Genomic DNA, 71362 nt, shown 5'->3' on the forward strand with positions numbered 1-71362 from the left:
AGAGATATTTGCAGGCCAAATTGATGTGCTATATATATAGCCCACGATTTTTGGGGGGACCTTTGGGGTCGGGCGTGATTTTTGCAAAAAATCAATCGGGCTACCCCAAACAGGCTGGGGAGCATCCTAGTATGGGCCTTTGTGGTTATTTGGGCGGTTTGGGTGGTCAAACGAGTGAAAACGGCTCGAACGGGCATTTTTCGAGCCAAATTAGTGTGCTATAGCCCACGGCTTTTGAGGTGGACCCAGGGACCGACCATGATTTATGCAAAAAATCAATCGAGCTTCCCAAATAGGCTGGGGAGCAGCCTAGTGTGGGCCTTTATGGTTTTTTATGTGGTTTAGGTGGTCAATCGAACTAAACTGCGCGAACGAACCATTTTCATAAAAATTGGTGTGCTATAGCTCACGTTTTTATGGTGGGACGGGGGTCAGGCGTTATTTTTGCCAAAAATCGATCGGGTAATCCCAAATAGATTGAGGAGCAGCCTAGTGTGGGCCTTTGTGTTTTTTGGGGTGGTTTGGATAGTCAAACGGGCAAAACAGAGCGAACAGATCATTTTTGGTCCAAATTGGCGTGCTATAGCCTACAGTTTTTGAGGTGGGACTTGAGTCCAAGCTTGATTTTTGCCAAAAATCTACTGGGCTTCCACAAAGAGGCTGGAGAGTGGCCTAGTATAGGCCTTTGTGGTTTTCTAGGAGGTTTGGGTGGTCAAACATGCGAAACGGCATGAACGGTCTATTTTCGAGCCAAATCGGTGTGCTATAGTCCATAGTTTTTGGGGTAAGCCTGGGGTTCATTCGTGATTTTGATTTTGGCCAAAAATCGACAGACCTGCCCCAAACAGGCTGAGGAGAGACCTAGTGTGGGCCTTTGTAGTTTTTTGGGCGGTTTGGGTGGTCATACGGGATAATCGATGCAAACGGGCCATTTTTAGGCCATGGTTTTGGGGATGGGCTCAGGGGCCGGACGTAATTTTCTCCAATAATCGATCGGACTGCCCCAAACAGGCTGCGGAGTATCCTAGTGTGGGGCCTTTGTGGTTTTTGGGAAGTTTGGGCGGTCAAACTGGCGAAACGGTGCGAACGGGATATTTTTTTGCCAAATCGGTGTGCTATAGCCCACAATTTTTATGGTGGACCCGAGGTCCGGGCGTTATTTTAGCCAAAAATCGACTGGCCTTCCCCAAACAGGCTGAAGAGCGACCTAGTGTGGGCCTTTATGGTTTTTTGGGCGGTTTGGGTGGTCAAACGAGCGAATCGATGTGAATGGGCCATTTTTCAGCCAAATCGATTTGCTATAGCCCACAATTTTTGGGGTGGGATTAGGGGCCAAGCGTGATTTTATCCAAAAATCTACCGGGCTGCCCAAACAAGCTGGGGAGCAGCCTAGTATGGGCCTTTATGGTTTTTTGGGTGGTTTGGGTGGTCAAACGGGCGAAATAGCTCGAACGGCCCATTTTGGGGCCGAATCGGTGTGCTATAGCCCACGGTTATTTAGATGTCCCCGAGGGCCGGGAATTATTTATGAAAAAAATTGACTTGGCTGCCACAAACCAGCTTGGAGCGGCCTAGTATGGGCCTTTGTGGTTTTTTGGGCTGTTTAAGTTCTCATACAGGCAAAACGGCTCAAATGGTCTATTTTAGGGCCAAATCGGTGTGCTATAGCCCATGGTTTTTGGGGTGGAACGGGGGGCTGAGCGTGATTTATCCCAAAAATCGATCGAGCTGCCCCAAACAGGCTAGGGAGCGGCCTCTTATGGGTCTTTATGGTTTATTGGATGGTTTGGGTGGTCAAACGGCCGAAATGGCGCAAACGGACCATTTTCGGGCCAAATTGGTGTGCTATAGCCTACGGTTTTTGAGTTGGCCTTGGAGGTCGGGCTTGAATTTGGCCAAAAATTGACCCGGCTGCCCTAAGCTAGCTGGGGAGCGGCCTAGTATGGGCCTTTGTGGTTTTCTAGGCGGTTTAGGTGGTCAAAAGGGTCATACGGCTCGAACGGGACATTTTCAAGCTAAATAGTGTGCAATAACCCACGGTTTTTGGGGTGGGCCTGGGGGCAAATGTGATTTATCCAAAAAATTGATCGGGCTGCCCCAAACAGACTGGGAAGTGGCCTAGTATGGGACTTTATGGTTTTATGGGTGGTTTGGGTGATCAAACAGGCGAAACGACTTGAATGGGCTCTTTTTGGGCCAAATCGGTATGCTATAGCCCAGAGTTTTTGTGGTGGGCCTAGTGGAATCGATCGGGCTGCCCCAAAGAGGCTGGCGAGCGACCTAGTATGGGCCTTTATAGTTTTTTGGGCGGTTTTGATGGTCAAACGACGCACGAACGGGCCATTTTCGGGCCTAATCGAAGTGTTATTGCCCACAGTTTTTGGGGTGGGCTCGGGCCCGGGCTTGAATTGTCCAAATATCGATCAGACTGCCCCAGACAGGCTGGGAGCAACCAAGTATGGGCCTTTATGGTTTTTTGCAAGGTTTGGGTTGTCAAACAGGTGAAACGGCAAAAACAGGCTATTTCAGGCCAAATTGGTGTGCTTTAGCCTGCGGTTTCTTGGTTGGGCCGTGGGATCGGGCGTGATTTTAATAAAAAATCGACTGGACTGCACCAAACAGGCTGGGGAGCGGCCTCGTGTGGGCCTTTATGGTTTTTTAGGTGGTCAAACGGAAGAAACAGCATGAACGGGCCATTTTCGGGCCAAATCCGCATGCTATTCCCCTAGAGTTTTGGGTTGGGACCGGGGGCAGAGCGTGATTTTAGCGAAAAATCTACCTGGCTTAACCAAGAAGGCTGTGGAACGTCCTAGTGTGGGCCTTAGTGGTTTTTCTGGCGGTTTGGGTGATCAAATGGGAAAAACGTTCAAATGGACCATTTTTAACCGAAATCGGTGTGCTATAGCCAGCAGTTTTTAAGGTGGGCCTGGGTGTCGGGCATGATTTTTCCAAAAATTGACCGTGCTACTCCAAAAAGGCTAGAGAGCGACCTAATATGGTCCTTGGTGGTTTTTTGGGCGGTTTGGGTGGTCAAACGGGTGACACGGCACGAATGGGAAATTTTTGAGCTAAATCATTGTGTTATATCCCATGGTTTTTTGGGTTAGATCGGGGGTCGAGCGTGATTTTTTCCAAAGATTGACTGGGCTGCCCCAAACAGGCTGAGGAGCTGCCTAGTATGGGCCTTTGTGGTTTTTTGGGCAATTTGGATAGACAAACGGATGAAACGGAACGAACGGGTCATTTATGGGCTAAGTCGGTGTGCTATAGCTGACGATTTTTATGTGGGCCCAAGGGACTAGCGTAATTTTGGCCAATATTCGATCAGGCTGCACCTAATAGGCTAGGAAGCAATTTAGTATGGGCCTTTGTGGTGTTTTGGGAGGTTTGGGTGGTAAAATAGGTGAAACAGGGCGAACGGACCATTTTCGGGCCAAATAGGTATGCTATAGCCCACGGATTCTGGGGTGGACTCAGGGCCCGGGCGTGATTTTTGCCAAATATCAATTAGGCTGCCCTAAACAAGCTAGGGAGCGCCCTAGTGTGGTCCTTTCTGGTTTTTTAGGCGGTTTGGGTGGTCAAACGGGCGAAACAGCACGAACGGATCATATTCGGGCCCAATCGGTGTGCTATAGCCCATGATTTTTAGGGTGGGCTCGAGGTCCGGGTAATATTTTGGCCAAAAATTGGTCGAGCTTCCCAAAATAGGCTGGGGAGCGACCTATAGTAGGCCTTTATTGTATTTTGAGAGGTTTGAGTGGTCAAACAGGCAAAACAGTGCGAACGGACCATTTTTTGGCTAAATCGGTATGCTATAGTCCACGATATTTAGGTGGGACAGGGGGACGAGCGTGATTTTGGTCAAAAATCAATCGGGCTGGCCCAAACAGGCTGGGGAGTAGGCGATTTGGGTGGTCAAACAGGCAAAAATGCACATACGGGCCATTTTTGGGCCAAATCGGTATTCTATTGCCCACGGTTTTTGGGGTGGGCTTGGGGGCAGTGCATGATTTTGTCTAAAAAATGACCGGCCTGCCCCAAACAAGCTGGGGTGCGGTCTAGTGTGGTCCTTTGTGGTTTATTGGGTGGTCAAATAGGGAAACGATACGAAAAAGGCCATTTTCGGGCTAAATCGGTGTGCTACAGCCCATGGTTTTTTGGGTGGGCCCAGGGGTCGGGCGTTATTTTTGATAAAAATTGACTGGGTTGTCCCTAACAAGCTGGGGAGCGGCCTAGTGTGGACCTTTGTGGTTTTATGCACGATTTGGGTGGTCAAACAGGTGAAACGGCACAAACAGACTATTTTTAGGCCAAATCGGTATGCTTTAGCCTTCGGTTTTGGGTGAGGCCACGGGGATCAGGTGTGATTTTTGCTAAAAATTGAATGGGCTGACCCAAAAAGGTTGGGGAGCGACCTAGTGTGGGCCTTTATAGTGTTTTGGGTGGTCAAACATGTGAAACGGCACAAACAGGCTGTTTTCAAGCCAAATTCGTGTGCTATAGCCCACAATTTTTGGGGTGGGCCTGGGGCCGGGCGTGATTTTTTCCAAAATTGACCGAACTTTCTCGAAAAGGATAGGGAGCGGCCCATTGTGGGCATTTGTGATTTTTTGGGCAGTTTAGGTGGTCAAACGGGTGAAATGGCATAAACAGGCCATTTTCTAAGCAAATTAGTGTGCTATAGCCCATGATTTTTTAGGTGGGACCGGGGGCCGGCGTGATTTTGGCTAAAAATTGACCAGGCTTCCCCAAATAGGTTGAGGAGCGGCCTAGTGTAAGCTTGTGTAGTTTTTTTGGTAGTTAACAAGTGAAACGACGCGAACATGCCATTTTTAAGATAAATTGGTGTGCTATAGCCCATGTTTTTTAGGCTGGGCCCAGCGATCGAGCGTGATTTTAGCCAAAAATTGATCGGGCTGCCCCAAACAGGCTGGGGAGCGGCCTAGTGTGGGTCTTTATGGATTATTGGGCGGTTTGGGTGGTCAAACGACGCAAACGAGCTATTTTCGGGCCAAATCAGTGTGCTATAGCCTACGGTGTTTAGGGAGGGCCCAGGTGCCGAGCGTGATTTTATCCAAATATTGACTGTACTACCCCAAATAGGGTGAGGAGCTTTCTAGTGTGGGCTTTTATGGTTTTTTGGGCGGTTTGGGTGGTCAAACGGGAGAAAGAACGAGCCATTTTTGAGCAAAATCAATGTTTTATTGACCACGGATTTTGGGGTGGCCTCGGGGAATGGGCCCAATTATAGCCAAAAATTGACCGGACCGCCCTAAACACGCTGAGAAAAGACCTAGTGAAGGCCTTTGTAGTTTTTTGGATGATTTGGGTGGTGAACGAGCGAAACGACGCATACGGGGCATTTTTTAGCCAAATCGTTGTGCTATAGCCCACGGTTTTTGGGGTGGGCCCAGGGTCGAGCGTGATTTTTGCCAAAAATCGACCAGGCTGCCCTAAACAGAATAGGGAGTAGCCAAGTTTGGGCCTTTGTGGTTTTTTGGGTGGTTTGGGTGGTCAAACGGGCGAAACGACATGAACGAACCATTTTTAGGCTAAATCAGTGTGCTATAGCCCACGGTTTTTGGGGTGCGCCTGGGGGGCGAGCATAATTTTGGCCAAAAATCTATCGAGCTGCCCCAAACTGGCTGGGAAGCGACCTAGTTTGGGTCTTTGTGGTTTTTTGGGCGATTTGGGAGGTCAAATGGGCGAAACAGCGAGAACGGGCCTTTTTTGGTCCAAATCGGTGTGCTATACCTCATAATTTTTTGGATAGGCCCTAAGGGTCGGGCGTGATTTTAGCTTCAAATCGATAGGGCTTCCCCAAACAGGCTGGGGAGCGACATAGTGCGGTCCTTTGTTGTTTTTTAGGCGGTTTGGGTGATCAAACAGGTGAAACAGCATGAGCGGGCCATTTTTGGGCCAAATAGGAATGCTATAGCCCGCATTTTTTGGGTGGGCCCAGGGTCGGGCGTGATTTTAGGCAAAAATTGATCGAGCTGCCCCAAACAGGCTGGAAAGCGGCCTAGCGTGGGCCTTTGAGATTTTTTGGGTGGTTTTGGTGGTCAAACAGGTGAAACGGTGCGAACGGCCCTTTTTCGAGCCAAATCGGTGTGCTATAATCCATGATTTTTGGGGTGGGCCCCAGAGTCGGGTGTGATTTTTGCAAAAATCAACTGGACTGCCCCAAACAGGCTGGAGAGCGGCCTAGTATGGGCCTTTGTGGTTTTTTTGGTGGTTTAGGTGGTCAAACGGGCGAAATAGCGCAAACAGCCCGTTTTAGGCCAGATCGATGTGCTATAGTCCATATTTTTGGGGTGGGCCTAGGAGCCGAGCAAAATTTTGGCCAAAAATTAATCAGGTTGCCCTAAACAGGTTGGGAAGCGGCCTAGTGTAGGCCTTTTTGGTATTGTGGCCGATTTGGGTGGTCAAATCGACAAAACGGCGCGAACGGGCCATTTTCGGGCCAAATAGGTGAGCTATAGCCCACAATTTTTAGGGTGGGACCTGGGACCGGGCATGAATTTTTACAAAAATTGATCGGGCTTCCCCAAACAGGCTGGGAACGACCTTGTGTGGGTCTTCGTGGTTTTTTGGGTGGTTTAGGTGGTGAAATAGGCAAAACGATGCGAACGGGCCATTTTCGGGTCAAATTGGTGTGCTATAGCCCATGGTTTTTAGGTTGGGCTCGGGGCCCGAGCGTAGTTTTGGCCAAAAATTAACTGAGTTGCCCCAAACAGGTTGTGTAACGACCTAGTGTGGGCCTTCGTGGTTTTTTGGGCAGTTTGGGTAGTCAAATGTGTGAAATGACGTGAACGGGCCATTTTCAGGTCAAATTGGTGTGCTATAACCCATGGTTTTTGGGGTGGGCCCAGGTGCCGGGTGTGATTTTGGCCAAAAATTGATCGGGCTGCCACAAACGGGTTGGAGAATAGCCTAGTCAGGGCCTTTTTGGTTTTTTGGGCGGTTTGAGTGGTCAAATGGGCAAAACGGCACGAACGTGCCATTTTTGGGCTAAATTGATGTGCTATTGTCCACGGTTTTTAGGGTGGGCCCGGGGGCCGAGGGTGATTTTGGCCAATAATTGATCGGGCTGCCCCAAACAGGTTGGGGTGTGGTGTAGTATGGGCCTTTATGCTTTTTCGGATGATTTGTATGGTAAAACAGTGCGAACAGGCCATTTTTGACCAAATCAGTGTGCTATAGGCCATGGTTTATGGGGTGGGCTCGGGTGTCGGGCGTGATTTTGGCCAAAAATTGATCGGCCTTCCCTGAACAGGCTAACAAACGACCTAGGGTAGGTCTTTATGGTTTTTTGGGTGGTTTGGGTTGTCAAACGGCATGAACGGGCTATTTTTAGGCCAAATCGGTGTGCTATAGGCCATGTTTTTTGGGGTGGGCTCGGGGTGTCAGGCGTGATTTTGGCCAAAAATTGATCGGGCTTCTCTAAACTGGCTAGAGTGCGACCTAGTGTGGGCCTTTATAGTTTTTTGGGAGGTCAAACGAGCGAAGCAGTGCGAGCGGGCCATTTTTGGGCCAAATCGCTGTGATATAGCCCACAATTTTTGGGGTAGGCCCAGGACTCGGGTGCGATTTTGGTCAAAAATCGATGGGCTATACCAAACTGGCTCGGGAGTAGCCTAGTGTTGGCCTTTGTGGTTTTTGGAAGCTTTGGGTGGTCAAACTGACAAAACAGCGCCAACGGTTCATTTTTGGGCTAAATCGGTGTGATATAGCCCATGATTTTTTGGGTGGGCCTAAAGGACCAGCGTGATTTTGGCTAATCGGCTGCCCAAACAAACTGGGGAATGGCCAAGTGTGGGCCATTGTGGTTTTTTGGGCGATTTGAGTGGTCAAACGGGCGAAATGGTACGAACCGGCCATTTTCGAGATAAATCGGTGTGCTAAAGCCCACGATTTTGGGGGTGGGCCAGGGAGATGGATGTGATTTTTGCCAAAAACCGATCGGGCTGCCCCACACAGGCTGGGGAGTGGCCTAGTATAGGCCTTTGTGATTTTTTAGGTGGTTTGGGTAGTGAAACGGGCGAAACAGCGTGAATGGGCTGTTTTAGGGCTAAATCGGTGTGCTATAGCCCACGGTTTTTGTGGTGGGTTCAGGGGTCGGGCATGATTTTGGCAAAAATTTGACCTTGCTGCCCCAAAAAGGCTGGGGAGCGGCCTAATGTGGGCCTTTATGGGTTGTTAGGTTGTTTGTGTGGTCAAACGGGTGAAACGACTCTAACAAGCCATTTTCGGTCCAAATTGGTGTGTTATAGCCATGGTTTTTGGGGTGGGCTCATGGGATGGACGTGATTTAGGCCAAAAATCGACCAGGCCACCCCAAACAGGCTGAGGAGCGGTCTAGTGTAGGCCTTTGTGATTTTTTGGGCGGTTTGGGTGGTCAAACAGGCGAAACGACGCGAATGGGCCATTTTCAGGCAAAATCAATGAGCTATTGACCACGATTTTGGGGGAGGGCCTGGGGGCGGGCGTGATTTTGGCCAAAAATTGACCAGGCTGCCCTAAACAGGCTGGGGAGTGGCCTAGTGTGGGCCTTTGTGGTTTTTGGGGCGGTTTGGATGGTCAAACGAGCGAAACGGTACGAACGAGTAGTTTTCAAGCCAAATCGGTGTGCTATAACCCACTATTTTTTGGGTGTGCCCAGGGACCGACCATGATTTTGGCTAAAAATTGACCCGGCTGCCTTAAATAGGCTAGGGAGTGGCCTAGTGTGGGCATTTATGGTTTTTGGGGTGGCTTGGGCGGTCAAAGAGGCAAAACGACGTGAACGGGACATTTTCGAGATGGGGTGGGCCCGAGGGCCGACGTGATTTTGTTTGAAAATCGATTGGACTGTCCCAAATAAGCTAGGGAGCGGCCTAGTGTGGGCGTTTGCTTTTTTGGGGAGGTTTGGGTGGTCAAACAAATAAAACAGTGCGAACGGGCCGCTCCCGGGCTAAATCAGTGCGCTATAGCCCATGGTTTTGGGGGTAAGCCTGGGGTTCAGGCGTGATTTTGGCCAAAAATTGATTAGGCTGCCCCAACCGGCCTGGAAGCGGCCTTGTGTGGGCCTTTATGGTTTTTTGGGCAGTTTATGTGGTCAAACGGGCGAAACTGGGCTAACGAGATATTTTTAGGTCAAATCGATGTGCTATAGGCCAGGATTTAATGGGTGGGCCCGAGGCCGAATGTGATTTTGGCTAACAATTTACCAGGATGCCCCAAACAGGCTGGGGAGCTGCCTTGTGGGGGCCTTGGTTGTTTTTTAGGTTGTTTGGGTGGTCAAACTGGCGAAACGGTGCGAACGGGCCATTTTCGATCCAAATCAGTGTGCAGTTGCCCACGGTCTTTGGGGTGGGCCTAGGAACAGGCGTGATTTTTTGGCTAAAAATTGATCGAGCTTCCCCAAACAAGCAAGGAAGCGGCCTAGTGTGGGCCTGTGATTTTTTGGGTGGTTTGGGTTCTCAAATAGGCGAAACGGTATGAATGGGCCATTTTTGAGAAAAATCATTGTGCTATAGCCCACGATTTTTAGGGTGGGCCTAGGTCCCGACATGATTTTTTCCAAAAATCAACCGGGCTTTCCTAAACAGTCTGAAAAGCGGCCTAGTATGGGCCTTTGGGGTTTTTTAGGCAGTTTAGGTGGTCAAATGGGCAAAACTACACAAACGGGCTATTTCTGGCCAAATCGGTGTGCCATAACCCACGATTTATTGGGTGAGCCCGGGGCTGGGCGTGATTTTGACCAAAACTCGACCGGGCTATCCCAAACAGGCTGGGAAGTAGCGTAATGTGGGCCTTTGTCTTTTTTTGTACGGTTTTGGTGGCCGAACGTGCTAAACGGCTCTAACGGGTCATTTTCAAGCCAAATTGGTATGCTATAGCACATGATTTTTCGGGAGGGCCCGAGGCCAGTCATGATTTCTTCTAAAAATTGACCTGGCTGCCCCAAACAGGTTGGAGAGTGGCCTAATGTGGAAGTTTGTCATTATTTGGGTGGTTTAGGTGGTCAAACGGGCAAATGGCACGAACGGGCCATTTTTAAGCTGAATCGGTGTGCTATAGCCCACGATTTTTGGGGAGGGCTTATGGGTTGGGCGTGATTTTTACTAAAAATCGTTTGGGTTGGGCGTGATTTTTACTAAAAATCGTTTGGGTTGCCCCAAAATGGTTGGGGAGCAGCCTAGTGTGGGCCTTTGTGGTTTTTTGGGCGGGTTTGGGTGATCAAACGAGCAAAACAGTGCGAACAGGCCATTTTCAAGCCAAATTAGTGTGAACCCACGGTTTTTTGGGTGGGATCGAGTGCCAGGCATGATTTTGGGCAAAATTTGATCGGGCGACTCGAAACAGGCTAGAAGCGGCCTAATATAGGCCTTTGTGGTTTTTGGGTGGTCAAACGGGCGAAATGGCGAGAACGGGCCATTTTCAGATCAAATCGGTGTGCTATAGCTCATGATTTTTGGGGTGGGCCCAGGGGTCGAGCGTGATTTTTGCTAAAAATCGAAAGGGCTTCCCCAAATAGGCTAAGGAGCGGCCTAGTGTGGGTCTTTGTGGTTTTTTGGGCGGTTTGGGTGGTCAAACGGGCAAAACGGCGAGAGCAGACTGTTTTTGGGCCAAATTAATGTGTTATAGCTCACGATTTTTTTGGTGGCCCCTGGGGTCGGGCGTGATTTTGGCTAAAAATTGACAGGGCTTCCCCAAACAGGCTGGGGACTGGCCTAGTATGGTCCAATTGGGTGGGTGGGGCGTTTTGGATGTTCAAACAGGCGAAACGGCCCGAACAAGCCATTTTTGGGCCAAATCTGTGTGCTATAGCCCATAAATTTTGGGGTGAGCTCGAGGTTTAGGCGTGATTTTTGCCAAAAATCGACCGGGCTTCCCCATGCAGGCTGGGAGGGCCTAGTATGGGCCATTGGGGTGGGCGAGGCGGTTTGGGTGGTCAAACAGGTAAAACGGTACGAATAGGCCATTTTTAGGTCAAATCGGTATGCTATAGCTCACGATTTTTGGGTTGGGCCGGGGTTCGGGGGTGATTTTTGCCAAAAATCAAATGGGTTGCCCCAGGCAGGTTGGGGAGTGGCCTAGTGCTGGCTATTTAGGTGGGCGGGGCAGTTTCAATGGTCAAACGGGCGAAACGGCGCAAACTGGTCATTTTTAGAGCCAAATTAGTGATCTTTAGCCCTCAATTTTTGGGGTTGACCTGGGTTTCGGGCTTGATTTTGGACGAAAACCGGCTGCGCTACCCCAGGCAAGCTGGGGAGCGGCCTAATGTGGGCCATTAGGGTAGGCAGGTGGTTTGAAAGATCAATTGAGTGAAACGACGCGAAGGGCCATTTTTGTGCCAAATCGGTGAGCTATAGGTCACAATTTTTGGGGGTGGGCCCGGGGTCCAAGCGTAATTTTTGTCGAAAATCGATCGAGCTACCCCAGGCAGGCTGGGGAGCGACCTAGTGTGGGTCGTTGGGGTGGACGGGGCTATTTAGGTGGTCAAACGGGCAAAACGGCGCGAACAGGCCATTTTTAGGCCAAATCGGTGTGCTATAGCCCACGATTTTTGGGAAGGGCCCGAGGTTCGGACATGATTTTGGCCAAAAATTAATCGGGCTGCCCCAGATAGGCTGGGGAACGATCTAATGTGGGACATTAGGGTGCGCGGGGCAGTTTGGGTGGTCAAACGGGCGGAACGGCACGAACGGGCATTTTAAGGCCAAATCGGTGTGCTATAGCCCATGATTTTCTAGGTGAGCCCGAGGTTCGGATGTGATTTTGGTCGAGAATCGACTGGGCTGCCCTAGGCAGGCTGTGGAGTGGCTTAGTATGGGCTATTGGGGTGGGCGAGGTGGTTTGGGTTGTCGAACGGGAGAAACGGTACGAACGGGTCATTTTCAGGCCAAATCAGTGTGCTAGCCCACAATTTTCGGGGTGAGTCCGGGGTCCGAGAGTGATTTTTGCCCAAAAAATTGGGGCTGCCCCAGGCAGGCTGGGAGCGGACTAGTATGGGCCATTAAAGTGGGCAAGGAGGTTTGGGTGGTCAACCGAGTGAAACGTCGCAACGGGTTATTTTCTGACCAAATCGATATGCTATAGCCCACGATTTTTGGGGTGACCCAGGGGTCCGGGCATGATTTTAGCTGAAAATAAATCGGATTGCCCCAGGCAGACTGGGGAGCTGCCTAGTGTGGACCATTGGAGTGGGCGATTTGGGTGGTCAAACGGGAGAAACAGAGTAAACGAGCTATTTTTGGGCTGAATCGATGTGTTATAGCCCATGGTGTTCGAGGTGAGCTTGGGGCTCGGGCGTGATTTTGGTCGAAAATCGATCGGGCTGCCCCTGGCAGGTTGGGTAGTGACCTAGTGTGGGCCATTGGGGTGGGCCGGGCGGTTTGAGTGGTCAAACCGGCCAAACAGTGCGAACGGGCCCTTTTTGGGCTAAATCAGTATGCTGTAGCCCATAGTTTTGGGGGTAGGCCCTGGGTCCGGGGGTGATTTTAGCCGAAAATTACTCGGGCTGCCTTAGGTAGGCTGAAGAGCGGCCTAGTGTAGGCCATTGGGGTGGACGGGGCAGTTTGGGTGGTCAAATGGGCGAAACTGCGCGAACGGGCCATTTTCAGGCAAAATCTGTGTTTTATAGCTCATAATTTTTGGGGTGGGCCAGAGGTTCGGAAGTAATTTTTGTTGAAAATCTATCGGGCTTCCCCAGGCAGGTTGGGGAGAGGCCTAGTGTGGGTCATTGGGTCCTAGTGGCGATTTGGGTTGTCAAACGGGAAAAACGACGCGAACAGGCCATTTTGGGCTAAATCGGTGTGTTGTAGTCCACGGATTTTGGGGTGAACCTAGCCTGATTTTGGCCAAAAATTGATCGGGTTGCCCCAGGCTGGCTGGGGAGCGGCCTATTCTGGACCATTAGGGTCGTCGTGGCGGTTTAGGTGGTTAAACGGGCAAAATGGTGCGAACGGGCCATTTTAAGCCAAATTGGTGTGGTATAGCCTATGTTTCTTTGGGTGGTACCGGGGGTCGGGCTTGATTTTGGCCGAAAATTGATCGGGCTACCCCAGGCATACTGAGGAGACGCCTAGTATGGGCCATTGGGGTTATCGTGGTGGTTCTGGTGGTCAAAAGGGTGAAACGGTGTGCTATAGCCCACGATTTTAGAGGTGGACCTGGGGTCGGCGTGATTTTGGCTGAAAATCGATCGGACTGCCCCAGGCAGGCTAGAGAGCGGCCTAGTATGGGCCATTGGGATCATCGTGGCGGTTTGGGTGGTCAACAGGCGAAACGGCGAGAACGGGCTATTTTTTTGCCAAAATGGTATTCTATAGCCCACGATTTTTGGGGTGCGCCCGGGGGCCGAGCGTAATTATGGTAGAAAATTGACTGAGCTACCTCAGGCTAGCTGGGTAGCGGCCTAGTGTGGGCCATTGGGGTTATCGTGGTGGTTTGGGTGGTAAAACGGGCGAAATGATGCGAACGGGCTATTTTCGGGCCAAATCGGTGTGCTATAGCCCATGGTTTTGGGGTGGACCCGGATGACAAGCGTGATTTTAGCTAAAAATTGACCGGGCTTCCCCAAGCAGGTCGGAGAGCGGCCTAGTGTCGGCCATTGGGGTTGTCGTGGTGATTTGGGTAGTCAAACGGGCGAAACGATGCGAACGGGTCATTTTCGAGCCAAATCGATGTGCTACAACCCACGATTTTTGGGGTGGGGCTGGGGGACGGCGTGATTTTGATCGAAATCGATCTAGCTGCCCCAGGAAAGCTGGGGAGCGGCCTAGTGTGGGCCATTAGGGTCATCGTGGTGGTTTGGGTGGTCAAACAGACCAAACGGCATGAACGGGCCATTTTCATGCAAAATCGGTGTGCTATAGCCCACGATTTTAAAGATGGGCTTAGGGCCGGGCATGATTTTGGCTGTAAATCGATCGAGCTGCCCCATGCAGGCTGAGAAGCGGCCTAGTGTGGGCCATTGGAGTTGTCGTGTTGGTTTAGGTGGTCAAACAGGTAAAACGACGCAAATGAGCCATTTTCGAGCCAAATCGGTGTATTATGGCCCACGATTTTTGGGGTGGGCCCTAGGTTCGAACGTGATTTTAGCCGAAAATCGACCAAGCTGCCCCAGGCAGGTTGAGGAGTGGCCTGTTGGCCATTGGGGTCGTCGTGGCGGTTTGGGTGGTCAAACGAGCAAAACAGCACGAACGGGCCATTTTTTGACCAAATCGGTGTGTTATAGCCCATGGTTTTTGGGTGAGCCTAGGCGTAATTTTGATCGAAAATCGATCGAGCTGCCTCGAACACACTGAGGAACAACCTAGTGTGGGCCATTGGGGTCATCGTGGCTGTTCGGGTGGTCAAACAGGCAAAACGGCGCGGACGACCTATTTTCTAACTAAATCGGTGTGCTATAACCCACGATTTTCAGGGTGGGCCCGAAGACCGAGCGTGATTTTTGCCAAAAATCGATCGGGCTGCTACAGGAAGGCTGGGGAGCGTCCTAGTGTGGGCCATTGGGGTCGTCGTGGCGATTTGGATGGTCAAACGAGTGAAACGGCGCGAACGGGTTATGGAGTGGATCTTAGTGGTTCGACGTGGTAGAATGGGTTGCTTAATGCGAAGTTAATTCTCAAAGGGTGTTTGGACGTGTATTATAGTTCTTTTTTTTTTTTTTGATTGCTTGCTAACGAAGGCCTACATCATAACTCGCGTTATCTTTACTCGCGACGAAAAAAGTGGTAACATATGGGAAAAGAAAATATACATAAGACTAGGAGCTATCAAAACTTCAATTAATAGCTTGAGCCGATAATCCGAAAAAAAAAAAAACAATTGGAGATCCAAGATAAGGGTTAGTAGTGAAAAACTCAGGAGACAAGAAAACGTACTTGAGGAAAACGCAGAACCTACGGAGTTATGAAGTGATGGAAAACGTAGTTGAGTTCTATATTTAGAATAATGACCGCTTTATACTTCTTTTTGGAAGTGTAATTTGAGCGAACCAAATTTTGACGCCATTATCTAAACCAAGGAATGCATAATCAAAGCCCCATTATCCATGTTCTTCAAGAAATCATATACACTAGACTAACAAGTATGGGATGGGCGCCCCCAAGGGGTGGTTGAGTTGGTTTGAGGGAGACTTTCCATAGCGGAAATCGCGGGTTCGATCTATGCCTAATGCCTTCTCAATCGAGCTTATCGCACGGGGTTTACCTAGTACAATTTACATCTCCTGTGTGGTTTGCGAGCTACTGCACAGTGAGGGTTTTACTCGGTGCGCACACAGTGCTCACCCGAAGGGCAGAGGGTGTAGCGCCCGCAGGTTTTCCTGGAGTTTCCAAAACAAAACGAAAAAAAAGTATGGGATGGACCAATGTAAATATACTTCTACCTCTAGGAACATAATATATGCTATAAGGACACTACTATAATTCATTTCCATTATACAAAGTTAAGAGATTAAAGAAGAGTTTTTATTAATAATGATAAAACCAAAGCCTAGGGATAAGGTGCGTATACACCTCTCCCCAGACCTCACTTATGACATTTTCACTGGAGATGACAACGATAAAACCCCGAGGCAGTGACACAACTCAAAATTCAATGAACAAATGAGTCTACCACTTGAATAATTCAAACAACAGACACAATAAAGTTTAAAGCTATGCATAGTTTGTTCAATTGTGTGTAACAAAACCAATAGAATTGGAAGCCTTTGCTAATACACACTCTTAAGTTCCTTCAATCCATCGACACACCAACACCAACAAATTTTCAAACACCAAAGTTGTACCGCACGAATACACAACAAAAGCATACCCAATGTGATCTAAAGTGAGGTACGTAAACCTTAACCCCTACCTAGTGAGAAACTGTTTCTAATGCATTCCCGAGTATACTAACCATGAACATTACACTGCCCTTCCCAAACACAAACGAAGATGCCATAAAAGTTTGGCATACTCGCAGAAGTACTACAAGTTCAAATGAACGATCAAGTAGTTCAAAGCAGTTGATGGGGAATTTCAGGTAGCAACGCATAGAGCTAATATATAGCGAAATTCAAAATCCAAGCGCGAATTGAAACCCAATATAATTAAAAAAACATAACCAGTCATTGTGAACTCGAACTAGTTGGTTCTTAAAAGATCTTAAAACAAAAACAGGATGCATCAAAACTAACTTTTGTTTCCCATATAAACCTTTTTCACTTCCCATTCTAAAAGCAAACAGTTCCTTCCTTAGTCTCCCTTTCTCCTGAAAGAACAACCCTCGGTGAGTCTAGCACGCCCACCAGTTGGCTGGCACAACACTGTCTGGCAGTTTCCGCACACCACCACTGTCTGGGAGTGGCTAAACACCGTTGTTCTGCATACATACACAAATACGAAATGGTTTATAGCCCGACAAACATCATAGACTTATTTTAGACCACAAATTTCAAAAGTATTCCGTTCTTAAACTCCGCGCATAGTCAAATTAACTCACATAAATTGGGACGAAAGGAGTACTACTTTCCCAATATATCAAAGAATTCATCAATCTACTTTTCAAATACCATTTTTCAGCTTCAAATACTACTACTTTTGTCCAAATATCAGCAAAGATTCGAAATACTACTTTCAGTAAAGTACCATTTTTCAATTTCAAATACTACTTTTATTCCAAATATTAGTGAATTCATCAAATTCACTTTTCAAAAGGAGCCATTTTTCAACTTCAAATACAACAGCTTTTTAACCAGTACCACTAAATTCATGAACTTCTTAAATACTATTTTTCAACTTCAAATACTACTTTTTTTCAAATATCACTAAATTCCTGTCAAAAACACCTACTAAAAAACAAACGAACCACAAAAGGGGGAAAAACTTACATGTTAAAGCAACCCTGACACTTCACATCCTACAAGATCAAACAAAAAAAATCACAAATAAAATTTAAAAAAAATCCAAAGCACAAATAGATTATTTCAAAAGTATATATAAAAACACTTTGCGACAAGCGGACATATTCACCATGAAGAAAGAGTTAGGAGACTGAACCAATCGCTTGAGTTTGTGTTTTCTCTTCTCATGCTCAGCTGGTGGGTTCAACAAATCCACATCATTTGGTAGCACCTAAAGAAAAATCCAATTTTTAACACATTATCAATAACATATACAGTATAGTGAGGTCTCGGAAAGGTAGTGTGTACACACCTCATCATCCCTACCTTAAAGGTAGAAAAACTTTTCTATAATAGTCCAAAATAGTGACAAAAAAAGTACTACTTCGTTTGTCACAATTTATATGACCCGAAAAAGAATGGCAACTTTCTACCTTTAGTAACATTTTATCTTTAGAATGTCCATTTTACCCACAATGAAATAATTTATAGCCAAACAAATAGCCTACTTATTTTAGACCACGGGTTTCAAAAGTCTTTCTTAAACTCCGTGTCGAATCAAACTACTTCACATAAATTGGGATTGAGGGAGTAACCGATAGTAACAAAAACCACAAATAGTATACAGTAACCGATAGTAACAAAAACCACAAATAGTATACAGTATCTACAAATGCAGATTATCAACAAAACACACACAGTATAGTGGGGTTTAAGGAGGATAGAAAAAGAAACTATTTACAATAGATGCTCGGCTCAAGGAATTTCTACCTTTAGTAACATTTTAGCTTTAAAATGTCTATTTTACCCTAAATGAAATAATTTATAGCAGCACAAATATCTATGACTTATTTTAGACCACGGGTTTCAACAGTTTTTCTTTCTTTTTTAAATGCAGTGTCGAGTCAAACTCCCTCACATAAATTGGGACTGAGAGAGTAATCGATAGTAACAAAAACAACAGATAGTAACAGAACAGCAACTACAAAAGCAGATTATCAACAAAAACACGGACAGTATAACGAGAGGATAGAAAAAGAAACCATTTCCAATAGACGCTCGTCTCAAGGAATTTTTACCTTTAGTAATATTTTAGCTTTAAAATATCAATTTTACCCTTAATGAAATAATTTACGGCCACACAAAATCTATGACCTATTTTGGACCACAGGTCTCAAAAGTCGTTCTTTCTTAAACCCCGTGTCGAGTCAAACTACCTCACATAGATTGGGACTGCGGGAGTAATCAATAGTAAAAAAACAACAGATAGTAACAAAAAACAGTATAGTAGGGTCTTGAGAGGATAGAAAAAGAAACTATTTCCAATTGCCGCTCAACTCAAGGAATTTCTACCTTTAGTAATATTTTAGCTTTAAAATGTCTATTTTACCCTTAATAAAATAATTTATAGCAGCACAAATATCTCTGACTTATTTTAGATCACATGTTTCAAAAGTTTTTCTTTTTAAAACTCCGTGTCGAGTCAAACTAACTCACATAAATTGGGGCTGGGGGAATAACAGATAGTAACAAAAACAATAGATAGTAACGGACCAGTAACTACAAAAGCAGATTATCAGCAAAAAAAAAAAAAACAATATAGTGGTGTCACGACAGCAACAGAATAGTAACTGCAAAAGTAGATTATTAACAAAAATATACACAGTATAGTGGGGTCTCGAGAGGATAGAAAAAGAAACTATTTCCAATATAGTACTCCCTCCGTTTCTTATTAGTTGGCCTTCTTACTAAAAATATTTGTTTCAATTTAGTTGTCCCATTTATGAAATCATTTTATTATGTTCTTCCACGATTACCACTATTATTAAATAACTCAGTGTATAACTCACATATATACTTTCAAAGCATATTTAATAAGATTAGTTTGGTAAAATAAACACCTAATTAATATATTCTTAATGGGTGTCCTATATTGCTCGAACTCGTCAAACATGTCAATGGGTGTGTGTCGGATTCGCCAAAATTAGTGTATTTATGAAGAATCCGACACGGGTGTGGCATCACAAATGAAGAGTCCGCACAATGTCAAGTCCATAGAGGGAGTAATATTTTAGCTTGAAAATATTAATTTTGTCCTTAAATTAGTAGTGCTTATTTTAGAGCACATATTTCAAAATTCTTTATTTATTTTTTAAATACTTTGCCGAGTAAAACTAACTCACATAAATAGTGACTGAGGGAGTAACGATAGTAACAGTACAGTAATTACAATAGCAAATTATCAACAAAATATACACACACTATAATATACATAACACTGCAGGAAAAAAGTGGAAATAAAATTACAAAAAGTAACCAATAGTAGGAAAAAAAAAAACAGATAATAACAGAACAGTAACTACAAAAAAAAACAGATTATCAGAAAATTAAAAAGCAGTATAATAATCTGCAGAAAAAAAATAATAAAATTACCAAAAAAATAACAAATAGTAGCAAAAACAACAACAGATAGTAACAGAACATTAACTACAGGAGCAGATTATCAAAAAAAAATACAACATTATAATAGTCTGTAGAAAAAAAAGTAACAAAATTACAAAAAAAATAACGGATAATAGCAAAAAAAAAATAGAAAATAACAGGACAGTACTACAAAATCTGAAATTAATAGGAAAAACTCACCATTTTGGCGAGATTAACAGAGAAATTTTGAGGGAAAACGAGACGAAGACGATGGAAGCTGTTAGGGTTTTTTTTTTGGGGGTTTTTTAAAGCGAAGTTTATAAAGGGAATTGTGAGTGTTGTGGTCCGTTGGATTCGTTGGAAGATGTTTAATCTTGGCCGTCCGTTTTAAGGGTATTGTATATTCATCATTTTGTTGGGCTTTGAGGGGTAGGATTGTCCATTTAGGGACTTTCTTCGGGACAGTTTGTAGCTTAATTAAAAAAAAAAATTGATATTTTATATAATTATTAAAATTTTTAATTTTCAATCTATTGAGATACGCAATTAGCTTCTGATTTATCCAATGAAGATAATACTTTTTCTTTTGTAAAGATACATAATTAGCTCCCGATATATTCTTTTCGATTTTAAGTTTGTCGATATACGTAATACATTCAACGAAGATACATTTATTTCTTTGTGAAGATACATAATTAGCTCCCGATATATTTTTTTCGATTTTAAGTTTGTCGATATACGTAATACATTCAACGAAGATACATTTTTTTCTTTGTAAAAATACATAATTAGCTCCTAATACTTTTTTTTTTTATATATATTTTAGGTTTGTCGAGATACATAATACATCTAATGAAGATACATTTTTTCCTTTGTAAAGATATGTAATTAGCCTTCAATACATTTTTTTCGATTTTAGGTCTGTCGAGATATATAATACATCCAACGAAAATACATTTTTTCCTTTGTGAAGATACATAATTAGTTCCCGATATATTTTTTTCGATTTTAAGTTTGTCGATATACGTAATACATTCAAAGAAGATACATTTTTTTCTTTGTAAAAATACATAATTAGCTCCTGATACTTCTTTTTTATATATATTTTAGGTTTGTTGAGATACATAATACATCTAATGAAGATACATTTTTTCCTTTGTAAAGATATGTAATTAGCTTTCGATATATTTTTTTTGATTTTAGGTCTATCGATATACATAATACATCCAAGGAAAATACATTTTTTCTTTGTAAAGATACATAATTAGCTCTCGATATATTTTTTTTAAAATTTTGAGTCTGTCGAGATCATAATTAGCTCCCGATATATTCAACGATTTAAATTTTATACTACATTTGGTAAATGATATGAATAGATTTACACCATCTATCAAACACGATTTAGTTTGATACCTTTTTAAAAAAAAAAAAAAACGTAGACAACTAATATGAAATGGACGAGAAAAAATAGATAATAATTTTTAATGTGCCTTTATCTTCTTCTCATAGAGGACTTATACTGCGTATGATAAACATATGAATAGATTTATATCATCTATCAAATACGACTTTTTATTTGATACGTGTAATAAAGTGGACAACTAATATGAAACGAAATAGCAAAAATAGGTAACAACCATACAAAAAAAATGAAGGTAATAATGTGCCTTATCTTCTCGTGATATAGTACAACATTCACAATTCACAACCACCATTTTACAAAATTGCAAATTCATTTCAAGCTCAAATATGAAGAATATTAGAGTTTTGGTTATCCTATTATTTGTTGTTGTTGCTTCTACATTACTACTTATTTGGTCAGCAGAATCAGTACCAACACCAACTCCATGGCCACAACAATTTCATTCATTATTGTTTGTTAATTACAATGGATCACTAAGTTTAATTGACCTTTGGTATGATTGGACCAATGGACGTAACTTCAATATCATACAAGATCAGCTAGGTAAGTAAAGGTGGAACCACCAAATCGATCGTTATATAAAATGAGACTTTTTACCTTAAACTATCATTTTATTTTGAGTAAAGCATCTAATACATACACTCCAACTTCATCGAGCAGTTACAGCTTACTGAGAACGTGATCCTAGAGAGGAAGATCTAGAGGACGCGAATTAGGATAGAAGGCTAGTGTCAGTTTGGATCGCTAGTGTAGGGTGTTACTCGGTGGGTGTATTATTCTTGCTAAGACATCTTGTTGCATGCTCTATTACGATTTTATTTACTTTTCTTTGGTTACTATTACTTGTGGGTGGGTGTCGTATTTATGATATGTCATCTTGTTCCATGTTTTATTGTGGATTTGATTATTATTCCTTGTCTTGAGTCGGGGGTCTATCGGAAACAGTCTTTCTACTTCTTCGGAGGTAGTAGTATGGACTGCGTACATCTTACCCTCCCCAGACCCCACTATGTGGGACTACACTGGGTCTGTTATTGTTGTTGTCGTAAAGCATCTAGTACACACATTCCAACCTCATGTGGGTCCTGTTACCCCTTAGCTGAACTAAATCTTAGCGTATTTTTGTCTAACCTTTTTAGTCATGTGGCACCTCAATTTTATGTAATAGAGGTGCCACGTAAGTACAAAAGTTGACTTCGGGGGTAATAGGACTTCGATTAAGTTGGAGCGTGTGTAACAATTTTGGTCATAATTGAAGGGTGTACTGGATGCTTTATCTCTTTTATTTTTGTTGTAGTTACCGTTGTGTTACTCTATGGTGTTTTGTTACTAGGTAAGTAGGGGCGGAGTTGTAGTTATGCTTACGTGTAAAGGATGACAGAAATATGCTAAGATTTAGTTCAGTGGGTAATAGGGCCCCCGTGAAGTTGGAGTGTGTCGTAGTAAATTTGGTCATCGTTCCAGGTACTAGATGCTTTACTCTTAAATGTATACTATGGTGTTTGTTGATAGTATAGTCACATATATTGGGATAGATTATAGAGTATGGGAGAATAGAGCAAACGTTATCCTTACCTTTGCGCGGTAGGATGGTAATATGTTATCAATAACAACTAAGTGAGCTGATTTTCTTGAATCTCGAAACTTATAAACTCAAAATTCTAGTTATCGTACATGTAGGTAAGCTTCTGTATGATCTGGAATGGAACAATGGCACTATATATCGCTACACTTTAGACGATAAAAAGAAGTGTAGCGTAGCACAGATTGATGTTGGAGTTCTTCCACCAAATTGGCTTCATGGTGCTACTTATCTTGGTCAGGAGTTATTCGATGGATTTCTCTGCAACGTTTGGCAGAAGGTTGATTTCGTTTGGTATTATGAAGATGTCGTTACAAAACGACCAGTCCATTGGATTTTCTATACCGGTACATATCCTCAATTCGCCTTTCTCTTCTACGCTGGTAGACGGTAGTACTGTGTTTGGATATATTAAGTTTGAAGTTGAAAAACGGTAAGAAGTTAAAGTTGTGTTTGAACGTGCATTCGCTTGAATATACCATCTAAATAAGTTGATAGTTGGTTTTGCTATACACTTTACAAAAGACTATGTGATTACGCCTACCTGAACTTTAATATAGTAGAAAATGTGGTTGAGAACTATGTTGCTATGACTCGTCAAAAATGTCATCGGGCGCGTGTAGGATCCTTCAAAAATAGTGCTTTTTTGGAGGATCCGAGACTGGTGCGGCAACATTTTTGAAGAGTCCAAGCAACTTAGGTTGAGAATGTTGCAAGGAAGTATATAAGCCATGTGGATGGAGTACTCTAAGAACTTGTCCGACCAAATAGGGCGAGAGCCCTTTAATGGCTCTTATCTTCTCCGCCAAGGCCAGCCAATCAAAGTAAGAAAGAACTGACTGTTAAAACAACTTCCGTACTCCACCCTTTGTAGGATAACAATATGAATATAACGAGTATTATGCCTCAGTCCCAAGTAAGTTAGGATCTGCTAGGATAACAATATGAATGACATATCGCCTCTCTAGATGATCCTGTGTGATTTTGCACAGAGGCTTGGTAGTCTAGGCGTTTTGAAATAGACTAAAAGGGAAAGGAAAGTACGACATGTAATTTGAGGCTGTGGGCGCGGTGAGGTGTTTGAAGCTTTTCTATCGAGTTAATCATGAAGTTCAGCATGTTCAGGGGCTCGGGTAGGTGTTAAGACTCGGAAAACTGTTTGAACCTTTTACGTCACTGGAGCATCATGATTCTTAGTTCTTCTATGTTCTCCTATGCTGCAGTTATCGTTCTGTCAGGCTAGATGTATGTGGCTTCTGTTACTGCTTTCGCTGAAGTTAGACGCTGCCCTAAAAGTGGTCGTTAAACTGAAACTTGCCTTGTCGTGATATAGGGTTACATTATTTTCATCCTACCCCCAACAAAATATGGAACGACAAAGCTAGGGGAGCTTGTTAAATTGCTTGGAATCACGCATTAACTTTCTTATTCACATATGTATTACAGTCAAACCTCTCTATAACGATGTTGTTTTGTTTGGATAACTTTTCGCTTGCTGTAGTGAAATTTTGTTATAGAGAACATATAAATATAACATAAGATGAAAATACGATCCTAGAAAAGACTTTGTCGTTATAATGAAATGTTGTTAATTGTTATAGAGGATGACTGTTATTGAGAGGTTTGACTGTGTTCAAACACTAGCGTATGAGTTTGTTAGTCTTCTCTAGCTTGCTTTTTGGTCGTGCAATATAGACTCGGTACAATTTTTACCCAATTAGCCCAGACCTATGTTGCTTCGACTCTTCAAAGATGCTGACGGGATCCTCCATAAGTAATGCATTTTTGGAGGATCCAATATGCGTGCGGCAGCTTTTTAGGGATAGTCCGAGCAACATAGGCCCAGACTAGTTCTGTCGAAAGCATTGCTGAACCAAGTATTCCGACTGTGTTACTACTAGGTTGGAGTTTGTCTCCGGAAAATGAGATAAATGAAGGAAACAACAACAACAACATACCCAGTGTATGCCCACATAGTGCGCTCTAGGGAGGGTAGAGTGTACGCAGACCATACAACTACCTCCGAAGAGGTAGAGAGGTTGTTTCCGATAGACCCCCGGCTTAGGACCGATACCAGTATATCAAATCACAAAACATAAATGCGTATAGACTAGTATAGTATGCAAAATAAACTAACACCGATATCCACAAGGTAATACAACAGCCACCAAATACTACTAAAACACTATCTAACTGAAAACATAGACATCACTCAACACCCACGAACATAGATAAATGAAGGAAAGCTTAGCCAAAATGGAATAGATACAGACGATTACAAAGAGAAACTAGAAACGTTCTTTGTTGTTTTTTGCACATATATATACAAATTCTGCGCTGGAAATCCAAATGGATTGTTACGTCAACCTTGTTCTTCTAACGAAAAGTAAGAACACGAGTTCATGTTCCAGAACGTCAGCTTCATTCAGCAAAAAATGACCTGACAGACCAACGACATTGACGGATTAGTCACAAGGAAAATAATAGTATCTGCAAGTGATCGAACTACATAAGGACTAATGAGAGTTGAAGAAAACTGATTGTTTACACCAAGCTTGTTAGTATATAAGTATCCTGTAAAGCTCAACTAACTTTCTGATGTCGTTCGTGCATGTACAACTACCTAGCGTGTTCTGAAAACTTCCGAGTTCTTTGTGCTTCGACAAGTTTTCTTCACAAACGTCCTGTTGAAAGATTGAATCTCATTGTTGTCTTCGTGTTATATGAGTAATAAGTTTAATGTTGCAGGAAGGTCTATTCATGTAATGACTTTCGAGGTGGGAGCAGTTCTCGAGGATGCAAAATGGCAAGCGCCTGTATACTGTTTCGAGAGCAAACAAGTTAAAGATCGCACTGCATCAGACAACAGTATCACGGCCATCGGCTCAGATGGTTTTCTGAGAGAGTTCATATAACCAATTATCTAAGTAGCTAGCTAGATGTTTTTAGTAATGTAAACGTATCTGTCATGTATCGAGGAAATGAGATCCTTTGCCCTCCTACAATTTGAATGGAAGAAAATGACCTTTCCGATCTCTCATGTGAAAAACATTAAACCATTTGTCCCGGCTCTATTGACAATAAGAAGCTTGCTGAGAAACAGTTATTTCACCAGTGTTGTATATAATGATAACCTATGTTGCTCCGACCGTTCATAAACGTCTGACAGGTGCATGTCGGATCCTCCGAGAGTAGTACATTTTTGGAGGATCGTACACAAATGCGGCTAACATTTTTGGAGAGTACGAGTAACATTGACAATGTACGCAGTGTTGTATGTAACAATAACCTATGATGCTGGACTGTTCATAAATGGCTTACAGGTGCATGTCGGATCCTCCGAGAGTAGTACATTTTTGGATGATCTTACAGAAATGCGGCAACATTTTTTGGAGCGTACGAGTAACATAGACAATGTACGCCATCTTTATCGATATGGATTGTGGTAACATGACAAGTAATTATTCATTCTTAATAGATATTTCAGTTATGGAATCACTTTTGTTAGAGAGCGCTATGAGTTATAAAAATTATTTAGAGGCACTTTCATTTGTTATAAAACATATTTTTAATTGCAAAAGGCCATAGTAAGTTGAAAGGTATTGATTTTAATTAATTAATTTTATATATATATTTCTCATTTGATTTTGATGTTCTAACAAATAATACATTTCAATCATCAATTTTATTATGTCGTACATTTCTCCTATTATATTACTGGAGACATATAATATAAGTTTGAAATTGTGAAAATGATAGAATCAAATTATTAAAGGTTAAATCACTATTTTTTTAAAAGTGGTTTACTTAATAATCACTTAAAAGTATTAATTAGTTCATTTTGATCCAACCATACAATTATTAGACAAAGGTCCCCCCTTAACAAATTTTTAAAGGTTAAATCACAATTAATATTAATTAATTCATTTTGATCCAACCATACAATTATTAGACAAAGGTTCCCCCTTAACAAATTTTTAAAGGTTAAATCACAATTATTCAAACGGCTATGTGGTATGAAGTAGAGTGTTGGTCAGTTAAGAATATTCACGTTCAAAAATGGAAGGTGGTGGAGACGAGGATGTTGATAGATGTGTGGCCTTACCAGGAGAGACACGGTTAGAAATGAGATTATTCGCGTAAAGGTAGGAGTAGCTTCGGTGGAGGACAAGATACGAGAAGTGAGGTTACGTTGGTTCAGGCATGTGATGAGGAAGTGCTCGGATGCTCCAGTACGGAGGTGTGAGAGGCTGGTTATCGATGGTTTTGGGCGGGGTAGAAGGAGGACATGACCCTTGATAGGAAGGTTGGAGGACGCGGATTAGGGTAGAGGACTAGCCGGTAGGAGTTCGTCCGTAACAGCAGGGAAGAGTGCTTTGTCTGCGTTTGGAGTTTTTACTCGTGGTGTCTTGGTGATGTCTATGATTTATAATTGATAGTTTACCGTATTATCTTATGGTTGTCTTGTTTCCTTTCCTGTATTAACTAGCACTGTGTTATCTCATTTGGTCGTGTGTTTTTATATTTTTTCTTTATTATACTGTTATTTGTCCTGAGTCGGGGTCTATCAAAAACAATCTCTCTACTTCATCTGAGGCAGTGGTATGAACTGCGTACACATTTCACGTCTCAAATTCCACTATATAAAAATACACTGAATATATTATTATTATTCTACTTTATATCACCCGAAAATATTAATTAGTTCACTTTGGTCCAATCATACAATTAATAGAAATTAATGCCTAAACATTGAATTAAATCATCTCACATTTCATAATTCTCAATGATTTATTGATTCTTTTTCTATAATTAATTTAAATAAATAATACATTCAATCGATTATTTATGTGAATTTTTTTTATTATAATCAATTATTTTTGCACGTATTCTCGAATTTCTAACACTTGGAAGATGTGCCACGTGCTGGGATTTAAACAATATATTAGCATATTATTAATTTAACTATTTTAATCTTTCAAATTTGTCAGAAGTTAGTATTATTAATCGCAATTAAATATTTTTAAAATTTTGGTTGTTAAATTTAAATGAAATTGTGAATCTTTTCACTATTATGAGATCATTTTGAGGTGTTATTTTTTTATCTATTTCTAATGTTATAGTACATATTTTTTAAATTTGATGCAATTTTTGAAATTTGAAAAAAAATTCCTATTGCTATTGGTCAAATTTTTTTTCCTCCAACTTTTATTAAATTTAATAATTAGAATTTATTAAATATTTAAAAAGAAATCAAGATTGCTCATTTTTGATAAATTTAAAAAATAAATAATACTCAAATATTAAAAAATTGATTTAAAATATATCCTAAACATCACTAATTTTTTTTTTCTCTTTTCAAATTTATATATTTACTAAGAAATATTCCTATCTCTGCGCACTAAAAGCCAAATATTTCAAATAATAAAATAATTATTACTAAAATAATTTTTCCCTCGAAGATATCGACCATAATAAATTTTGTCATTTACTATAATGCCAAACACTTCTTATGGCGTTCTAAAAAAAATGGTCCATGGTTTTCTCATGTGATCATTATTTCTTAATCAGTTACGGAATCAAAATTTTCATTAAAGAGTATTAAAACGTAAAGAAATAAATTTCGAAGAAGTCAAAGAATATCGATATGTAATATATATATATATATGTATGTATGTATATTTACCTAGCTATACAGTACCCGGGGGCGGACCTAAGGCTGAGTTTTAGGTGCTCCAATACCTGTTAAATTCAACGTAGACTATGTATCATATATATTTAAAAAATATATTAAAATTGATATAAAACTTAAAAAAACACTCAGTTAATTAAGAAGATAGATGAGTACTTTAGTTTCATGCAAAACTTTAAAGCTTTCAGCGTCAATATGTGTGTTTCGGACTTCCTGAGCACCCACGACCCCTAAATACTGGAACCGCCATTATATAGTACTATTATTTTTCGATGAAAAGTGTCGGTTTAGACCTTCTCGAGGACATGTGGCTCCCTCGACGAGTCGTTTGGTGTGAGGTATAAGGTATAATAATTCTGGAATAAGATACAAAATTATTTATCTTGCGTTTGGTCGGAGTTATTAGTTAATTTCGAGATTATTTATTCCACCATGTCGCTCCGATAAGATTATTACTATGCCAACTAGGAGTCGTTTGATGAGAGATATAAGATATAGTAATTTGGATATCAAATGCAAAATTATTTTATTCTGCAATTGGCTGAAGTTATTAGTTAATTTCGAGATTATTTATTCAACATTTATACATTGTGTTAAAATAAATTATCTCATATACATAATATTTTAAAATAATTAATTTCGAAATGACTTATTTCCGACCAATCCACCCATTAGATCTTAATAATAACATGTGGTAGGTAGGGGTAGAAGAGATCTACTATGATTAGAGAAATCTTTTTCGAAATCCAATTGATAATTATGTTAATTAATTAATTAATTAATAAAAGATTCATGTATACACGTATACCAAATTAAAAAAAAAAAGAAGAAGATCTACATACATATAATATTATTTTTAGATTTCCACAAATAGTATTACACTGAATTTGTTATTATCGTTAGCAATAAGATTTTAAAAAATAGACTTCACAAATGAAATTACATCAAATTACACCGAATTAAAGGACATATTCATATATTATTCCTTTTTTTACCTGCTTTCCTCTCGTAATTCTTATATATTTACTGAATTTATAGAAAAATCCACCCGACATCCTAAATCTACCCCCATTCGTTTCAAGTTTTATAAAAATACTTCCTCAATTTCACAGTACTTAGCAATTAACCCTCTTACTAAAAATAAATATTTCAATTTATAAATCTAAGAGAATTTTATCATATCATTATTAAACCTTAATATTAAATAATTATACAAAATAATAACACTTACAGAATTGAAAGTTACAAAATATCATCATTAATTGCTTCTAATTAAAGTTTTTTTTTTATAATATAAAAAAATAAATTAACATGAATAAAATAAAATAAAATATAATGTTAGTAACACGTACAAAGAATCTAGACCCAACACAAACTCCAGTGCGTGTCAGACAAAAAAAAAACAAATAGTACTAAAAAAAACAAGCTATGCATATATTTTTTTCCTCCATTTTTATTAGTTCACTTTATTAAAAATAAATATTTAATAATATTTATTAATATATTCTTAAATAAAATTATGCTTATTATTTAATATTTTCTTCTTTTTATTTTACTTGTCCCAATTTAACTTGGCATATTAATTAAAAAAAATAATTATAACATGGTTAATTTACTATAGTATCCCTATATGATGTTTACATTTTAATTTGAAAAAAAATAATTAATGTAAAGGGTAAACAAATGGAAAAAAAAATTATTTCTTCTTGACTAATGAAAAATGACAAATAAAATGAGAAATCAAATTAAAAAATTTGGGACGGAGGGAGAATTTCTTAACTTGTGTACCAATTCAATAATGGACGAGTATTATAATAAGGAGGGAATAAAAAAATATAGCTATGCATGTACTCGGTATGTCCGTTTTTACTTATCACTTTTTGATATGACATACTCGTTAAAAAAATAATATTTCTCCTATGAATCGAACAGAATAAGCAAACCACAAGCAAAAAGAAAAGAAAAAAAATAAGAACACACAGATTTACGTGAAAACTCTTGCGGGAAAACCACGAGCAGAGGCAGAGGAATTCACTATAATGGAGAGGAGTACAATGTTAGAGACGATAGTCTCAATTTTGTGTGTATAAGAATGACCCGAAACAGCCCACTAAATCGCACTTATATAATACGTGCGTACAAATAGGTCCTAGGCCCAAAAACATCCCTAAGCTACCACCACAAAACCCATTAAAAATCACAAACATGAGTCACACCGTAAAACTTTCAGGGACGAATCAATAAAATTCGAGTCATAACTCTAACAATTTTGTATAGTGAATTTACCATATTATCCTCACTAATTGGTGTTTAGTAATATGTATAGAAAAATGATGAATATTCTCGTTAACTTGACCTCATATCACATTTATTATGACCTTTAATTTTGAATGTACATTCAATTTTGTATTAATTCAATTATTATAACTAAAAATTACACAAATCCACAACTTCAATTTCACTTATTACAAAAAAAAAAAAAAATCATCTCTCCAAACATCTTACAAAAATATCATTTTTCTCTAAAAATACACATACATAGCTTTCTATATATATGCCGGTCCTGTTATGTATATGAATCAGTTTTATTATGTATATATCGATTTTTTTATGTATGTGTCGGAAAAAGCTCAAAAACACCCCTGAACTATCTGAAATGGAAAAAAAATACCCCTCGTTAGTTTTTTGGCTCAAAAATACCCCTCCGTTAAATATTTGGCTCAAAAATACTCCTCCCCTTAACGGAATTCCACCAAGCATGCCACCTAGGTAAAAAAAGTCACGTGGCTATGCCACATCACCATCCACATGTAAAAAATTATTTTTTAATTATATGGCATTCCTTTCTTCTTAATGAAGGAATTAAATAAAAAGATTATATTCAGTGATGTTGATTTATTTTTTCTGGACTCAATGAATATTGATAGTTTCTCTAATTTTATGTTTAATCATCAAATATTCTTAGAATTTTTGAAAATTCCACTTTCAGAAAAGTAAATGACATTTAATATATTTAATCATTAGAAAAAAATATGGATATAATTTTCTTTAATAATCTAAGTGAAAAGTTTATTATATAATGAAACAAATTGAATAATTTGTACCCCTTAACAAAATTTATTTAGTATCTTCCCAATATCGAGAAATCTCAAAAATGTTAAACTAAATCCAATAAAAACACTGATTTATTTCATTTTATTTAAATATTTTAAAAAAATTTTAATTTTGCTGATCATATTTTTTTCCAGATCGATAAAACTACTTTGCGAATGTCATATAATTAAAAAATAACATTTTACATGTGAATGGTGACGTGACATATCCACGTGGTTTTTTTTTTTATTTAGGTGGTATGTTTGGTGGAATTTCGTTAAAAGAAGAGGTATTTTTGATCCAAATATTTAATGGAGGGTATTTTTAATTCATTTCAAATAGTTGAGAGGTATTTTTCACTCTTTTTTGAAAAATAAAATTTTACATGTGGATGGTGACGTGACATAGCCACATGACTTTTTTACCTAGGTGGCATGCTTGATGGAGGAGGGGTATTTTTGAACCAAATATTTAATAGAGGAGTATTTTTTGAAGTAAAAAACTAACAAGCCGTATTTTTTTTTTTTTTTGATCTATTTCAGATAGTTAAGGATATTTTTGATCCTTTTTTCATACTTATTATAATGAGAGTAAAAAAATAAATAAAATTAAAACAGCTATGCATGTAGTCAGCAGTGGACCAGTGGACTGAATCTATATAACTATATAGATTTATAGGGACGAGGAAAAAAAATGTACAAATCTTGAATAACAACCTGAAACTAACTGGGCCTCCAGTATGTACAACCTCACTATCTGCTAAAATCTCCAGTAGTTAAGGTCCATAATTATTTTCTGTTTATGTTTCTTGATTTGCTTTGGAATCTTAAATCTTTATGTTAAAGATTGAATTGACATACAGATTATTGAATTAGAGGTTCTGTTTTGGTTTCTATTTACTTTTTGCATTATTGTAAAAAAAATCTTGAATTTGTGTATAATGTTTCTTGATTGCTTTGGAATCTTAGATCTTTATGTTAAAAAGTTTAAAATCTTTTGTTGAATTGGAGGTTCTTTTTTCTGATATCATTTTACATTTTCTTGTATATGAGGTAGTGGTAAGGTCTGTGTACGTTGTATGCGAGGTAGTGGTAAGGTCTGCATACACTGTACCTTCTATGGATAGACCCCCTTCTGGGACTATAGTGGGCTGTTGTTGATGATGATGTTTCTTGATTGTTTTGGAATCTTAGATCTTTGTGTCAAAGTTTCAATCTTTTCTTGAATTTGAGGTTCTTTTTCTGACACCATTTTACATTTTGATGTATACGAGGTAGTGGTAAGGTCTGCGTAACTCTACCCTTTGTTGTTGTGGATGATGTTTCTTGATTGCTTTGGAATCTTAGATCTTTGTGTCAAAGTTTCAATCTTTTCTTGAATTGGAGGTTTTTTTTATTGATACTATTTTACATTTTGCTGTATACGGGGTAGTGGTAAGGTCTGTGTACGCTATATACGAGGTAGTGGTAAGGTCTGTCTATGCTCTATACGAGGTGCTGATAAGGTCTGCATACACTTTACCCTCTATGGATAGACCCCCTTCTGGGACTATAGTGGGCTGTTGTTGTGGATGATGTTTCTTGATTGCTTTGGAATCTTAGATCTTTATGTTACAGCTTCAATCTTTTTTTGACTTGGAGGTCTTTTTGTTACCATTTATATCTTTGTTATTTTGATTTTTGATAACCATGGTGTCTGGGCCAACTTTCACATACTTCGACTAAATACAGTTAATGCCTAACACCCCCCACCAGCCAGAGATACCACGTAACTATGTCCGCTAAGGCTAGAACAGATAGAAGAATCACCTAGTGTTTTTTTGTCTCTTGCGGGGATTTGAACTCGGGACCTCAGATTCTCAACCCACTTCTTTTACATCTTATTGTAAAAAAAGTCTTGAACTTACATTATATAATGTTTCTTGATTTGCATTGTAATCTCAGATCTTTGTGTTGAAATTTCAATCTGTTCTTGAATTGCAGTTTTTTTTGGTTACTATTTCACATTTTGCTGTATTATTCTAAAAGAATCTTGAATTTACATTTGGTCTTTGGGAAACAGCCTCTCTACCGAGGTAGAGAGGTAAGGTCTGCGTACACTCTACCCTTCCCGGACCCCGCTTTTGGGACTGTTCTTGGCTGTTGTTGTTGATGATGTTTCTTGATTGCTTTGGAATCTCATATCTTTACGTTAAAGTTTCAATCTTTTCTTGAATTGCAGGTTCTTTTTTAAGCCATGGAGTTATCTGACAAGAAGTTTCTGAATGTGGGGTTGCTTTTAGTTGCTACCCTTTTGGTAGCAAAGCTCATATCTGCACTAATTATGCCCCGATCTAAGAAACGTTTACCTCCGGTGATCAAATCATGGCCGATTGTTGGTGGGCTGATTAGGTTCCTTAAAGGACCAGTTGTGATGTTAAGGGAAGAGTATCCAAAGCTTGGGAGCGTGTTCACGCTGAATCTACTGAACAAGAACATCACATTCTTTATTGGTCCTGAAGTTTCGGCACATTTTTTCAAAGCCCCGGAAATCGATCTTAGTCAGCAAGAGGTTTATCAGTTCAATGTGCCAACTTTTGGACCTGGTGTGGTGTTTGATGTTGATTATACAATTAGGCAAGAACAGTTCAGGTTCTTTACCGAGGCTCTTAGAGTTACTAAGTTGAAGGGATATGTAGATCAGATGGTTATGGAAGCTGAGGTATACTGAAAAAAGAATCTGTTTATCTTTTCTTGAATTGATTGATGACATTTATTGTGTTGTTTGTTAATGTTTGCTTCGACTGCTTTGGACTGTTTTTCCTGGAGCCGAGGGGCTATTGGGATTCAGTCTCTCTACCTCTGAGGTAGCGGTAAGATCTGCGTACACTCTACCCTCCTCAGATGCCACTTTGTGGATTACTCTAAGTATGTTGTTGTTGTTATCTAGTAGACTGGTTGAGTAGAGGGTCTATCTGGAAACAGTCTCTCTACCTTTGAGGTAGGGGTAAGGTCTGCGTATATTCTATGCTCCCCGAACCCCACTTTGTGGGACTACACTACACTGAGTATGTTGTTGTTGTTGTTGTAGTATTAATGTTTGCTTAAGTCTTTGATGAATGTGCATGTTGTATCTGAAAATAGTGATAGAAATTTAAAATGTGCACGTCTGTGTGCTCGATTGTGTTTCAAGGTAATTTGACATGTGTAACTGTAATTAAAGAAGAAAACGTTTATATTGGTTGCCTTAGTTAACGTAATGTCCCGAGATCATTGAAAGCTATCGCACCTGTGTTGGGTCCTCTAAAGATGTACCAACCTTGGAGGATCCGACATGCACCCATTGCAATTTTGAAGAGTCTGAGCAACACAGTCAGAAATCGGCTTTTGTTCTTGGATTTTCATTCTTCCCTCTCTTACCGTTCATTGTTTTTCTTGTGATTCATTTAGTTCGGTAACCACTTGTGTTACTCTTTGAGACTTCAGTAGGAAAGAATAAGAATCCCCCGCCAGATCCTTGGCCTAGTTGGAAAAGCATGCTGCCATTTCTTACTGTAACCGAAGTTGCGCGGAATCTTCACTTTCAGTGCTGCACCCATGTCAGATTCTTCAAAAATACACTATTTTTAACGATTCCAACACACACCCGTTGACATTTTTGACCAGTCCGAGCAACATAGACAGTAACTAAGACTGATCAAATTCCCCCTCTTTTAGCAGACTGCACGGCAAGATCCAAAGGCTCACCGTCTTTATGCAATTAATACGTGTCTTTTCATTTGTGTGGCCATAACTTTCATCCTTTAGTTTGGGAATAAGTGGACGTATTTGTTTAAAATAACTAGCATTTGCAACACTTTTAGTGCGAACTAGCCCTTTTCGATTAGGGGGCTCCAGTTAACTATAAGGGCAGCCCGACTCACTAAAGCTCCCGCTGTGCGCGGGATCCAATGCACTAGTGCTCTAGTTAACTATGCGTATGTGAATTAGCCCTTTTTGCTAAGGGGGCTCAATTTTAAATCTGCATGCACTCTAAAATGGAGGAGGCGTATGCCAGAATGCTTTTATACTGTTTGCTTATACTTAAGACTTTGCGTAACTGTAATTCGATTGATTGGCTTTGCTGTTCTTCCCTTTGGTAAATGCAGGAGTACTTCTCCAAATGGGGTGATAGTGGTGAAGTGGACTTAAAGTATGAACTTGAGCATCTGATCATACTGACAGCAAGTCGATGTCTGTTGGGCGAAGAGGTCCGCAATAAACTCTTTGCCGACGTGTCTGCTCTCTTCCACGACCTTGACAATGGCATGCTGCCTATCAGCGTTATCTTTCCTTACCTTCCAATTCCTGCTCATCGCCGACGTGACAATGCCCGGAAGAAGCTCGCGGAGATCTTTGCAAACATCATAAATTCTCGAAAACGTACAGGCAAGGCAGAGAATGATATGTTACAGTGCTTCATTGACTCGAAGTACAAAGATGGACGACCAACAACAGAGGGCGAGATCACAGGTCTTCTGATTGCTGCTCTTTTCGCCGGTCAGCATACCAGTTCCATCACTTCCACTTGGACGGGGGCATACCTCCTTTGCAACAACAAGTACATGTCTGCTGTTGTCGATGAACAGAAGAATCTGATGCAAAAACACGGCAATAAGGTAGATCACGACATCCTTTCCGAGATGGAAGCCCTCTACCGATGCATTAAGGAAGCCCTGAGACTCCATCCTCCACTGATAATGCTTCTGCGTAGTTCACATAGCGACTTCAGCGTCACAACCAAAGAAGGAAAAGAGTACGACATTCCTAAGGGCCATATCGTTGCAACATCACCTGCTTTTGCAAACAGGCTGCCACATATCTACAAGAATCCAGATACTTATGACCCCGACAGGTTCTCCCCTGGTAGAGAAGAAGATAAAGCTGCAGGAGCATTCTCATATATCTCTTTTGGTGGAGGCAGACATGGCTGTCTTGGAGAACCATTTGCTTATCTGCAGATAAAAGCAATATGGAGTCACTTGCTGAGAAATTTCGAGTTTGAACTGATCTCGCCTTTCCCTGAAATTGACTGGAACGCCATGGTTGTCGGTGTCAAAGGTAAAGTAATGGTGAAGTACAAGCGCCGAAAGCTCTCCGCTGAATAAGCAGATAGCATCTCGATGAACGTAGTAATCGAAGATCCTTATTTCTGTTTAATGTTAGACTACTATGTTGAATGGTGGTCCTCTTCTAGCCCTATTTTGAAAAGGAACCTGTTCCTCTTCAAGGTTGCAATGACCTATGGTTAAGTTATTAGTGTGTGCTGTTTTTGACCTTGTGTTTTCTTACCATTGATTTTTATCATGTTCTCACCCAAAGAAAAAGGGCAGCTCGGTACACTAAAGCTCCCGCTCTGCGTGGTTCAAGAGAAGGACCGAACTACAATGATTTATTGTACACAGCCTTACCTTGCATTCTCACCGACAAGAAGTTGATTCAAACGATGTAGGAAGTGACAATGCTCAACAATATGCAGTCTACATTCCACCAAATGTTTTCCAATGTATGTGTAGAGTTTTGCCCTTTTAAGTCAAATTGACAAAAGGCCAACAACATGTTTCATGATAAAACCAAAAAAAGGCAGCATATCATTTGTTATGTGAATAAGATGAGATATTCCAACATTAAGCCTGGAATAAATGATAGTTAAACTTATACCGTCAACCAAACAAAGTATAAATTTATCATAGGTTTAATCTTGATATATTTTCACCTTATCTAGTGTACCGACCCTTTACGACTTAGAAGCTCAAGTCATATCATCACCATTCACCACACCAAGATGAAGAAATGCTAGGACACTAATACAAAATTGTCAAGCACAAAAGCTTTAAAAAGCAATAGTAACTTACTACTTGAAAAAAGTACTTTGCATTTCTAAATAAGAAAATAATTAATTCCAATCTGAGAACATGGAGTGGAATGAAACAAAATACCTATTCACACAAAAAGGAAAAAAAAAAATGTCCTCCAGGTTTAATGTGTGATACAATAAATGAGGAAAACAGGCAGATTTGCCCTCATAAGAGTTACTTTTGCTGGATTACAACAGAATGAAATTAAAAAATCACTTATGAGCTACAAAGGGGGGTGCTTGGCATCCTTACACTCCCGAAGATGTGTGCGTTGTTGACGAGAACAACTCGGATAGTATAAGCATCACAATGGAGATAATACAGAGAAGACCAAGTGAAAGAATGGGTCCGTGGTGGAGGTAACTCAGAGATGGCTAAGTGGAAGAACCAACGTGTAAGAAGTGATGGTTAACCAGAAACAGCAATTCCTTCTAGAGTAGCCTAATAGCGAGGAATAAAGCGTGTATGTTCGTCAGCAGTTTCCTGTACACTACGAGATCATTTGTTCTACCTCCAAGCACAGTGGTAACACATAGTATGTCCATTACAACTTGTACAATATGGTCACCCAGTACTGTGGGCAACCTCTGCAGCGCGCTGTCTCATCATCTCCATAACAGCAGCTCGCCGTCGAGAATCAGCCTGCTGTTGTAGCCTTCGAAGATGTTCTTTCAAATCTCTGCATAAATGGATATAAGGTTTGCATATCAACACTGAGATTAACGGAACCGGAGGGGGTGGGGGTGGGGTGGGGGGGGTGGGGGGCATTGCAGTTCTGTAATGACCTTTACTGCTATTACTATTTACTACTACTATTGCTACTGCCATCGTCAACCTCAACCTTGTTTGATTCGGCTAAATGAATTCTCATTTTGCATTCGACTCCATATGGAAACATTTCATTCCAATATTTAATAACTTGTTTATAACTATAATCAATTGTTATTTTTGATAATTTGATTGCCCACTTGTATATGGGACATTCTCTCCATTTTACTAAATTATTCACCTTACCAAAAAAAGTGGATTACGAAGTAATAGCCAACTGACCTATCACCAAGGCTCATTGCCAACGGTAATAGTGGGTCGTGGGAGTCTCCCAGACAATAGGTATGAACATGTGAGTGTGACTTCCAATCCATTCCCACTCCCCCCTTCCCCAATCCCTAATGAAATTTTAAAAAGCCAACTGACCTGCATCGCGGCACATGACACTCGGATACTTTGCATGCACGAGCATGTAGTTGAAGTAGATACCACATTTTCTTACAGAGAACACACCCTCCTGAAGCACGTACTTTACACTGTATACCATGACGGAAAAGCCCCTTAACTTTCCGACAGTTCGGATATTGACAATGGGAAGAGCGACACTGAGATGCATGCACCAAAAGGTCAAGCATCTTCCTAAGCTGCAGAGTCAAACGGCAAGATCATTTCAGACTTCACATGTCAAGCATCGCAAAGAGATTAGCATGGTAATAAGAATGTTTGTCAAACACAGCCAAAACCAGGTATAAACAAGGATAATGCCTAACCCTGTGGTGCAGTGCTATCCTGATGAAATGGGAGTCGATATAGAAAAAGTTGATACTTAAAATTAGGCACCTTTGAACTGAGCCAAAGACAAGAGTCTCTAGGGAGAATTCATAATAGTTTTTAAACTGAAGTTCAGATGCCAAGAGCTTGTAGTTGTGGCGCAAAAAGAATAGGCTCACATAAGCAGATCACATGTCCATATAAGCTAATGACCTTTATAGTTTCTGTACCTTTAAGTAGTACCAGTTAAGTGACCTTTTTAAGGTTTTGTTTCTGAGACATTTTACCTAGCAACTTCAGCGAACTTATAGGAATGTTTAGCACTTCGGTCAATATCTTACAAAAGGTTGGAAAAAATATCATCACATGTTCTAGAAAAGTATCAACAGTCTTCATGTAATGATTTTGGAAGAGATTAAACATCTCAAATGATATCATAACATTCTGACAGGAGGAGGACCTTTTGCTTCACCACAGCAAGTTATGTCAACTCACAGGTCTTTTGGATTAAGATAACTTGACAGACAACTTTAGCCCAAAGGTGGTGAATAGACTAGAACATCATCAACGAACACTATCAAGACCTTGTCAAGAAACAGTTTGAAAACCATGTTCACTAGATCCATGAAATCAACAGGAGCGTTCGTTAACCGGAAGCACATAACAAAAATTCATAAAGCCCATTGTGAGTCGGAAAAGCATTTTGGGGAGTGTTCTTTCTTATTTTCAAACTGATGGCTGGGGTGGAGTGGGGTGGGGTTGGGAGTTGAGCAACAGAGAACAGCAAAAAACCACAACCAATTAATGGCCAAGGAGTACGCACCTGTTCAACTCGTTGTTGCCTAGCTTCTTTATTCTGAGCATCACGCTCAGCAATGGATGGGTGATGAGTTAACTTGTGAGGATGATCAACTCCACCATCCTTCTGATAGCAAGCATTACACACATCATAATCAGGGCAAGTTTCACACCGCCAACCTTGACCTGTTTCTATGTCAAGATGACAAATATTGCAAGTTGTCACAAATGCTGGTGCAGTGGGATTATGAAGGTGGTAAAGGACCATCATTGAGGAATGTTTAGCACGCCGCAGGGTATCATATTGGTAATGGTTTCCTTGACAAAGACTCAAGAATGCCTGCCTTGTATCAAAAAACTCACTTTCAAGAATATCATCTGTATCCTTGGTATCAGCAGGTACATCAATTTCAATCTGCAAAAGTTATTACTCAATAATCAAATTCTACAATATAGCATCACTTATAAAAAAAAAACATAAAAGAACTACTTACGGGATAAAGCATATGAATGTCCTTGTGATAGAGAGGATGCCTTTCTCTGGCTTCGAGTTTTTGCTCAACCTCATAGCACCTAAAGAATAAAGTACAGCTAAACGTTACGAAGAAAAGAATAACATGCTGGAAAAATAAGAGCTGTTATCCTCAAGCGGGTTCTCTTTCAACTTATATAGAATCTAGCAAGAAGAACTGCAATTGCAGATTTTTTTCTTCATTTCTGTTTTCCCTTTCATGCAGAGTAAGAAATAAAGCTAACCTATTAATCAAATATGTCTCTCATTCTTAGGAAGACCACACAATCCACATAACTTATTAAGGGCTACAGCCTAAGAAAGGATAGGAACAGCAGGGAAAGCGAGCTTCTTCACATGATACCTCTTGGATGAAAAAGTTAAGATTATGGGTTTTTTATATGCTCTGTTTGAGCAGACCTACATTCTGGAATCTCAACCTTCTATCCCAGTTCATACATTTCACCCTGCCAATATCTAAATTTCTGCATGAGCCTCACCACCTATAACCAAAATGGAAAAACAATTTGCTCATTTAATGTTCCTTCCTAACACCCTCTCCCCCTTACTTTTTCTCACCCAGAATGAACACTTGCTAAGGAGATTATCTCAATCATAGATCCACCAAAACCAATATTTAAAATAATTCTACTAAATCCTAAATGAGCTACTAAACACCTCCCTTCTCTTGCTCAGCCAGCAAGGAGGCTTGCTAAGAAAGATTCATCTAATTTCATAGACCCACTAAAACAATATTTTACAACACCCCATTATAAGTTTAAAATAAGCCATTTCTAAAAGTTCATATCTTCTTCTTCTTCTTCTTCGTTTATTTTTTTGATAACAGTGATGTCCGTCCCAGCTTTCACGCACCTTGACTAAATCCACGTGATATTAGATATCAAGTAACTCTGCCCACCAAGACTAGGACATATGGAAGAATCACCTAGTGTTTTGTCTTTGCTGGGATTTGAATCTGAGACCTCAGGTTCTCAACCTACTTCATTGACCACTAGACCACACCCTTGGGTGCTAAAAGTTCATATCTTCTTCTTAATACATAGAGCATTATCACCATCCAAGTGTCAAACTAGTTGGGTCAAGATCAAGAATTGTGTGCCTTTAAATCCGTCTTTCTTGACTATGAATCAAGACAAAAGGTCGGATGTACTTGTTCAGGACAAGTCTACTTTTGGTTGTTATTCTTTCTGCAAAACAACATACGAATCCTCTATATCCATATTCTATTCCAGCCTTTGTATAACACAGGAGCATGTAAAGTGACATAAAACACCACCCAATTCACTTCTAACCCAACTAACATTGCTCTTGAGAGATACCAAACCAAAAGTAAGTGTACGAACGACTAAACATTAATGTCACTTAGCATATACAGTCTATATAAATCTTTTACTTCCTATTTTCCATGTGAATCTTAGATCAACCTCATCTCCTTAACACCTTCAATCATCATAATATCGTACAAAATGGAAAAAACATCTTAGATGACCTTCCCTCATTTTTTCCTGTATGTGCAACTCGCAACTTCTGCAAGATGCGACCATATCTAGTTCTGATTACAATCGAGTCTAAAACCTTTTACAGTTTCATTTCTTTTTTTTTATATGTAGTTCATCATAATGACTTCCCCTGCTAGTTGTCAACCTACCTCCTTTATTCGGACATGGGAAAAACTGTTTGGAGTTTAAATGTCGCTACTGTTTCCAATAAATGTGTGGAAAATCACCTCATTCGTAATAAATTGGGCATCAGCTGATTGTGCAATATGCGGCAAGCACAAATGGGAGACTATAATGCGAAGTTTAGCAAGTTAATGTATCAAAGAATGAGTGGACTAGTACGGTCTGTCCTGCTTTGATAAGAGTACCGTTTATGTTCAGTTCACAACCAGTGAAACAAAAAATGTGGTACCTCAGACAGCTCTGTTCTGGAGCAATAAGAAAGGATGGACAATGCTGCTTGTTTAATCGATTTTTGACATCCTCTACATTAACTTTTCTTTCTCATTTTCAACATTGTCTGTGTGTTCTACACTTGTTACCTTTCTTCAGCACTCACAGGGTGACTTTTAACATTACAAAGAAAAAATATGAACCAAAAGGTTTTGACGATTTTGGTTCATGAATATATAGCTTAGTGGTCACTTGTAAATTAAGTGTCATTTTGGTTAATCAATCAGAAGACAAACAATGACTTTGTAAAACAAGAAAAAAGACACTCCTGAAGGAGGACCCTCAATTATTCTCTACATAAGAGCTCACAGTTGAGCAGGGGGGTCCGCAAAAAAAAAGGAGGGAAATTTTATTTTGATAGCAAAAACGAGAGAAAAAAAGGGAAAAAGCTGGTCGTGAGAATAGAAGAAAATTTTCTTCGGTAAAAAATTTAGGAAAGGTAGTCAGCTAGTCAAGATTTTCATAGCGGCATTGAATTTTTTGGTGGTGGTGAAGTCCAAAGGAGCTCGAAGTTCTATTTTTCTGCTCCCGAACGGGTAACATTACATTTCCATTTAAGTTTTGATTGTATTCTACTTCATCTAGTCATTCTGTAGTTATAAGTGATATCTCAAAAATCTTGTATGCTGGGTTATTCGTTGTAGAGGCCTCAAAGGCCGTAGGTTTCTTCTAGTAAAGATGAATGTATGTTGGTTGTATTATTGAGTTAGGTTAATTTTTTATCTTAGCTGTTGTGGTTTCTGTTATAATTGTCTTAGCCTCAAAATCTATCATAATTTCTTAGCATTGTTGATTAACTTTCATTCTATTGCCTCATCTAGTGTATTGTTTAATGTTTGAGTCGTTGGTTTCTCACCAAAAGTCCGTGCTTTAATTTTCATTTCATTGCCTATCTTGATGTCGTTTGGTGTAATTCATTGTTGCTATTTTAGTTGGTAGTTTTATTGGTTAGACTACCTCTTGAGGTCTTTTTGGCTTCTCAAATGCCAAAAGGACAATGAGGAAAGGTCCAAAATGTATTAGAAAGTCCTAGGACTTCTTAACGACTGTTTCGTACGAATTTGTCGGAATAAGAAGGAGGATTGGAATAACATGTCGTCTTGTTCGTTGATACTGTTGATGTTATTGTTGAGACGATAGCATCGTTAATAGGACTTCCTTTTATATTCCTAGGCTCTTTAAATGCCAAAAGGATGATAAGGGTATGTCTAATAGTATACCAGAAATTTTGTGATTCCTCAAGGACCATCCCAGCCATTTAAAAGCTCACGTTTGAGTCCATCGGAAAGAGGAGGAGGATAAAAAAAAATAATATGCCCCACCAGCTCTCTTTTCTTCAGCCTACTGGTCGTGTTTCCTTTATGTTGTGGAATCATAAAGTTTGAATTTCACCGAGGACATGACCCTAGATAGGAAGGTTTGGAAGATGCGAATTACGGCAGAGGATTAGGGCCAGTTCGGGTCGCTAGTGTAGGGAATTAATTGGTGGGGGTGTATTCCTGTTATGATTCTGTATTCAGTGTTTCGTGTTCCGTGTTCCATGTTTATTACGAATCTGTGTGCTTTCCTCTGCTTTATATTCCTGCATTCCTGCTTTACTCTTTTTTATATTCCCTATGGGTGCCGTATCTATGTTATGTCATCTGCTGCTATGCTGTACTATGTGTTTGTGTGATATCTCGTGACTTGAGCCGGGGGTCTTTCGGAAACAGCCTTTCTACTTCATCAGAGGTAGAGGTATGGACTGCGTACATCTTACCCCCCCAGACCCCACTAAGTGGGAATACACTGGGTTTGTTGTTGTTGTTGTTGTCCCTTTTAGGATGACAAGAAGATCAGGTGTCATTAATTCACTTTCAAGGTAGTAATAAGCATGGCTCTCTATTAGAAAAGTTATAATATTCTGATAAATGATATGAGAGAGGCAAGACTCATACTTGTCGCAAAGCTGAAAGTTCTTGCATTGTTTGCATACCCAACGATTTCCGGATACCATTAGAATACAGCAATGAGTACACGCATGCTGCAAATGGACCATAATAAAATCTTCCTTCATTGGAGAAATAGTTTCACCAAGCTGCGACAAGTAAAAAATTGTGAGGACAAAAAAGAATGTATACATAAAAGGAGACTGACAGTACATCAGCTTTATACATAGGGAACTAAATAATTTTACAAATAGTCGGTGCTTGATAATTGAGTAGCAATATACTCGAGAGGAGTATCTACAGAGGAAAAATATTAAATAGTTTAAACCGATCAAAAGCTGCAAGCCACAAACCGTGAAACATCTTTTGATGAATACACAACATATACTTACAGCAAATCACTCGACAATCATACATACAGGAAGTAAAAAGACGATTAGGAGTAAATAAAATGTTTAAAGCCTAAAATTACTTTGTGCACTAGGAAGATCTATAGATTTATTTCCAGAAAGATCAGAATAATAAAGATGTCTAGAGGATAAATTTACTTTGTGCATTAGAAGTAGATACATAGATGCATTTCCAGAAAAATCAGAATAATAAAGAAGTCTAGAGGATAAATTTACTTTGTGCATTAGAAGAATATCCTTAGTTGCATTTCCAGAAAGATCAGATTGACCAGATGCTTTAAGAGCTCTTTTTGATATAGTCTTCTTCATAGCTCCCTTCTTATGATGCTTCCTCCCATCTTCTTCTTGTTGAAGTTGGAAAATCATATCCTCTGCTGCACCAGGCCAATAGTCCCCATCAAAATATGGCAGGCGAGCAGCAGTGACTTTAGCCTTACATTCACCCTCGGAGACGAAGAAATGGTCAAATAAATTTGTGAGATCCACAACAATCTTTTCCTTCAAAGCTTTTCTTAACATTGATAAATACCTGAATAAAAGAAAGTGAACGTAGTCAGGAACATAAACCCAAAAAGAACAACATTAACTCACCATATTAGAAGTTCATCATAACAGATGCCAAAGGATTTGAGATTGAAGAAACAGATACCCAAGGATTTGAGACTGTAGGACACGTTAAAAAAAAAATTAATAACACATCAAAAATTATTAAGCTCACCACTCTCTTAGCTTGTCAGATTTTGGGGTTTTCTGGATTTCTGGGTGACAATATAATATATAATCTTCACCCTTCAGTGGAGGACAAGCCCATATATAGCAACTTGTGAAACCACGCTTTTTGCAATATTCTAAATATCCAATCTGGAATATGATCAAAATATAACAAGAACACTATTAAGAATCAGTAATACAGATTAAAAAATCAACAAAAAAAAATGATGGCAGCAGAAGATCACCAAAATTTCATGGTACACAAATGTGCGAAGAGCCTCGCCAGAATGTGCTCTGATCTCTGGCCTGAAATATTTAACAGAATCTAGATACGAGAGATAAACACGGCGGTGATTTGGTTGTGCGCATTCAGATCCGAATTCCTGAACGTACATGCCAAAGAGGCACACTTCTACACCCTCAATTTTCTGAAATAACAATAACACCTGAAGGATGCAACTTATTAGTCACCATTCAAACTCTGATCACCTAATTGCAAGAGAAGTGAGCTTAGAAATGAGAGGCAGAGATCTTATACTAAATGCTTGAACTAGCATCCTAAGGCGATATAATAGAGTGTAACAGTTACATAGAAATTTATCTAGCCAGCCTCAACTAGTTGATCAATTGATTTATTACGTTTCTCAAAGAATAATGAATAGAATTAGTCCACCATTTTATTCCAAAGACAACCATACAAAAATTAACCTCCCAATCCAACTACTGACTTAGGTCACTCATGTATAGGCTTCCCCTAAATAATCTCTTCGCGACAGAGCTGGAACTAATACAAAGTTCAAGGTATTGAGGCAAAATGCATGCCAGGGTAAAATGAATGAATGTGGAGTGAACCAGAACAATTATATCCCCTATATAAGGCTCTCATCAAATTGCACACCAGGAACACATATGAGACGCATGTTTCAGAGATGTCTCTCATACCAATGATTTATCATAAACAATGTCTCACAACCAATAATCTGTTCGATCTACTTTAAACGAATGAATAATCATTGCACCCAAAATATCAACAACAATTACGTGACGATTGGTAGCTTTTCTAAGAAAATTGTTAACAGAAGTTTCTTAAAAACATTTAATGCAGAAAAAATGTGTTCCGGTGACTGTTATTGGGAAACAATTGTGTCACGGTGAGATGTTTTCTAAACTCATTAAAGTACGAGCATAATCAATTATTATATAAACTTTCAACTAAACCCCTTATTGTATCTGAATGTTATACTATTATCCTTGAAAACATGCATTCAGTGAGTACAAAGGCAGTTACTATTACTATATATATATATATAAATATAAGAAAATATATTATTTTAAAATAGTGAATAATGATTACATTTTGAAGAAAATAAAATAAGATTAAATTAATTCTAAAATATCACAACATAGTCAAATGATGAGAAATTGAAATTGAAATTGAAATTGGAAAAAAATAACTCATGAGAAAAGGGGCTCCAAGTATTATGTAAAAGAAAGCTGCTCTTGTAGAGACAAGTTTAGCTTGCTTTGTTTTTTTTTTTAAATAACAAACACATCCCAACCTTTTTATTTTTGTTTAATTCTGTGAATATGTTCCTTTTCAGAACCAAACAACTCTCCTTTGTAGTAATCAAAAGAAGGGTCAAAGTGTACCTTTGATTTATATGGAAACTCCACTGGATAGTTCTCTTCTTGAAAGACCTCGAGAAACCTCGATTTCACTTCTAACTTTTTATCTACTGATGACACAACTCTTACAACAAGCCCTTCAGCACCAGGAACCTGGAAATAAAAAAAATATGCAAAAGGTTAGCTAAACAATTGCTGAGAGTGTATCAATAAACAGAACTAAAAAAAAAAACACTTTTCCAAGAGGAAACAAATTTCTATATTTTATTATGAAAAATTTTAAGCAATTAAGACGGTCCTATCCACAAGCTAATGTATCTCCCTATTGGGGATATGAATGAAAGCTAATATTTGTCTCAGTACTTAAAATTTCTGTAAGATGAATGCCGCATATGAGGTTATCTAAATCAATCGGAAACAGGCTCTCTATCTCACCTCTAAGGTAGTGGTACGGTCTGTGTACACCTACCCTCCCCAGACCACACTTTGCGGGAATATACTGGCCTACTGGGTATGTTGGTGTAGTTGTTTTCTGAAAAAGGAAGACAAGACGTAGTACTTATATGTCACTCTTTGTTAGAAGGCTGAAGCTGTTCCCTTATATGGACTTGAGCATAAACAACTATTCTGGTCAAAGTAGTGAATGGAGCATTCACCATAAAGACCAGTGTGAGTTTTATGATGCTTAGAACACCAATATTTGCTATAGCATGACTTCTGTCCTCAGAGCTGTTTTGGACTACTATATTGGGGATTGAACACCCTTCATGATGACTATCAATCAAATCTATATGCCCATACATGGCAATGGAATTGGTGGCAACCAGTCTCACTATATAATTCTCTCATCTTAAACAATGAAACTTTAGCATGTTGGCTGTAGTGTTTAAAACGCAAAGCAACTAACTTACCTCATCATAACTTTTCCCTTCACGCTCTGCTCTTTTTATTCTGTCCTCCTTCAAATATTTTTCCAATCGTGCCTCAATATGATCACTGAGATCTGTCCGAGGCAGATCTTTTGCTCCAAGAACAGCACTCTGTGGTAAGGGCTTACGCTCACCTCTTTCAACCTCTACAATATAGCAGTTGGGACAGGTATACTCAGCTTGCCCACCATCATTCCTCCTACCATTGAACAACGCACAAATCTGATGTTGCCAAGCTTCACATTTATCACATTGAACCCACTGCACAAAACACAAACTTTTATTTTAACAAAAACAATAAAATTATTCAAAATTCAGAATAACAAGAGAACACTGTGAGCAGCTGAAAAAAAGTGTAGAGCAGATTTTTTTCAATTAATTTCTTCAATAATGAGATCTTCCAAAAGTTCCAACAAGAGAGACAAATACCCATTCTTCAGTTTCCTCATCATTTTTCTTTTTCTCCATCCTCGCCTTTGGTATAGTGGTCCCATCAACATTAATGGTGTCTCCACGAGCCTCATTATAGCATGAAATGCAGAAGTAGTGTCTAGTATCACCAGTTCCAATGGTATAATACATTGCGTTTCGTTTAATACGAGCACCACAAGGAGTACAATATATAGGCGGAGGTTCAAAATTTAGCTTCTCAACTGCACATAATTGACATGAATTTTCACTCATGGAATGTTCCATTGCTTGATTTTTTTCTGCTTTTGCTTTGCTCTGTCAAGTAAAAAAGAAATCAAAATTTTATTCCTTGAAATGATACCGTAAATGGAATCAAAAAATTAAACAATAAATATTGGTAGAAGATATGACACAGATACTCATAATGCAACAATTTTCCTACATCCTACCACGTCCTGATATAAGTCGAACTAAAAGTGAGGTTTGATTGTCTTTTGAAGTTTCTAAGAGGATGAAGAACTAGTAAATGTCTTTTTAATATAGTAAAGTGTTACATTTCTCATCAACGAAAAATGGATACACCCTATAGTCCTTAGGTCAAAAACTTACTTCCTGAAGGATAATAATTCACTAATAAGATACACATACTAGATTGCAAATTAAAAGTTACCAGTTTCAAAAAAAAAAAAAATACTAGATTGCAAATTACATATATTAGATAATCATTGTGTCTTAGCCTGTATATCAAAACTAATGATACTACTACTCTAGGGATGTATCAATTTCCCTAAAAAAGAAACACTACTAATTTGAGGATGTATCTTTTTGATAAAAGATTCAGCTAACAGGCGATATATTTAGGAAAATATTTTATGACTTAACAAAAAGAACAGAAAATATATTTAAGTCACTTCATCTCAATATAATAACTAGGTAAAAGCAAAGCTTGGATCAAGAATGAAACATGAAGGCATAAACTTAGCCAGGTTTAGAATCGTTACACGTTCTCAAAACATGTATGCATTTAGGGGGTGACACTAAAAAAAAATCTGAGTAAGAAACTAAATTTCGTGCACCCAGAAATCCATAAGGTTTATGAGTCTTCATTCTATATATAGAAGTATAACAAATCTAATTTGTTATGATTTAATAATTTTAGTGAAAAACAAAAATTAATTGAAAGAGAAACATCACGTGGAACTTGAAAGAACACACTTTTTGTAAGTTTTGAATTTTTTTTATAAGTTAAATAAATATTTTAAAGTTATGGATATATTAAAATATAGTTAGATTTAAACATAAATTTCACAATAATCGCTCGGCTACACGTGGGAGGCACAGAGACTAAATTAGTCATGATTAAAAAGATGTTATTATGAAAAGATTGAAAAAAACATCAATCACCAACTCATTTTAAAACACATGAAAAAATTGGCAGTAAATGTGTATGTCAGACAACTAACAATAGGAAGTAAGACGGACCTGGCCAACCCAGCGCCTCAGACCAATAATGTGTTCTCGGACTTGCTCTGGGGTGAATAATTCCGTCATTGATACACCCTTTATTGTAGGCTTCCCAGACTTGGATCCACTGGTGCTTTCAGAGGGTGCTGATGCATTTTCCTGTGTAGGCTGATCAATGTCCTTTTCAGTCTTAACATTTTCCTGTTTCACAAGGCAAGCTGCATTACTTGATACAACAGAATCACCATCAGGCTTTCGATCACAGGTACCATCCAAATTGTCATTTCGTATGTCAATACTCCCGGGGCTGACTTGCGCAGCCTTGGCATGAATTTCCATCATTGCGTCAGAAACCTCAGATTTCATTGCCACAGCATTGCTATGCTGTTCAACGAGCTGGGCATTTTGGGCAACATGAGACTCGCTGGCGGTAACTGGCATAAAACAATTTTCAGTTTCCAAGATAAGAGGTTGAGAAGGCTGCTCAATCTTCGTGCGCTTAAGAGAAGGCTGTAAAACTTCTGTTTGAACTGGTACCGAACTCTGGTTGGCAGTCAACCTGGAAGCAATTTCACCAGCACCATAGGATCTACAAGTACCATTAGCAGAATTTGGCATATCAGAATTACAGCTAAGACGAGCAACTTTCTGTTGTGCCCGTACAAATTTCCTGACAGGGATGCAAACAGGACAGTTTAGATCTCTGCATCGTCTATAGTGATTAATTAAGACCCTTGTTGCAGGGCAACGAGGATATTGACACTCAAAAGTGCTGCATCGTTCCATATGCTTCACAAGTTGTTGAGCTTTTATGCAATTCTGCTCTGCACATTGTCCTTCAGGAGCAGAACACCCACGTGCATGAGTCAAAAACAAGAGCCACTTCTGCTGATTGAAATACTGTCGTTCACGTGGAAGGTTATTAAATCTGCACATGGAGCTGCTTGAGTTATTGGTGGCAACTGCGCTATTACCAAAAGGTTGACCAACCAGTGATCTATCCGTGGATAAATTATTTGAGTAAGCTTCCTCTTTCCTGGAAGTTCTCTGACACAACTCCTCTTGTGCGTTTTGCTTATCAGAGAAGCCACCTGGTATTGGACTCCCATCTTGCGGCTTGGAATACCATTGACCCTGAAACACTGCATCTGAATGAACCCCATTAGAGAAAAAGCTGAAACAACTCTTAGAATCAGTAACAAACTGTTGTGAATTCAACAATTAATGCATTTTTTCTGAAGGCTGAGACACTGACAAATGGACATCCTGCTGACTAGATGGAGAAGAAAGCAACTGAATACCTTTAGAATGGTCTTCAACAGAATTTGACTGAAACTGATTTATGCTGGAGAACTGAAATTGCTCAGCACTGACCCTAGAGTGTTGCGCTTCATGATTTCCAGGCTCAGACTTTACCTGAATACCAAGATCAGAAGGTAACTGAGCTTGAGCAAAAGCATTGCTCCTTGACAAAATTTGGTGCTGCTGATTTTGCAGATTCTGTTGGAATTGAGGTTGAACAAGTTGATGTTGCTCCTGGAACTGCTGAGACGGCTGTTGACAATGTTGATTCTGATAGGAAGACAAATGGTTATCTCCCAGTGAGTGCTGGGACTGGAAGTTCATCTTCCCTGACTGGTCAACTGGTTGAACCTTTATATTTGGCATCTGCCCAGAGGCAGTCAAGTTTGACTGATTGGTAATCAAAGGAGAGTTTGTATTGGACATGGACTGTAAGGCTACAGCACCAGGTTTTTGATTATTCATGACCATTCCCACAGAAGAAACAGGAAGACACAAGTTTCCAGACCCTGAAGTATCTGCATGACTGATACCATATCTATCGCCTGTAACGAAAAAAAATTCTCATATATTATTTGAAGCTTGAAACATTCAGACTGCAGGAATTATTTTTATCAGTATTTGTTGAGAGTGGGGCACCTTGCATTAATGGTTGATGTTGTTGATCAAAATGCTGCGGCAGTGACTTCGGAGAGTTCCCATATGTGGTTGCTGATATATAGCCCTCAGGTGCTGCTGAACCATTCACCAAGTGCAAATTGTTTCCCATCATTCCAAGTCCCCCGCCATTCAGAGGTCCAGTTGATTGTCCATAGGATTTATTCTGAAATCCTGACCTGATTCCACCACCCACATGGCTGCCAACTGTATGCAGTATACGGCTGTTTTGAGCAGCAACATGCTGCTTTTGTTGAAGAGGCTGTGGAACAATTGTGGAATCAACACTAGAAAATGCAGCAATACTACTGGGCGAGTCCAAGCTCATGGAAGACTGTGCACTAGTGTTGCTAGTCAAATTGGCACCACCACTGGCATTAAATCCAGGAGTGGGGATCATTTGGCTTGTCATTCTTTGCCCAGTCATTGATGGTACCAAATTATTCCCACCTGAACTGACCAAGAAATTGGAAGTTGGCTGTTGATATCCATTTGTCAAACATCCTGCAAGGATAAGTACAAAGTGAAATAATTCCTTAAATAACCTAGAAAATAATATACCATCAGCAGAACTAAAAGAAAATCAAATGTACCAGTGGAAGACACATTAGCCATTGGCAAGAAGCTTCCAGCATTGACAGTAGAGGATGCAATGGTACTGCCAGCAGCCATGGGACTGTCAACAGATGATGTTCCAATCAGGGCAGCATTCGCACTTTGTGCCATGCCTGGAGTTGGTATCATTGTACCAATGGCGCCAGAAGAATTAACACGAGAGAATCGCTGGTTCTGATTGTTCATCCGAAGGCCTTTAATCAGACCATGTAACCGGTTCTCCAAAGTTGTTAGATTCATATACTCCTCCTAACAGCAAGATAAAGTGCTATGTCAACAAGCAAAATAAATATAATGTGTTTTCATAATAATATTTTGTAGGAGTCTTTTAGCTTAATTAGAGATACTTATGCTAATAGGAAATATAGAGAACTTCAAGTACTTCCACTTTGATTTTTATTTTGTATAATGTTGTCCTAAGATGACTTTAAATGGAGAACATGGTCAGTAGGCTTCATATAGCCGACCCCAACTTGTTTGGACTAAGGAGCTGTTATCGTTATCGTCATCTTTTCATCATAGCAGAAACACGTTCAACTAAATAAAGAACAGAACTGAAATAGCACACCTTTGTTGAGGCACTTTTAAACAAGCCCTCCTCCAAGCGTTTAACTATATCCATAACCTTCTTTGGAGGTTTCTCATGGGCTTGCTGCCGCGTCATGAGATAGTCATAGCTGAAAAACAGCAATGTTTCAAAACTCTCATCAGTTCTCACCATAATAAAACTTATCACAATTGCAGTAGAGTCAATTTCATATATAGTGGTTAAAAAATTCCCAAGTGGATTTAGAAGAAAGATTATGACCAACATAGAGAAGCATATGTTGGGATAAGCTTAGCTGAGAAAACATGAAATTAGTGAACATTTAGGCAGAAAATAAAACTCTTTACTAGGCACACAGAAAATATCCAGCCACTAAAATTAATCATGGAGTCATTAAAAGTACCCGAATAATGTAAGAAAATAAAAGCTCTTTACTTTGACTTACAGAAAATACCTGACTACCAAATTTTATACTCCTCCATATTATCAGCCAATAATTGGGAAAATGGAAAAATAAACTGATCAATGATAGCCCAAGAATTGAATAAAATAAATATTCCCAAAAAGGGCAGACCATACCATCAGTACAGTAAATGCCAATTCAAATGTATTCTAAAAGGACTAGAACCTCCCAAATCCATGAATCGGCAGTATACCCCATGCAAGCAGAAAAGCAGATAGCACCATCTGCAACCTAAGTTGTTCAAGATAGCACCCTCTGCAAACTAAGTAGTTCATAAAAAGTGCCTCAAAAAACTCTCCTTCATACTTCTTTCATTGTGGTATTTAAATAGGAAACACCATACTCTACCATTCCAAAGTTAAAGATTCACCCTAAAAGGATCTCAAACCAACAATCAACTTATAATAAAATTTTACACTAACCTGAGAGAACAGATTGCATTGAGGCACCTCACAAAATGTAAGTCAAAAGAGAGTCCCAGGCGGAGCCAAGTAAATGAGTAAGTATCATATCAGTCAAACAATCAATGATGCCTCCTCTGTCTTCCGCTCAACTCGGTCATATTTCATTCAAGTAATAAATATAGTCTTAAAAGAGTTTTCTAAATCTAGAAAGTTCTCTAAGTATCACCTATAAAAAAAAAAGGTTCTCTAAGCACCATTGCCTGACTAAATGTTAAATGCCGAAGAATCAACATGATTTGTCACCACTGAGAGGCGATACATGGAAAAGACTAGGCAGGCAAATGAACAAGGACTAGAAACGGTGTTGAGAAAAAAAATGCCTATAATGCAGATACAACACAGTTTATAGGACATGTGTCATTCTCAAATGATCTCCTGACATATTCTACAGTAAAACAATATTTTGTTACAGCGGTGAAGGAAAGCTAATTATAAGATATGGCTCCTCAACTTTGATACATTAGTCTTCACAGAGTTAAATAAGTTATTCATTGATGGTTTGTTATTTTAGTTTATCTACACCATCCAACTCCCACACCCCTCCCTGCCAAAAGCAACAGAATGCTGGAACCAAGAAAGCAGACATTTTAATGGATGCAAAGAACATACTTTCTTACATCTTATGTGATATAAAAAGTCGAGCTCTCGAGAAATCAGGCTCCATATTTGGCATATTACTATGGACAACCGGATTTTGCATCTGCATAGAGAAAGGATTTCCACTCTGCTGGGGTAGCCCAGGCAGAGAAGTGCCACTTTGATTTGGAACCTGCCCTGACATCTGCCCTGACATATGCTGCAAATTCATTTTTATCTCGTATCCTTCCAAAAAACATGCACTTCATAGCACAAACTATAAGCATTCCATCAAATAGATGAGAATCCCACACTTTGCAAGTTGGGAGGGATATTCATCCAACCTTTTTACCGCGAAATAAGTTAATGGTATCTCCAATACTGCAATCAAAACAATACCTGTAAAATAAGTTAAAAGTGTGGTTTACCTGATTGGTTATTGCATATAAAGTACATGAGGTAACAAGACAATCAGATTACCATAATACACTGGTATAAATTGAAACTATAACAGTAGTGCTCACTATCGGAAAGGAGCTTGCTAATTAAACACAATCAATATGAAAATTCCTTAGGAAGAAAAGACCATTGAACTAATATGATACAGGAAAAGAATGACGCTCGCGACAAATGTTGGATCCTCGACTCTACATTAAAAAACTGAGTGGTTTTTGCTCCTCAATTCAATCCAGAAAAGAAATATATAGGTCATAAGAGCAAGTACATTCTTTTCTGATTACACTTGCATTTTCAGACTCATGGATCGACAAAATACACTCATCTATTCATGAAGCTAATATTACAATCCCCGGAATCTACTTGACTGAGCATCTAACATTTCCAGCTTGACCTCAGCCAGACTCCAAAAAGAATATGATTACCAATGAATAATTATGAGAACACACTGAATTTTAAGGGGAAGAAATTAACAAATTACATTCTTTTCTGATTGAAGGGGAGCCTTGGTAAAGTTGTTGCCACGTGACCAGGAAGTCACGGGTTCAAGCCTTGGAAACAGCCTCTGGCAGAAATGCAAGGTAAGGCCGCTTACAATACACCCTTGTGGTGGGGCATTCCCCAAACCCTGCGCATAGCGGGAGCTTTAGTGCACCGGGCTGCCCTTTTATTCTTTTCTGATTACACTGTATTTTCAGGCTCATTGATCAACAAAATACACTCATCAATTCCTGAAGCTAATATTACAATCCCCGTAATCTACTCGACTGCTTGACATAGTTCCTAATTCTCCGGTTTAACTTCAGCTAGACACCCCACCCCCACCCCCACCCCCACCCAAAAAAAAAAACAAGGAGCTAGCTCCATCAACTAACAACAACAACAACATACGCAATGTAATCCCACAAGTAGCGTCTTGAGAGAATAAAGTGTAGACACTAGACACACCTTATCTCTACCACGTGAAGGTAGAGACTATTTGCGAAGGACCCTCAGCTCAATTATAGCTAGCTCCACCAACAAACAAGAGAGTAAAGTCTAAGCAGGCCTTACCCCTACCTCGTGGAGCTAAACAGACTATTTCCAAAAGACTCTCAGCTCGATTTCAGCTGGCTCCACCAACTAGATACACATTAAACCATTCTATTTTATATGTTAATCAATTTTTTAGACAAAAGGAACCACTTTCTCAGTAAATACACCAAAAGCCCAATTTTTTCCAGCTCAAATCACCTCATCGAGGTAAACAGACTATTTCCGAAGGACCCTCAACTCAACTATCCACCAACTAACAAAAGAAAAAAGTCTACGTAGACCTTACCCCTACCTCGTGGAGCCAAACAAACTACTTCCAAAGGACTCTCAGCTCGATTTCAGCTAGCTCCATCAACTAAACACATATTAAACCACCTTATCTTTACATATTAACCAACTTTTAACACAAAAAGAACCACTTTCTCAGTAACAACACCAAAAGCCCCAATTTAATCCAGCTCAAATCACCTCATGGAGGTAAATAAACTATTTCCGAAGGACCCTCAGCTCAATTACCGCTAGCTCCACCAACAAACAAGAGAATAAATTCTATGCAGGCCTTACCCCTACCTCGTGCAGCTAAACAGACTATTTCCAAAAGACACTCAGCTCGATTTCAGCTAGCTCCACCAACTAAATTCACATTAAACCATTCTATTTTTATATATTAACCAATTTTTAAGACAAAAAGAACCACTTTCCCAGTAAATACACCAAAATCCCAAATTTTTTCCAGCTCAAATCACCTCATGGAGGTAAACAGACTATTTCCAACGGACCCTCAGCTGAATTACAGCTAGCTCCACCAACTAACGAGAAAGTAAAGACTACGCAGGCCTTACCTCTGCCTCGGGAGCTAAACAGACTATTTCCAAAAGAATCTCAGCTCGATTTCAGCTAGCTCCACCAACTAAAGACACATTAAATCACTTTATACATACATATTATCCAACTTTTAACACAAAAAGAACCACTTTCTCAGTAACTACACCAAAAGCCCCAATTTTTTCCAGCTCAAATCACCTCATGGAGGTAAACAGACTATTTCCGAAGGACCTTCAGCTAAATTACAGCAAGCTCAACCAACTAACAAGAAAGTAAAGTCTACACATGCCTTACCCCTACCTCGTGGAGCTAAACAGACTATTTCCAAAAGACCCTCAGCTTGATTACAGCTAGCTCCACCAACTAAAGGAGCAACTTTCTCAGTAAATACACCAAAAGCCCCAATTTTTCCAGCTCAAATCAGCTCTTATTCAAACAAAGAAACAACCAAACTCCAATATGAGCATAAATCCAAACACAAAAACAAAAATTATTAGCATTTTTAATCACACTAACACCATCAAAGTATTAAATTTTCAAAAATCACAAAAACAACACCAACAATAAACCCAATGTAATCCCACAAGTGGAGTCCGCAAAGGATAGAGTATACACACACCTTATCTCTCTCTACCTCGTGGAGGTAAAGTGTACGCAGGTCTTACCCCTCAACTCGATTTCAGCTAGCTCCACCAACTAAGGACACATTAAACTATTTAATTACTTTATATTAACCAGTTTTCAACACAAAGAGAGCAACTTCCTCAGTAAATACACCAAAAGCCCCAATTTTTCAGCTCAAATCACCTCATGGAGGTAATTTCAGCTAGCTCCACCAACTAAAGACACAATAAACTATTTAGTTACTTTATATTAACCAGTTTTTAACACAAAGAGAGCAACTTCCTCAGTAAATACACCAAAAGACCCAATTTTTTCCAGCTCAAATCACCTCATGGAGGTAAAGTGTATGCAGGTTTTACCCCTCAGCTCGATTTAAGCTAGCTCCACCAACTAAGTACCCATTAAACCATTTAATTACTTTATATTAATTAGCTATTTTTAACACAAAGAAAGCAACTTTCTCAGTATACACCAAGCCCCAATTTTTTCAGCTCATATTCTAACACATAAACAAACTCACTCCAATATGAGCATAAATCCAAACACAAAAACCAAAATTACTCTCATTATTACATTAACACAATTAAGTAATTAAATCTTCAAAATTCACAAAAAAATTACAAAAAATTCAACTAGCACCACCAACTAAGTGCACATTAAACCATTTAATTACTTTATATTAACCAGTTTTTAACAAAAATAGAGCAACTTCCTCAGTAAATACACGAAAAGCCCCAATTTTTTCAGCTCATATTCTAACATATAAATCCAATTTTTTCAGCTCAACCTCCAATATGAACATAAATCCAAACACAAAAACAAAAATTACTCCAATTTTCAATTACATTAACACAATTAAAGTAATTAAATTTTCAAAATTCACAAAAGAAATTACCAAAAAATCGCTAAATAATATGAGTCAAAATTGATGAGCTCCGGAGATCAACGATGCGTCGGCGATGACGGCGGTGATGACGGCGGCGACGAAGGTAGACTGGCCGGAGTTCCGATGATTGGCAGATTTGGAAAGGAGACTTTTGAGAAATGGGGAGACGATAGAGTCAAAGGGTGGAATTGGAATTTGGAAAGCTTTGGGTACGGATTGAGAGTTTATAGAAAGGGTACAAGAGTAATTTCACTCGTGTTTTTTTTTTTCGGTTTTTTTTTTTTTTTTACATAATTACTTCGTGTTAGATGATATTTATTTATGAGCGTAACACATAGAATAAGCGTAACACATAGTAGGGTCTTTTGACAGAATGTATAAGAATGATGCAAAATGTGGTAGATTAGTAATGTCTTACGTCGGGGGCCTATTGAAAACGACCTCTCCACTTCATCGGAGGTGGTGGTGGTATGAACAGCGTACACTTTACCTCCTTGAATCCTATTTTGTGGGAATACACTGGGTATATTATTATTGTATGGTATATTAATAATGTCTTGAGTCGAGGGTCTATCGAAAACAACTTCTCTACTTCATTTGAGGTAGCGGTATGGGTTGCATACGCTTTACCCTCTCCAGACCCCACTTTATGGGGAATACACTGAATATGTTGTTGTTGTTATATAGTATATTAGTAATACTTGTTTTAGTTGTGTTTGTATTAGTTATACTTGCATTATTCTTATGCCGCATTTGGTTTGGTGTATTGAAAATAACATGAATTATATAATTTATAAAAAATACAAAAATATCCTCAATATACATAGTAGAAAAAGATGTAGAAAAAATTTTGATGGATAATTGTGTCTTTAATCATTCGTGGAAAATTTGGACTACAGAAAGATGTATATATCAGAAGCAAAAGACTAACTTGACTAACATCACTTTTTTCAAATTTTTAGCAAAGAAAATTTAGATACCGTGATCGATAGCCATCGATGATTACTTTTTTCGCGCATGTATAAGATTGAATCCATTTGATTTCTAAAAAGGATCACTAATTCTTGAACAACTTGGAGTCGAGTCTTCTTTTCGCACGGCAAAATGCAATTCATCGAGTTCAATTCAAGGATTTTCTTTAAAAATAAAATTACAACAATACCCTTCATAAACGTGGTGGAAAAGATGTGGAAAAAAAATTGAGAGATACTTGTGTCTATAATCATGCTAATACGTGCATTAGAATTCATTGCATTACTAGTACCGTTGAATTTGAGGTATTAATAGTGCACATCTCAATACACAATAAAATATATAACTGAAGCAAACATTAGTTATACATCAGCTTAGATAATGTATCAAACAAGGTACTAATAATACGCAAAACTAATGCATACATTATTCTTTTCAATCGTTTCAAAAATGTATCAACTTGGTTGGTCTAAGGTTTGAGTTGGAGGACCAGCTCTAACCGGGTTGAGTAGTTTGGGTATATTTATGCTCGTGTAGGGTCGGTTCTATTGGACTGGGCGCCTGCAGGTCTCATTTAGTTATCGTTGAACAAGGTAAGACCGATTTGATCGGTCTAGTTAACTTATTTTATATTTGATGGGAATTTAGTGGTATCTACCTGTCGACACTCCAAAATATTTAGGTATCAAATTTTTTAAGTTTTTAGTCGCATAGCCTACTATTTTTATGCATGTTTATAAATTCAGTATACAAAATTAAACTTTAGGTAACAACAATAAATAATTTTTTTAATTTTTTTACACTAATTCTTAAGAACTTGATATGAAAAATCATAAGCCAGTATATAATAGTATACAAAAATTAAAAAATGTGTTTATACACTCATATACAATACAATAATATACACTATTATACAAAAAAATAATTTCATTTTCTTCTTTCCGCCTCTTTTGAAATTTAACAAAATATAGCTTAAATCTACTCCAAATCACTTCAAAAAATAACATACATATATATATGTGTGTGTATATATATATATATATATGTATATACATACATACTTGTGAACGGAGTCCTTACATTTCTCTTCTTCGATGAACTTGAGCAAGAGGAACACCAATGCTCATCTCAGCGAGGACGTTGTTTGTACCTCACAATACAATTTTCAGTAAAAATATTAAATTCAATGATCTCCGATTCCAAAAATCAACAGATCTAATAACTTCACCCACTAATCGTAGAGGTGTTATTTGTTGAGTTGTGGAATCGAAGATTGCTGGATTTCAAATATTTCTCAGAATTGTGTTGTGAAGTGGTGAAAATGTCTTCGCTAAGCAGAGAACTGGTGTTCCTCGTACTCCAGTTCCTCGAAGAAGAGAAATTCAAGGAGTCTGTTCACAAGTTATCTTTTTCAAATTTTCAGTGTTTCTTTCCGCCACAGTTGTTCAAGTATTGTAGCGAATCACTTTCGTCTTGCACGAACATTACAAGAAGGCGGAAAAGAAGAAACCTAGGAATCTTCTAGCATAGGCATATCGCAGTGTGTGTTAAATTGATGGAGTCGCAAGCATATTTATAGATAAATTTAGACACAAATTTTAATCTTGAGGACTTCATCATAAAATATGATTGCCTCGAGGATTTATAATTAATAATAAAAAAATCATAAATAAAACTTTCCAATATGCATAAATAAAGATATTTCTTATACACACATATTATTTACTTGAACAATAAGGTAAGTAATTTATTTTATTACCTAATTTGTTGGTTACATTTCTAATCAAAATGATAGATATTTTCAATTTAATTTTTTAAAGAAAAATACTTTTTATATATCCTTTCATCCACAATTAAATTGGTGAAATATTATCACATACAAATCAATTTGAGAATTCATCACTCAATACAATCAATTAGAGAAGATATTTATTTCAGACAAAACAATTACTAAAAAAATATTTAAAATAATGACAAAGATAAGCTTCCAGATAATAAATAGGTATTTTTTGTTGTGAATTTTGAAGTAATAAATATTTAAATTTTAGTTTAAAAAAAATCATAGAACAAGAGAGAGATTTTTGGAAAATATTTATATATTAATACACAATCCACTAGATTAATCTGCCGGATTATTTTAGCTAATAGTCATTAATATAGACCAAGTCCAAGCAAGCAACTATTATTTAATTCACTAATTTGTTTATTATGTCAAATTTATAATTTAAATATTTATATGAGTTTGATGTTTTATCACAATATATTTAATAATATATACGGTGTATTTTCATAAAACGAAGTATGAGGAGGTAAAATGTACGCAGTCTGTACCGCTATCTCATAAATGAAGTAGAAAGGTTACGTTATTTTGATAGATCCAATTTATTAAATTAAAAATTTATTTGCTTTTGCTTATTTAGTGAATTTTAGACGTGTAAAATTTGAGTCAAAGTTACTAGGTTGTAATGAATTTATTATAAGTCATTAACAACTATATCCGTTTATACTATTAAGGTGGATTTAAATTATATAAACTGACCATGTAACAATTATTTTTACATTATAAATATAATTTAATTTATGATAGCAGATTATTTATCATTTATTCTAAATTATCAATTAAAATTATTAGAGCAAAAAAATATTTGTAATTGCTTTTTAAAGTTACCTAATTACTATATAATTGGCCAAGTCAAATGCTCACATTAGGTGTATAATGACCAAAATAATGATAATGTTAGGCAACCAACTTATGTTATATGATTATGGTACCCTTGAATATTTAGACTTAGTAAAAGTGCAAAACAAACAATCCCATTAAAAGCAAATTTACATATCACTCACTAAGAAAAAAAACAATTGCTAAATAATTGAAAGATAATAATTTTCCATTTAAGTTAATATAATTATCGTATATTAAAATAATTATACCTTATTACATATTTATACTCAATAAAAGTGTAAAACAAACAATCAACTATGAAATTTATCGCCAAATAATTCATTTTTTTTTTTTAAATAATCACCGGTAATGCATTAAGAAAAAGAATTAGCTATGAAATTTTATTTAGCAATTAAAATTATCTGTCGTTAATTTCTGTTTTTATATAGTAACTTTATTTCAAAATGCATATAGTATTTTAAATACTTTGAACGTGTACGTCATATATGTTGATATAAAGAAATGTGACTAATTCTTTTTGTTGACATGGTTAATAAAAATTCTTGACTAATTCAAAACTCTAATAACTCTTTTAATTGATTATATTGCATAGATAAGTAAATTGTTATTGAATTATCTTTTTCTTTTCTTTTTTATATATATTTTAATTCCACTAACGTTTTAATTAAGAGGTTGGCTATAACGAGTTTTAGAAAAGATAGAAGTAGACAAAAACAAAATATACATCTTCGTCTTACTAATGATATGAACTTGAACAGGAAAGTGTGAAGGTCGAAAGTTATGATAGAAGGATAAATAAATAGTTGAGTGTTGTCGCATTTTTAAGGGATCAGTCTTGTCTTCTTCGTATCTAGTACTATTACTTAACATCTACGTAATATCTTACTCTTCAATTTTCACTATTACTTAATTAAGAGACTGTCTATGACGAGTTTTTGGAACGGTAGAAGTAGGTGGAAACAAAATATAAAAGAGGTGATTAGACAAGACGTGACACATTCGTCTTACTAGTGATATGAACTTGAATATGAAAGTGTGAAGGTCGAAAATTATGAAAAAAGGATAAATAAATAGCTGAGTGTTGTCACGGTTTTATGTGGAGGAGGCGAAAATCAGTCGTGTCTTCTGCGTATCTAGTATAATATTACTTAACATCCACGCAATATCTTACTCTTCAATTTTCGCTATTACTTATTACTTCCTCTTGTTATCGTGATGTTATCATTTTCCTTTTTAAGTTTGCTTTGATTACATCTTTTTAAATCGAGTTCTAGCGAAAACCATCTCTACTCCATTACTTCCTCTCTACTCCATAAAAGTAATGATAAGGTTCGCTTTATCCTCTCCACGTTTCAATTGCATGTTACATTGGGTATATTTTTACTATCGATTATATTAGAAACAAAATTGCTACCCCGTAAAGGTGCTTAATATATACGTACATCTTACCACTATTCCACGCTTTACTTGTGAATTACACTAAATATGTTGTTATCGTTATCCACTTACCACCAGTAACATGATTTTCTAATCATTCAAATATTACGATTGCATATCAAAAATCATAAATTTAAAAAATTCGCTCAAAACACGTTCACATGAGATAGAGATGCCAAATCCTAATTTCTTTTTTTTTTTTTTTTTTTCTATTGAATGAATAATTCGATATTAAAAATATACTAATTTTATTTTAAGTTACATAAGATAAAAGTTAAAATTCAAATTCTCTGGATGGAAAGAGGTATATCTTCTCTCTTGACTTCTTCCTAGTAATAGTAGTCATTAGTCATGCTACATTTTTACCATTTCAATTCAAAGTAGCATTTCTTAAACTTCACTATTTTTCTATAAATAGCATCTCCCCTCTCAACTTCTTCACATTTTTTCTCCTTCCAAAATCATCATCCCACCTCGATGGAAAAAATGGATTCTATCAATTTATCCAAAACAATCAAAGCTAAAGTCGAAGAAGCTATGATTTTCGATGAAAAAAATGATAACGAAAAAGGAAATTTTATTGAAAATGAAAAATCTAAAGTCGAAGGCGAAGGAGACAGTAACAAAAAAGGAAATTGCATTGAAAATAGAAAATCCGAAGTCGAAGCTGAAGCCGAAGAAACTGATATTATTTCCGACGAAAAAGGAAATTGTTTTCTCGAAAATGGAAAATCTAACAACGTTTCAAATTCCATAAATATAGAAAAAAACAATTTGAATTCCGATATTCACGCAGAGAAAAACGGCAACGTTTTATTAGGTATAATCAAGCCACATACCTTGTTACCACAACCGGAGCCACCCGCCGGAGCATCATTTCTCCGGTCTAAATCCATGCCGGAGAGCAACAATTTCGACATGCCGGATATCGGAAAGTTCTTCCGCGAGAAGAGCAACAGCTTATCATCGGCAATTAAATCGCTGTTCGAAGAGGAGGAAAAGACAGTACAACATGTCACGGAGATCAACCTCTCCGGTACGAAGGTGATCGTTGTTGAGAAGAAGAAGAAGCAGCTGTTTGGGAGGGTGAGCTTCTTCTCGAGGTCGAACTGCAGGGACTGCACTGCGGTTCGGTCCTTTCTACGCAAAGAAAATTTGAATTACGTGGAGATCAACATCGATGTGTATCCCGAAAGAGAAAACGAACTGATTTCCAGGACTGGTGGTTCAGATGTACCGGTCATATTTCTGAATGAGAAAGTGATTGGAGGTTTAGTAGCTCTCAACTCGCTGCGAAACAGCGGGTTGCTCGAGCGTAAACTGGAGGAAATGCTGGCCGGAAAATGCCCCGACGATGCTCCGGCGCCGCCGGTTTACGGCTTCGATTACGATGATGCGAACCGGAACGACGAAGAGCTGATTGAAATTGTGAAGATACTGAGGCAGAAGCTTCCGATACAAGATAGGATAATGAGGATGAAGATAGTGAAAAATTGCTTTGCCGGCGGTGAGCTTGTGGAGATTTTGATTCATCATTTGGATTGTGGTAGAAAAAAGGTATGCTTCGTTTACACTTCGTATTCAAAATAGTTGTCACGTTTCGTTTCTAGAAATCAGCATGGCTAATTTTTTAATGTTACATATGCTTCTTTAACATTTCGTTTTGAAAATAATTATCACGTTTCACTTCTGAAGAGTTCACTTATTTTCCAATGTTAAATATGCTTCTTTGACATTACGTTTCGAAAATACATGTCTTTGACATTTCGTATTCAAAATAGTTGTCACGTTTCGTTTCTAGAGAGTCAGCGTGGCTAATTTTTTAATGTTAAATATGCTTTTTTGACATTTCGTCTTGAAAATAGTTGTGACATTTCGCTTTTGGAGAGTCGGCGTCACTAATTTTTGAATGTTAAATATGCTTCTTTAACATATCGTCTTGAAAATAGTTATCACATTCCGTTTCTGGGAAGTTAGCTTCGCTAATTTTTCAATGTTAAATATGCTTCTTTGACATTTCGTCTCTAAAATAGTTGTGACGTTTCGCTTTTGGAGAGTCAGCGTGACTAATTTTTTAATGTTAAATATGCTTTTCTTGACATTCGGTATCGAAAATAATTGTGACGTTTCACTTCTGGGAAGTTAGGGTGATTAATTTTTCAATGTTAAATATGCTTCTTTGACATTACGTCTCAAAAATAGTTGTGAAGTTTCACTTTTAGAGTCGGCGTGACTAATTTTTTAATGTTAAATATACTTCTTGGACATTTCGTCTTGAAAATAGTTGTCACGTTTTGCTTCTGGGGAGTCAGCGTCACTAATTTTTCAATGTTAAATATGCTTCTTTGACATTTCGTCTTGAAAATAGTTGTGACGTTTCGCTTTTGGAGAGTCGGCGTCACTGATTTTTGAATGTTAAACATGCTTCTTTGACATTTCGTCTTCGAAATAGTTGTCACATTCCGTTTTTGGGGAGTTAGCTTCACTAATTTTCCAATATTAAATATGCTTCTTTTACATTTTGTCTCAAAAATAGTTGTGACGTTTCGCTTTTGGAGAGTCGGCGTGACTAATTTTTCAATGTTAAATATGCTTTTCTTGACATTCGATATCGAAAATAGTTGTGACGTTTTGCTTCTGGAGAGTAAGGATGACTGATTTTTTAATGTAGATTTGATTAGATTGACTTAATATGACGGTTAAAATTCATATAATTTGATTCTAAAAAAAGAAAACCGTGACAAGTAAAAAAGAAGTAGATTGATTCTTTGATATTTCGGCTCGAATTAGTTGTCACATTTCGTTTTGGGAGTTAGCGTGACTAATTTTTTAATGTAGATTTGATTAGATTGATTTAATATTTAAAGATTAACGGTTAGATATTTAGGATGGTAGAAAAAGTACGATAAGTTATTGATATAATGAGAAAGTATGGTTTAAAATGAAGATCAAAATTCATATTAATTAAAATTCTTTTCATTTGTCTTAACTTCGGTGGACAGAATTACGCGATATCTGTTGCTGGTAGGAGGTGACAGATATCTGGTGAATTTAGTCGAGATGCGCAACAACTGATCCAAACACAACGATTATTAAAAAAAAGACGATGAAATTTCATATAATTTGATTTTATAAAGGAGTACTAAATTCAATCGTTCAAAAATCAAATTTAATCCAAAATTATTATATATAGTAATTATAGGAAGGGGAGATGCGGGAGTTTGTGGTACAGTTGTATTACGATGTGACTTGGAGCTTCACTAGTTCAAGTTGTAGAAACATCTGATTTCAGAAATACAGGTAAGGTTACGTACAATAAGTTTTCGTTTCGCAGATTTCATGCATAATAGAAGTTTTAATACACCAAATTATTCTATTAGTGATTCAGTTTACATGTTAAGAACGGAGTATATTTTAAAATATCAATATAATTTAAGTAATTGAATCTCAAAAAATAAAAATATACATATTTGAAACGATTCATTTATATAAAATAAATTATAATTTATAAACACCCAACGTTCATAACTACTTGTATTATTATTCTAGTTATAATCGTAACAAGAGACGCAAGCATGAAAATGAACGTTAATTTTTTAATATTTTTAATTTTTGAAAAGTCTTACTTTGTGTTAATGTACATTAATATAAATTTATATCCACCTTATTATATTACTAACTTATTATAGTATTATAAGTATATATTTTAAAATTATTTTTCACTTAGCCAAAAAGGCATAAGATGGTACGATGTGCAAAGGTCAACTCATATATAATTTTAAAGTATTGAATATGTTTGGTAACACGTATCCACGAATAAGAATTTTTATAATAAAAAACTATAAATTATTTATAAAAAATTATATTATCAAAGAAATATAGTTATTTGGATCTCTAAATGTAGTTGAATAGTGGTGCCAAACAACGTTTTATGACATAATAAAATATATCATACAATAACGTGTCAATAAATATACAACAAATATTAATAAATTGAAGTGTAAATAGTTAATTGAAACAAAACTATATATGGGTTAAAACTAAGTTGCTCGGATTCTTCAAATATGTTGTTGCACTCGTGTCAAATCTTTCAAAATTGTACTATTTTTGAAGGATATGACATATATCCGTCGACATGCTTGAAGAGTCCGAGCAACATAGGGGTCAAATATTTTGAACGAGAGAAAAAAAATGTAGTGTAAAGTGAAATTTGGGAAGGATGATGTATTTTCGATAGACATTTTTTAAGTATTGAATATTTTTGTATGTATTTGTAAATATAATTTGGGAGTGTTACCCTAGATATGAGTGATACAATTTAGGAGAACCGCATCCGAAAAATTAACTATTAAGATAGCAAAGTCGAAGACTATATAAGTTCCACATCAGCTCCCGTTAATCCCGTAGGACGTACTTTGTAATAGGATCATAACAAATCACCACACTCCACATCCATCATCCCTTACAGCTTCACTGGGCACATAGTGTGGTGAGCTAAGTTGCATGTACTCTTCACTTTGATGTCGTACCCGTGTCGGATTCTTCAAAATACGTTAGTTTTGACAAATCCGACACGCACCCATTGAAATTATTGAAGAGTCGGAGTAACATAGGTGGTATGCTGATATCATTGATACAACCTTAGAAGAACCATACTCCAAAAGCTACCTTTTAAGGCAGGAGAGCCCAAGACCATCAACTCCGCATTTAAGTGATGTGGAACTCGATCAAGTTCCGTAACTCGCAATATGATCATAACAACGTGTCTGCTATGCGCAAATCCAGATTAATCAGCTTTCAATACGAATACCAAACATCATAATAAAGAACTATAGGATATATTTAAATTAAGACTTATTATGAATATAATATTTGAAGGGGAGCCTTCAAGCAACTGACAAAATTGTTACCATGTGATTAGGAGGTCACGAGTTCAAGCTTTGAAAACAGTCTCTCGCAGAAATGCAAGGTAAGGTTGCGTATAATACATCCTTATGGTGAAACTCTTCCTCAAGTCTTCGTGCATAGCAGAAGCTTTAGTACACCGTATAATACACCCTTACGGTGAAGCTCTTCCTCGAGCCTTCGTGCATAGCGGAAGCTTTAGTACACCGTATAATACATCCTTATGGTGAAACTCTTCCTCGAACTTCGTGCATGGCGGAAGCTTTAGTACCCCGTATAATACACCCTTACGGTGAAACTCTTCCTCGAACCTTGTGCATAGCGGAAGCTTTAGTACACCAAATTGCTCCATTATTTTTTTTACTAATATAATATTCAGAGCTCGAAACCAGACCCCGAGTGAAGCTCTTTCTCAAATCTTGTGCATATCAGAGTTTTAGTAGATCAAATTTCTCCTTTATATTTTTGACGAATATAATATTCAGAGCTCGAAACCAAACTTTTTCATAATCAAATGAATAAGTTGGGCAAAGTTTGAGCTTGGAAAAGGTACCGTTATGCCAATGGTCCCGTCAATCTCGTGCTGATTAATGAGTATGTACCCCCACACGCTTTTGAAATTAGTGCAATCACTTAATTTTGAACATTATTTTATGTTTTTTTTACTTTTAATTAATTAATCAAAGTCATTATGTTTCTTAGGTGAATTTGACAAGTTATTTAGAAAATTGGACACTTTATGCTTAGTCATAATCATAGATGTGTAAATTGGCCTTTTTCTCCCACGTGTTTGAAAGTTATAATATTAATATTGCTAGACAACTTGACGTACTAAAACATGCGTTACGTGCGAGGTTTAGGAAAGGGGTTAGTTTATTGTATGCAGTCTTGCCTGGCAGGCAATTATGTTATTTATTCAAATTCAATCTATTCACTTGCGGTGGCGGAACCACCTTTGATCCAGGAGTTCATCCGAACCCCCTTCGACGTAAAATTATAGTAATATTTTCATACTGTTTTTACATGATCAAAAATATTTTTAATGTATATATAATAGATATTGAACTTCTTTCGGTTAGTCCGAATGTTTATTTTTAAACCCGTCAATAAAAATCCTGATTCCACTGCTATTCACTGGGGTCCTGAGGAGAAAAAGTTTTTCCTCTTTTCCTTTTATTTCCCCCTTTTCCCATTAAAAAGCGACAAACTTTTACTTACCAAAAAGAAAGAAGTGACAAACTTTCCCTGGCTAACTATGAACATGCAATAAGACCATATGTACTAAAGCTCCTACTATGCGTGGAATTCGGGAAAGGTTCGGATCACAAGTATCTAATGTACGCAATCTTAACTCATCTTTCTATAAGAGGTTGTTTCCACCGCTTGAACTCGTGATCTTCAGGTCACATTGCAACTAAGTTCAAATTTTCTTAGGTTATATCTTCCCATTTGAGTAAGTTAGGAGGTAGCTCAGTGGTGCGCGATATCGTTATCTGTGAAAAATGAACTGGATATTTTTTCGTGGAGAAGATGAGAGGCTAAAAATGGAAGTGTTCGCGACACAAACCAAAGGGTGCTAATTAAGCCGATCATTAATGACTAGCATATTGCTTAAGTAAGTATAGCAAGACTAGGAGACACAATGCATAATGAATTCTAAAAGCTTATAATATAGGAGATTGAGAAGTGCGCGTGCAATGCTACCAGCTTTTTGCACTAGCTTCATCGATTAGCAGAAAGTCATTGACTTTTAAGAATCGTTAGCATATTTATCCATCGAAGGGGAGCCTTGGAATAACTGGTAAAGTTACTGTCATGTGACCAGGAGGTCACTGGTTCAAAGCCTTGGAAACAGCCTGTGGCAAAAGTGCAAGGTAAGGCTGCGTACAATACACCCTTGTGGTGGGGCCCTTCCCCAGACCCTGCGCATAGCAGGAGCTTTAGTGCACCGGGAGCCTTTTTTTATTAACGTATTTATCTGTGATACTACATGGACTTATAGTTCGATGTAATAACTATCTGATATCTAACACAGGCTGTGGAAATCGGGAAGAACCTGTCGAGGAGGCATTTTATTCACCATGTCTTCGGGTAAGAACTTGAAAAGGATTTAACTACTGCTGTTCATCGGTGTAGATTTGATTCTATCGACAACAATCTTTACGCTACTTTTTATTCCAGAGAAAATGAATTTGAAGACGGAAAACACTTCTATAGATTCCTTGAACACGAGCCTTTCATTCCCAAATGCTATAACTTTCGAGGATCAACAAATGACAATGAACCTAAGGATGCTGCTGTGTTAGGCCAAAGGCTTGGTAAAATAATGTCTGCTGTACTTGAGTCTTACGCCTCTGATGATCGGCATCATCTTGATTATGTAGGCATCAGCAACAGCGAAGAATTTCGCAGGTACCTACATACTTTTTATCCTTTGTTTTTTGGTCGGAAACTGTTAAGTGACTTGTATTTCGTTAGCCTTCTTATAATCCCTTGGTTGAATCGGACATATGTTATTCTTCTTGTCCACGATTTTGACAACAGGATTTTTGACCTTCGGAAGCCAATTGTCTTGATCGTCGTTACTTTGCCTCTCTGTATATTATTGTTATACAGTTCCCAGGGAAAGATTATAAGAAGCTATTTTAGAGGAGGAAGTGGTTTCTCCGATGAGTAAATAGTACTTCGACCAAGAGCTGAATTTTTTGTAACATTATCCGGTTAGGAAATTTTTCATATTTCTGATCTGAGAAGCCTATTTCAAGTTTCACCGTTAGCAACAACAACAACAACATATTCCTAGCGCAATCCCACAAGTGGGGTCTGGGGAGGGCGGTGTGTACACAGACTTACCCTACCCTGTGTAGGTAGAGAGGCTGTTTCCGATAGACCCTCGGCTCAAGTTTCAACCTTAGCGTATTGTCAAAACAAGTTTACTGCAATGCTCCATATCGAATCTTTATACAATATAGAAATTGCAGAACTTCTTGCATACTTGGCTTGAGAAAGCGCAGACAGAAACTTTAGTGTGAATATCGTAGTACCGAGTATAGTGTAAATGACATTAGCTGCAACATATAACTAAAGTCATCTGAGTACCACATCAGTATGGATGCCAAAGGATCACACCGGAAAGAGGTGGAAGAACAATTTCTAATCGCGTTCATTCAACCAGAGATATACCTAGGTGCCTTAGCTTCAAATGTTTCCTTCCACACTGTGGGCAATGAGATGGAATCTCAACCTCGTGGAAATCTTTTCTCCTCGTAATATTGTGTGGACTAGTTTCATCCACAATATGTTTATACTGATATCATCGGCTGAAAGATGACTGCAGCATCCCATTTCTCGAAAATTCTGAAGCCCAAGCCTTCCATCAGCTAATAATAGCTTATCGCCAAACCTTAGAATCACCCTGGTTCATCTCTAGTTCACCGTGTAAAGCATTTAATTGTTCTCTCAGCCAGGTGCTCCACCTTCTTTATAAGAATTGAAAAGCTTGTCTTAGGATTTTAGCTGTTGATCGCACCTGCCAGCACGGGTGAGCTGCTTACTCCCACCTTGCTTCTAGTATAGACACGTCACGCCAAAGGATCAGTCAGCATAATGGAGAACTTGACAGTCACTAAAGATGCTAAATCTATTTATCG

The 71362-nt window shown here is 38.3% G+C and overlaps 5 protein-coding genes across 10 annotated transcripts in view; 3 read left to right on the forward strand and 2 right to left on the reverse strand.

Annotated features, from left to right (window-relative positions):
- Positions 1–16049: 16049 nt before the first annotated feature.
- LOC107838739 (40S ribosomal protein S27-2) lies at positions 16050–19670 on the reverse strand. The gene is made up of 4 exons (XM_016681921.2): positions 19520–19670; positions 17007–17108; positions 16865–16893; positions 16050–16356 (listed from the first exon to the last, which is right to left on the reverse strand). Exons 1-4 carry the CDS (start codon positions 19520–19522, stop codon positions 16230–16232), a joined length of 261 nt encoding a protein of 86 aa, XP_016537407.1. The 5' UTR covers positions 19523–19670; the 3' UTR covers positions 16050–16229.
- Positions 19671–20883: 1213 nt separating this feature from the next.
- Positions 20884–25416, forward strand: LOC107838740 (uncharacterized protein At4g14100). The gene is made up of 3 exons (XM_016681922.2): positions 20884–21266; positions 22404–22652; positions 25054–25416. The coding sequence occupies exons 1-3, from the start codon at positions 21050–21052 to the stop codon at positions 25218–25220; spliced, it is 633 nt and encodes a 210-aa protein (XP_016537408.2). The 5' UTR covers positions 20884–21049; the 3' UTR covers positions 25221–25416.
- A 6289-nt stretch (positions 25417–31705) lies between these two features.
- LOC107838742 (sterol 14-demethylase) lies at positions 31706–36383 on the forward strand. Of its 2 annotated transcripts, none has more exons than XM_016681926.2 (3): positions 31706–31870; positions 33311–33790; positions 35217–36383. In XM_016681926.2, the coding sequence occupies exons 2-3, from the start codon at positions 33326–33328 to the stop codon at positions 36213–36215; spliced, it is 1464 nt and encodes a 487-aa protein (XP_016537412.1). In that variant the 5' UTR covers positions 31706–31870; positions 33311–33325; the 3' UTR covers positions 36216–36383. The 2 variants fall into 2 exon arrangements, with proteins under 2 accessions (XP_016537412.1, XP_016537413.1); XM_016681927.2 differs by having other exon boundaries at positions 31778–31967.
- Positions 36384–36965: 582 nt separating this feature from the next.
- Positions 36966–58020, reverse strand: LOC107838741 (histone acetyltransferase HAC1). 5 transcript variants are annotated; one of them, XM_047394262.1, is made up of 18 exons: positions 57725–58020; positions 53931–54270; positions 52408–52516; positions 51818–52088; positions 51207–51728; positions 50567–51112; positions 49284–50407; positions 47820–48116; positions 47373–47651; positions 46486–46614; positions 45081–45281; positions 44843–44985; positions 44341–44653; positions 43724–43863; positions 39797–39875; positions 39328–39717; positions 38160–38377; positions 36966–37644 (listed from the first exon to the last, which is right to left on the reverse strand). In XM_047394262.1, the coding sequence occupies exons 2-18, from the start codon at positions 54119–54121 to the stop codon at positions 37530–37532; spliced, it is 5067 nt and encodes a 1688-aa protein (XP_047250218.1). In that variant the 5' UTR covers positions 54122–54270; positions 57725–58020; the 3' UTR covers positions 36966–37529. The 5 variants fall into 5 exon arrangements, with proteins under 5 accessions (XP_047250218.1, XP_047250216.1, XP_047250217.1 ...); XM_047394260.1 differs by having other exon boundaries at positions 49284–50413; XM_047394261.1 differs by having other exon boundaries at positions 49284–50413; positions 53931–54288; positions 57725–57991.
- A 5114-nt stretch (positions 58021–63134) lies between these two features.
- LOC107838743 overlaps positions 63135–71362 on the forward strand; it is an 11472-nt gene continuing 3244 nt past the window's right edge. The window contains exons 1-3 of the mRNA XM_016681928.2: positions 63135–64364; positions 69748–69803; positions 69894–70124. Of these exons, the coding sequence (XP_016537414.1) occupies positions 63285–64364; positions 69748–69803; positions 69894–70124 (1367 nt within the window). The 5' untranslated portion in view covers positions 63135–63284. The remainder of the gene's footprint in view (positions 64365–69747; positions 69804–69893; positions 70125–71362) is intronic.

The sequence above is a fragment of the Capsicum annuum genome, chromosome 8, assembly GCF_002878395.1.
Source record: "Capsicum annuum cultivar UCD-10X-F1 chromosome 8, UCD10Xv1.1, whole genome shotgun sequence".
Lineage (NCBI taxonomy): Eukaryota > Viridiplantae > Streptophyta > Magnoliopsida > Solanales > Solanaceae > Capsicum > Capsicum annuum.

What these genes read in the sequence shown, in the direction of transcription:
- LOC107838739 (XM_016681921.2), bottom strand. An exon ending in CTCCTAACTCTTTCTTCATG is followed by an intron (nt 16,894 to 17,006) that starts GTGAATATGTCC and finishes TTGATCTTGTAG; the next exon opens with GATGTGAAGTGTCAGGGTTG. An exon ending in TGTCAGGGTTGCTTTAACAT is followed by an intron (nt 16,357 to 16,864) that starts GTAAGTTTTTCC and finishes GTATGTATGCAG; the next exon opens with AACAACGGTGTTTAGCCACT.
- LOC107838740 (XM_016681922.2), top strand. Translation starts at nt 21,050, where the DNA reads ATGAAGAATATTAGAGTTTTGGTTATCCTATTATTTGTTGTTGTTGCT. An exon ending in TATCATACAAGATCAGCTAG is followed by an intron (nt 21,267 to 22,403) that starts GTAAGTAAAGGT and finishes TCGTACATGTAG; the next exon opens with GTAAGCTTCTGTATGATCTG. An exon ending in CCATTGGATTTTCTATACCG is followed by an intron (nt 22,653 to 25,053) that starts GTACATATCCTC and finishes TTAATGTTGCAG; the next exon opens with GAAGGTCTATTCATGTAATG.
- LOC107838742 (XM_016681926.2), top strand. Translation starts at nt 33,326, where the DNA reads ATGGAGTTATCTGACAAGAAGTTTCTGAATGTGGGGTTGCTTTTAGTT. An exon ending in AGATGGTTATGGAAGCTGAG is followed by an intron (nt 33,791 to 35,216) that starts GTATACTGAAAA and finishes TGGTAAATGCAG; the next exon opens with GAGTACTTCTCCAAATGGGG.
- LOC107838741 (XM_047394260.1), bottom strand. Translation starts at nt 54,121, where the DNA reads ATGAATTTGCAGCATATGTCAGGGCAGATGTCAGGGCAGGTTCCAAAT. An exon ending in ATGAGGAAACTGAAGAATGG is followed by an intron (nt 47,652 to 47,819) that starts GTATTTGTCTCT and finishes TGTTTTGTGCAG; the next exon opens with TGGGTTCAATGTGATAAATG. An exon ending in ATATTCTTCTAATGCACAAA is followed by an intron (nt 43,864 to 44,340) that starts GTAAATTTATCC and finishes TACTTGTCGCAG; the next exon opens with CTTGGTGAAACTATTTCTCC.